This window comes from Coregonus lavaretus, assembly GCF_964263955.1.
Source record: "Coregonus lavaretus genome assembly, chromosome: 11".
Lineage (NCBI taxonomy): Eukaryota > Metazoa > Chordata > Actinopteri > Salmoniformes > Salmonidae > Coregonus > Coregonus lavaretus.
This window is the reverse complement of record NC_139998.1, coordinates 7,966,651-8,029,347: the sequence shown is the minus strand read 5'-3', so window position 1 is coordinate 8,029,347 and position 62,697 is coordinate 7,966,651. Positions and strand designations below refer to the sequence as shown.

The following is a 62,697-nucleotide window of genomic DNA, read 5'->3' as shown; positions in this document are numbered from 1 at the left end:
GGAATGCTGCGCATGTCCATCTGCAGCGGGCCATCAGGCGGCAAAAGGCGAGCGCCGATCGCCACCGCAGTGAGGCTCCGGTGTATGCACCGGGAGACCGGGTCTGGCTCTCGACCCGAAACCTGCCCCTTCGCCTGCCCTGCCGGAAGCTGGGTCGGCGGTTTGTGGGGCCCTTTAAAGTCCTGAGGAGATTGAACGAGGTATGTTATAGGTTACAACTGCCCGTTAATTACCGCATTAACCCCTCGTTCCATGTGTCTCTCCTCAGGCTGGTGGTGGCTGGTCCACTCCAGGAGAGTGAGGTACGAGAGGCTCCTCCGCCCGCATTGGACATCGAGGGGGCTCCGGCGTACTCAGTCCGTTCCATCTTGGATTCGAGGCGTCGGACGGGGGGCCTGCAGTATCTCGTGGAGTGGGAGGGGTACGGTCCGGAGGAATGGTGCTGGGTCCCCAGGAGGAACATTCTAGATCCCTCCATGTTGAGGGACTTCCACCGGAGTCCGACTCGCCCTGCTCCGCGCCCTCCTGGCCGTCCCCGAGGCCGGGGTCGGCGCACAGCTGGAGCCGCGCGTCAAGGGGGGGGTACTGTCACGGAATCAGCCGAGGCTGCTCCTCCTCCTTGCTCGGGCAGGCTTCGGCGTTCGTCGTCCCCGGAGTACTAGCTGCCACCGATCTATGTTTCGGTGTTTGACTTGTTTTGTCCTGATTGTGTACACCTGTTCCCCATTATGTTGTATTGTATTCCCTATTTAACCCTCTGTCGTTCATTGTGTGTTGTGTGTTATTGTATTTCGTCATCGGCAGTGTTCGTGTGCGGGTTGGTTATCCTCCTTATGTGGAGATTGTTTTTCTACTCTGGTTACTTTCGAGTAAAGTACGTTTCCAGTAAGCTCTGTGTCCTGCGTTTGACTTCGCCTACCGCATTTCACCGTCGCATTCTGACAAGTGTTTTAGCTATATTGTTATAGAAACTATGTAGGCCTTACTTTTAAACCATTGTAGCATAGTTTCTATGTTCATAAGGCTAATGAGAAAATATGTCACATGATTGAATAGCCTATGGGGAAAGATTTGGTGAAAAAGTATCCAATTGTCAAATCAAATCAAATCAAATCAAATCAAATTTTATTGGTCACATGCGCCGAATACAACAGGTGCAGACATTACAGTGAAATGCTTACTTACAGCCCTTAACCAACAGTGCATTTATTTTAAACAAAAAAAGTAAGAATAAAACAACAACAAAAAAAGTGTTGAGAAAAAAAAAGAGCAGAAGTAAAATAAAGTGACAGTAGGGAGGCTATATATACAGTAAAATAAAGTGACAGTAGGGAGGCTATATATACAGGGGGGTACCGTTGCATAGTCAATGTGCGGGGGCACCGGCTAGTTGAGGTAGTTGAGGTAATATGTACATGTGGGTAGAGTTAAAGTGACTATGCATAAATACTTAACAGAGTAGCAGCAGCGTAAAAAGGGTGGGGTGGGGGGGCAGTGCAAATAGTCCGGGTAGCCATGATTAGCTGTTCAGGAGTCTTATGGCTTGGGGGTAGAAGCTGTTGAGAAGTCTTTTGGACCTAGACTTGGCACTCCGGTACCGCTTGCCGTGCGGTAGCAGAGAGAACAGTCTATGACTAGGGTGGCTGGAGTCTTTGACAATTTTGAGGGCCTTCCTCTGACACCGCCTGGTATAGAGGTCCTGGATGGCAGGGAGCTTTGCCCCAGTGATGTACTGGGCCGTACGCACTACCCTCTGTAGTGCCTTGCGGTCAGAGGCCAAGCAGTTGCCATACCAGGCGGTGATGCAACCAGTCAGGATGCTCTCGATGGTGCAGCTGTAGAATTTTTTGAGGATCTGAGGACCCATGCCAAATCTTTTTAGTCTCCTGAGGGGGAATAGGCTTTGTCGTGCCCTCTTCACGACTGTCTTGGTGTGTTTGGACCATGATAGTTCGTTGGTGATGTGGACACCAAGGAACTTGAAGCTCTCAACCTGTTCCACTACAGCCCCGTCGATGAGAATGGGGGCGTGCTCAGTCCTCTTTTTTTTCCTGTAGTCCACAATCATCTCCTTTGTCTTGGTCACGTTGAGGGAGAGGTTGTTGTCCTGGCACCACACGGCCAGATCTCTGACCTCCTCCCTATAGGCTGTCTCATCGTTGTCGGTGATCAGGCCTACCACTGTTGTGTCGTCGGCAAACTTAATGATGGTGTTGGAGTCGTGCCTGGCCATGCAGTCATGGGTGAACAGAGAGTACAGGAGGGGACTGAGCACGCACCCCTGAGGGGCCCCCGTGTTGAGGATCAGTGTGGCAGATGTGTTGTTACCTACCCTTACCACCTGGGGGCGGCCCGTCAGGAAGTCCAGGATCCAGTTGCAGAGGGAGGTGTTTAGTCCCAGGATCCTTAGCTTAGTGATGAGCTTAGAGGGCACTATGGTGTTGAATGCAGAGCTGTAGTCAATGAATAGCATTCTCACGTAGGTGTTCCTCTTGTCCAGGTGGGACAATTGTCATACTTGATTAAAAGTTGCAACACAATCTCACACTCAATTTGTGCAAATATGTACAAAGAGTATTTCAGCAGATTTAGTGCGTTTTTGTGCGTTTTTGTGTTGCTTAATTATTGTGAAAATACACACATTTTTCTGCGATTTAATGCGTAGGAAAGACACACATTTTTGTGCGACTTCATTTTTTTGGGGCAAACTTCGGCACAATCTTTTGAAAGTTATTGGAGCAATGCATTTTGGGCAATGATGTTCTACACTGCCTTTTTTTGTGTCCCACATTTATTTATATATAATAAAAAATCTGTGTTAACAAATCCAATATTGTTAATCAACAAGGTGGTTACGAAATACTTATAATATAACTGCATGGTATTTGCAACTAGAACGAGTCTGGACTATGATCAATTAAGCCATATCAATGCAGTTAAACAGGTTCATGTAAAATTATGAATTATGTTGGCTTACACTTATGGCACTTCCAAGGCCATTTCATGATGATTATTACGATCATGTCAATCATGTTATATACTTAGGCTATTGTAACAAGGCATATGCCATCATTGTAGGACTACTGCCTCTGCCCAGAGGCCTACTAGGCTTTCATGCCTGAAGCTGAATGGAAAATGCTATGCCCTGACCAGTTATTCAGAAGAAAATCCTCTGTTACTGTCCAATTTACATAAGTTAACTTACCAGTGTGGACACAAAACAAACACATTCTACAGATTTACAAACTACCTGTTTAACGTTTTATTACAACCAAGGTGTTATTTTGTTACTGACGCTTATATATTAAATAACCTGACAATGATCCACATCATATGGGTAGACAAATAATGTAAGTGTATTATGCAGCAAAACACAACAATCCTTTTTTTAGGATGCAAACCAATAATATAAATAACTGTTGGTCCATTCTGTTCTGATCTAATGATATGGATGTAGGATTTTCTACGGCCTAGAATCAAGGCCTTTCCCAGTCCTGAAAGACGAAGCTAGGCCCCTCTTTGTTCTCATTGGTGAATACTGAACTCAAGTTAGGGGTTATATGTCAGACTCTCCATTTTGCCCAACATGTTATACCCCAGAGGTTGTAAATAAACCTGTTTTAAGGTAATACAGTATAACTTGTATCATTATTATAGGGCTGTGAAACCATAGCCGAATGGCTTCAGACTTAGCATTTCTCACCATTTATGTACAGAGAGCAATTTCCGTTTTATAACAGGTAGTGTCCATTTATTTACAGTAGCGTGTTGATTAATTATTGCTTTCTTCAGTGGAAATACAGAATATGTATGAAAATGTCAAAAATACCAAGAGCTAAATCAAGCAGAGATGTATGACTATTTAACCATGTTAATCATTACTGAAACATGCAAACTACAAACATTTAACCAGCTAAAGATAATGAATAAATGACAACTACATACAAATATTTTATACAAAATAATTCAAAGAAAAGTCAAGAGTTGGCTATAACATGAGTACAAACAAAGTGAGTATGTGTATGTGTGTGTGTGTGTGTGTGTGCGTGTGTGTGTATTATGGTGTGTATTACAATTTCCCATCATAACAATGTATCCCCATTCCCCAATCAAATACCTTCATCGATACCAAAATAATAAAAAATAATAATCTGTATTTGTTCTCCAATCTGGCAACCCTCATAAAATTCAACATAGCCTTGTATAAAATACATTATGAAAGAAATGGTGTAATGTACACGAAAAAGTGGAGCCTTGTACAGTGGGGAAAAAAAGTATTTAGTCAGCCACCAATTGTGCAAGTTCTCCCACTTAAAAAGATGAGAGAGGCCTGTAATTTTCATCATAGGTACAAGTCAACTATGACAGACAAATTGAGAAAAAAAAATCCAGAAAATCACATTGTAGGATTTTAAAGGAATTTATTTGCAAATTATGGTGGAAAATAAGTATTTGGTCACCTACAAACAAGCAATATTTCTGGCTCTCACAGACCTGTAACTTCTTCTTTAAGAGGCTCCTCTGTCCTCCACTCGTTACCTGTATTAATGGCACCTGTTTGAACTTGTTATCAGTATAAAAGACACCTGTCCACAACCTCAAACAGTCACACTCCAAACTCCACTATGGCCAAGACCAAAGAGCTTTCAAAGGACACCAGAAACAAAATTGTAGACCTGCACCAGGCTGGGAAGACTGAATCTGCAATAGGTAAGCAGCTTGGTTTGAAGAAACCAACTGTGGGAGCAATTATTAGGAAATGGAAGACATACAAGACCACTGATAATCTCCCTCGATCTGGGGCTCCACGCAATATCTCACCCCGTGGGGTCAAAATGATCACAAGAACGGTGAGCAAAAATCCCAGAACCACACGGGGGGACCTAGTGAATGACCTGCAGAGAGCTGGGAACAAAGTAACAAAGCCTACCATCAGTAACACACTACGCCGCCAGGGACTCAAATCCTGCAGTGCCAGACGTGTCCCCCTGCTTAAGCCAGTACATGTCCAGGCCCATCTGAAGTTTGCTAGAGTGCATTTGGATGATCCAGAAGAGGATTGGGAGAATGTCATATGGTCAGATGAAACCAAAATATAACTTTTTGGTAAAAACTCAACTCGTCGTGTTTGGAGGACAAAGAATGCTGAGTTGCATCCAAAGAACACCATACCTACTGTGAAGCATGGGGGTGGAAACATCATGCTTTGGGGCTGTTTTTCTGCAAAGGGACTTGGATGACTGATCCGTGTAAAGGAAAGAATGAATGGGGCCATGTATCGTGAGATTTTGAGTGAAAACCTCCTTCCATCAGCAAGGGCATTGAAGATGAAACGTGGCTGGGTCTTTCAGCATGACAATGATCCCAAACACACCGCCCGGGCAACGAAGGAGTGGCTTCGTAAGAAGCATTTCAAGGTCCTGTAGTGGCCTAGCCAGTCTCCAGATCTCAACCCCATAGAAAATCTTTGGAGGGAGTTGAAAGTCCGCGTTGCCCAGCGACAGCCCCAAAACATCACTGCTCTAGAGGAGATCTGCATGGAGGAATGGGCCAAAATACCAGCAATAGTGTGTGAAAACCTTGTGAAGACTTACAGAAAACGTTTGACCTGTGTCATTGCCAACAAAGGGTATATAACAAAGTATTGAGAGACTTTTGTTATTGGCCAAATACTTATTTTCCACCATAATTTGCAAATAAATTCATTAAAAATCCTACAATGTGATTTTCTGTATTTTCTTTTCTCATTTTGTCTGTCATAGTTGACGTGTACCTATGATGAAAATTACAGGCCTCTCTCATATTTTTAAGTGGGAGAACTTGCACAATTGGTGGCTGACTAAATACTTTTTTCCCCCACTGTATTAAATGCATTATGAAGAAAACAAGGGCCTTTCTGACTACAAGTGCATCAGTATACCAAAGTATTACGCGAAAACAAGCATAGAAAACAGTATTGGCATTAATAAAAAAAAAAAAACGTAAGGCTACTATTATATTAATTACTTTGGTGACAATATTGGGTTTTTAACATGTTTTTTTAAATTATATAAATAAATGTGGGACACAAAAAAAAGGCAGTGTAGAACACCATTGCCCATCATGCATTGCTCTAATAACTTTCAAAAAGAAAATCCGAAGTTTGCCCGCCAAATCTTTAAAATTTTCCTATGAATGAAGTTGCACAGAAATGTGTGTATTTTCCTATGAATTAAGTCAGCCAACATTTTTTTGTCTTTTCACACGAATTAAGCCACACAAAAACGCCCTAAAACGCACAAAATCTGCGGAATATTTTTTTTACATGTTTGCACAATGTCACGACTTCCTCCGAGGCTGCCTCCTCTCCTTGTTTGGGCAGGCTTCGGCGTTCGTCGTCACCGGCCTTCTAGCCACTGCCGCTCCTCATCTCATCATTCCATTTGTTTTGTCTTGTTTATTACACAAACCTGGTTCATATCCCCTCATCAGTACCTGTATTAGTGTTCCCTCTGTCCCTTGTCTTTGTGTGTGATTGTTTATTGTGGAGGAGAGAGAAGCTCGGTGGAGCTCCGTGTATTTTGTATCACCGGGAATATTCCCGGTGTGCCGTGCATTTTCCAGTGCGCCTGTTTTGCGCACTGGAGTGTTTTTACGCATTACTGGGTAACTCTGTGGTTCAGAGTAAATCCTGTTATTCTGTGATTTACCCTCCTGAGCCTGACTCCTTCAACATCACCGCATCACACACAAATTGAATGGGAGATACCTTAATAGAAAATGACTCAAGTAAAAGTGAAAGTCACCTGGTAAAATACTACTTGAGTGAAAGTCAAAAAGTATTTGGTTTTAAATATACTTAAGTATCAAAAGTAAATGTAATTGCAAAATATACTTAAGTATCAAAAGTAAAAGTAAAAGTATAAATCATTTCAAATTGCTTATATTATTATTACAGTCGTGGTCAAAAGTTTTGAGAATGACACAAATATCAATTTTCATAAAGTCTGCTGCCTCAGTGTTTATGATGGCAATTTGCATATACTCCAGAATGTTATGAAGAGTGATCAGATGAATTGCAATTAATTGCAAAGTCCCTCTTTGCCATGAAAATGAACTTAATCCCAAAAAAACAAGGCTGGAGATCACTCTGTCATGCTGATTGAGTTAGAATAACAGACTGGAAGCTTTAAAAGGAGGGTGGTGCTTGAAATCATTGTTCTTCCTCTGTTAACCATGGTTACCTGCAAGGAAACACGTGCCGTCATCATTGCTTTGCACAAAAAGGGCTTCACAGGCAAGGATATTGCTGCTAGTAAGATTGCACCTAAATCAACCATTTATCGGATCATCAAGAACTTCAAGGAGAGAGGTTAAATTGTTGTAAAGAAGGCTTCAGGGCGCCCAAGAAAGTCCAGCAAACGCCAGGACCGTCTCCTAAAGTTGATTCAGCTGCGGGAATGGGGCACCACCAGTGCAGAGCTTGCTCAGGAATGGCAGTAGGCAGGTGTGAGTGCATCTGCACGCACAGTGAGGCGAAGACTTTTGGAGGATGGCCTGGTGTCAAGAAGGGCAGCGAGGAAGCCACTTCTCTCCAGGAAAAACATCAGGGACAGACTGATATTCTGTAAAAGGTACAGGAATTGGACTACTGAGGACTGGGGTAAAGTCATTTTCTCTGATGAATCCCCTTTCCGATTGTTTGGGGCATCCGGAAAAAAGCTTGTCCGGAGAAGACAAGGTGAGCGCTACCATCAGTCCTGTGTCATGCCAACAGTAAAACATCCTGAGTGTATTCATGTGTGGGGTTGCTTCTCAGCCAAGGGAGTGGGCTCACAAACAAATTTTGCCTAAGAACACAGCCATGAATAAAGAATGGTACCAACACATCCTCCGAGAGCAACTTCTCCCAACCATCCAAGAACAGTTTGGTGACGAACAATGCCTTTTCCAGCATGATGGAGCACCTTGCCATAAGGCAAAAGTGATAACTAAGTGGCTCGGGGAACAAAACATCAACATTTTGGGTCCATGGCCAGGAAACTCCCCAGACCTTAATTCCATTGAGAACTTGTGGTCAATCCTCAAGAGGCGGGTGGACAAACAAAACCCCACAAATTCTGACAAACTCCAAGCATTGATTATGCAAGAATGGGCTGCCATCAGTCAGGATGTGGCCCAGAAGTTAATTGACAGCATGCCAGGGCGGATTGCAGAGGTCTTGAAAAAGAAGGGTCAACACTGCAAATATTGACTCTTTGCATAAACTTAATGTAATTGTCAATAAAAGCCTTTGACACTTATGGAATGCTTGTAATTTTACTTCAGTATACCATAGTAACATCTGACAAAAATATCAAAAAACACTGAAGCAGCAAACTTTGTGAAGACCAATCATTCTCAAAACGTTTGACCACGACTGTATATTATTTTAAAAAACATTGTACTTTTACCCCTTTTTCTCCCCAATTGGTAGTTACATTCTTGTCCCATCACTGCAACTCCCCTACAGACTTGGGAGAGGCGAAGGTCGAGAGCCATTTGTCCTCCGAAACACGACCCTGCCAAGCCCCACTGCTTCTTGACACACTGCTCGCTTAACCCGGAAGCCAGCTGCACCAATGTGTCGGAGGAAAAACCATCCAGCTGGCGAACAAAGTTATCAAGAAAAGTTCCCATGCTTGTCTCAAAGCAGCGCAATGCAATGATGTGCAGTCAGGGTAGGCAGTCCTTACCCTGTGATAATATGATAAAGAAAGCTGTTATGAAAAGCAAAATAAATACAGAATTATATTGAAAACAAATCTTTACTTTGAGTTATTTAATGTTTTTACGTATTGCCTTAACGAATTGCCTGGGGTACACTGTGCAAATCTGGGCATGTCTACATTATATGGTGCTCGCATCTTATGCTCACATCCCTTGAACTGAACAAAGCTAGCTAGCTAGCAAAAACAACCTGAGTGACAAATGGACACTATTGCACCTCAAACAATTTTCCAAGTTGGAATAATGTAATGTGCCGTTTGGAGGGCTCGACTGATAGAATCGATACTTGCTCTATCACTGATGGGAGCACGGATGCTATAGTCATGGATTCGCCAAGAACTGAAAGACTTGCACAGGAGATAACTCAAAGGTACGTAGCCTTTCATTCTCTGTTCACCTCAAATAACATGGTGTTAGTATGGTTGGCTGTAAAATGAGGAGATAGTTACAGAGGAGATGAATGAGCCAGTTGGAAGCTGGGGATGATTAGCTGGCCATGATGGTATGAGGGCCAGATTGGGAATTTAGCTAGGACACCGGGGTTAACACCCCTACTCTTACGATAAGTGCCATGGGATCTTTAGTGACCACAGAGAGTCACGGCAACCAGTTAATGTCCCATCCAAAAGACGGCACCCTACACAGAGCAATGTCCCCAATCACTGCCATGGGATATTTTATTTTAGACCAGAGGAAAATGTGCTTCCTACTGGTCCTCCAACACCACTTCCAGCAGCATCTGGTCTCCCATCAAGGACCAACCCTGCTTAGCTTCAGAGGCAAGCCAGCAGTGGGATGCAGGGTGGTATGCTGCTGATACACATAGGAAACTGTTGAGCGTGAAAAGCCCAGCAGAGATGCAGTTCTTGACACAAACCGGTGCGCCTGGCACCTACTACCATACCTTGTTCAAAGGCTCTTACATTTATTGTCTTGCCCATTCACCCTCTGAATGGCACACATACACAATCCATCTCTCAATTGTCTCAAGGCTTAAAAATCTTTCTTTAACCTGTCTCCTCCCCTTCATCTACACTGATTGAAGTGGATTTAACAATTGACATCAATAACGGATCATAGCTTTCACCTGGATTCACCTGGTCAGTCTATGTCATGGAAATGTTTTGTATACTTAGTGTATATCAATCTGTCTAACAATGAATATCAATGTCCTGTGTATTTGCCTGTGACTGTGGATGCTACATCAGTCTACATGTCTGAGCTGAGCAGTGTGCCATTTTGTTGGATGATATTAAATATGCCGACATCAAAGGTTTGTGTATCTTGGCTACGATGGTATTTACATTTGGGAAAAATAAAAAAAGGTCAATTTCGGTTATTAATAGCCTATGTCACTCTGGTTGTTGGAGCTATCTGTTCTATGTAAACCTTCATTAAGGTTTATTTGTCAGTAAATCTGGCTTTGATAATAGCCAGTGCATACCCAGCCACCATCCTCACTTCACGTCACTGGGGCAATGGCACTGTCCCAATCAAAACGGTGCTGAAATTACAATCTAGTTGAGAACACACGACAATTGCTTTACATTTATTATAATGGTTGGATGACTTTGGGAATTTCATGTAACCACAGTTCTATGAACTAAGCGGTGCATTCAGCTGACTAAATTATTTTTACACCATTGCAGCAGCGCAAAAGATTCAGGGCTGACCCCAAATCATTCGGGGCTAAAGGCCCAAAATCCCGATCCTGGTGACGTCCTTGCCTGTGCGAAAGGATTAGGGTTTCAGCCTTTCTATTCCTCTATACAGAATTCTCCCTTCAAAAGCATTCCATGAATAACAAAATAGTATATACTATGTCCCTCTCCTCTCTCGCTCCTTTCTCTGAATTCTCCCTCTCAGTCTCTTACCCCCCACCCCCTTACATACACACACGCGCATGCATGCACAACCTGATGTCTTTTCAACAATTTTCCCCACTAGGTAGGAATCAAAGTGACTAGGACCTGGATAGCAGCATCATATCCATGCAGATGTATTTACTTTACTTTGTTCACAAAGACCAGAAAAGTATTTACTTATGTTGAGGCAAAATCAACAATATTGCCTCCGTATGGAACACTCTAACATACCATAAAGAGAAAAGATGCAGTAGTTTCTAGGGTCTTTTTTTATTTTTATTTTATTGTGCAGCAAAAACACATGATTGATAACATCACGTCTCTGGTCGTTTCGAGCTGATGACATGAGGTACATTTTTTTTCAAAATGGTGTTAAATCGCTATCAGAAAACAACCTATGGCTTAATAGGTAAACATGCCATTTACAAATGTCCATGATATCTGTTTTCAACTTGTACAAAAGCTTTATAAATATATATATATATATATATATATATATATATATATATATAAGGGCCATCAATGGCCTAATGGGGGGATAGTCTCTTTTAATGAAACAGCTTAAAAAGGAGTTATAAAGGTGTTTTAAACTAGTTATAACAACTTTCTAACATCAGGTTGGTTGTTATGTCACCAGGTTCAATCAATGCTTTCTACTAGCTCCCTGAAGGACCCATTTGGATAATGGTATTAATGCATTTCATTTTCAAATTTTCAAAATGGACAGACAAATAAAAAAGATACAGTCAGAATTAAAGTAAAACTCAGACGAAATAAACAGATATTTTTGTCTGTAGCATGAGGTATAGTGAAGGAAACAGGAGCTCTCTTTTTTACTTTTTCTTTTTTTCTTTTTTGGAACAGAGCAGAAATCATAAAACATTGTAAAAAAAAAAATCTGATCACATACCAATACACTACGAATGACAATTTCAATAATATCATAATTTTCTATGAGAAATTCTATTACATGGCAGTATATTGACATTTTACTAATACAAATATCCACAAAATAGCAGCAAACACTTTGATAAGAGAAAAAAAGGATTGTTTTTCTTTTCGTTTTCATTTAATTTAAAGTCATGAAACTTTGCTGGGAAAATTCCTCCATAGCAGCTTGTTATAAGGAGTGTTTACATATTGTTTTCTGTCACTGTACAATCAAACCGTTTGCCCACATACCTTATGCCCCCCCCATCACTCCCATCGCAACCCCATAGCAACCAGTTATTTCTTCCAGCTTCATCCTCCACTGATTTAAAACAATACGCAAAAGACATCTTTGAATTTGTGCAAAATGATCTAAAAGCCTTTTCAATTTTCATTTGATGACAGGGGAAGATTTGAGACATTCCTCTTTTGAATTCTAGTTTTTCCTTAACAATCAGTACACTAAGCCAATGCAATGATTTCAAAGTAATACTTTGAGTGTACTTTTACTTCACATGCCTTTCAAAGTAGGGCCATAATGTTGTATTTTGGATGATATTACACATATTTGTAAAAAATAAAATTGCAACTCTGAATTGAATGGTTTGAAATATTTACATATATGAAATAGCCTTCTGTTATCATGATCCACACTGGCCTTGGAAAGAGAATATTTTGCAATAAATAGTTCTTAGTGTAACTATAAATTACAAGCCTCAGATGCAATTCAAGCAGTTAGAAAAGTCTGTCATCAATTGTCATGAGGAGAATAGATAGATAGGTGCCTTCTTGCGAGGATGGCACCACCATCTTTCACTGTCTTTACTACTAAGATGTCAGAAAGATGGGGTCCAGGTATTTTAGCTAGAGAAATATGTTCTGCCATTCCCACATAACACCATGTTTAGAAACACTCTACATCCCAGAGGCTGACGTTGTTCCCAAACCATTCCATTATGTTTAGTCATGTCCCATATGGTTATTCTCAAAATAGGCAGTAAGGAGTTATTGACCCAAAGTGCTTTTTCGATGGAATGGTTTTAGAAAGTAAGACAGAGTTACAATTTGATAAAGACTGTGGACTACGTTAGCTTACATAGAGAGAGCATACAGGACAGCTAGCTAATCATTCTGTAGCAGAATACAATGTTGCAAGCATTCAGTATAATAGAATCTAGACTTCTTCCTGCAGATATTTTGAAGTAGCTGTACTTCACTGGTTAGCTTGCTGTCTCCGGAAAGCAGTGTGTTAGCAGTTAGGACAGAAGCCTAGGTAATCCACAGACCTCTGATGACAATTGAATAAGGGCTCTGTTCAATTAGTATCGCTGAAGCGTTACAGATTGCCCGATAGAAATGTAAAGGTAATTTCTGATTAAGCCGACATATGCAGAGTTTACAGTTAATGCAGTCTCCGCTAACGCGGGAACAGAGCCTTTAAATTTCAATCATGTCGTAATGCTGAACTTCCGCGATACGGATTGAATAGAGCCCTAAGTATGCTAAACAAAATAACATTGTATGGTTACATTCTCCATAAAAAAGAGGAGATTAGAGATTGATTTTCAAAAGAATATCTCGAAATTGGTTAAATGTTGAGGCAAGCATGGCCACGCCAAACTAACCAGGGACAACAAAAACTCCCCTCCATTAGAAACGGGTTTACCATACCATAAAACGGCTATGTCATCAAACAACTCAGTACTAGCTTCTTATGTGAGAAATTGCAGGTGTATCATGCTCAATCTGTCCAACACAAAAATACCTAGTTCATTATTCTCTATTCTGTTGTACATACAGCACTACATTTATTTTTATTTTTTCTTATTCAAGTTTGTTTTGTCTAAAATACATAACGGGAACCATGCCCAATTGATGCTGCCTCAAACCAGTGAGGGGACAGAGAGCAAGCGTAGGAATGAAGCCCTGGCTGATCCCTTACAACATCTGTTAGGAGCCAGACAGGACGTTCAGGCCAGGCCAGACCCTATGCTACGAGCACAGGTGTGTGAGTAGGTGAGAGCGCAGTCAGCGGGAGCGGTGCTGCTGAGACAGTGTCAATCAGCGCGTCCTCTTCTCTCCCCAAAGCCCTATCCTCCATCCATGGCCTCTGCTTGGTGAGCACCAGACAAGACTGTCCAACTCAGATGTTCACATCTCTCACGTCCGTTGGTGTGCACGACAGGTCGACCTCCTCATCCATGCTCTTGGTGTCCGTGGAAACAGTGTGTTGTTGTGCCTGACGGAGACTGGTCTCCAATAAGGACTCGATCTGTTCTTGACACGCCCGTAGACAGTCCTGCAGAGGGGGGAGAGAGACGCATTGTTAGTGATGAGATAAGGACTAGTGTTGGCTAGTCTCTCAGCAATGAGCACAACTTACAGTCATGGACATTTGTCTAACAGGTGGCCTTTTTGTCTGCCTTCTAAAATAAATCTTCAAAACCATCTGAACAATCTGAAAACACATGCAGTATTAGAATGGTATGACCATGGTACCAATGGTATACTGTGTAGGCTTTAAGGAGTAGTGACAACACACAGCACCACAGAGGCAGAGTTGCACTCTAGTGGGAAGGGCTGTGACTGTGTGAGGATTAGGCGGAAGATAATACATCCAGAAAGACTGGAAACCCAATCTGCTAGCACCAATTCCTGTTCCCAAAACAATAGGAGCTAAAGCAATTCATTGGGTGAAGGATAAGTGGGGCAGACCCTCAGTCAGGTGGTGGAAAGAGAGCCCCAGGGACATAATTCTAATGATTACGGTTCTTATTACCTGGATCATAGAGACCTGTAGAAACTAGAGCCAGACCAGTGGGTGAGGAAGGTTTCAGAAGTTATGTTACAACTATGCAATACTTAGATATTACCCTTTGATTAAAATAATAACAATACACTGAACAAAAATATAAATGCAACATGTAAAGTCCAGACATTTTCCATTCGCACAAAAGGCGTATTTCTCTCAAATTTTGTGAACAAATTTGTTTACATCCCTGTTAGTGAGCATTTCTCCTTTGCCAAGAAAATTCATCCATCTGACAGGTGTGGCATATCAAGAAGCTGATTAAACAGCATGATCATTACACAGGTGCACCTTGTGCTGGGGACAATAAAAGGCCACTCTAAAATGTGCAACTCTGTCACAAAACACAATGCCACAGATGTCTAATGTTTTGAGGGAGTGTGCAATTGGCATGCTGACTGCAGGAATGTCCACCAGAGCTGTTGCCAGAGAATGTAATGTTCATTTCATAAGCCGCCAACGTCGTTTTAGAGAATTTGGCAGTACTTCCACCCGGCCTCACAACTGCAGACCACGTGTATGGCGTCGTGTGGGCAAGTGGTTTGCTGTTGTCAACATTGTCAACAAAGTGCCCTATTGTGGCTGTGGGGTTATGGTATGGGCAGGCCTAAACTACGGACAACGAACACAATTGCATTTTATCTATGTCAATTTGAATGCACAGAAATACTGTGACAAGATCCTGAGGCCCATTGTGAGACCCATTTTTTAAAGGTATTTGTAACTAACAGATGCATACTGTATCTGTATTCCCAGTCATGTGAAATCCATAGATTAGGGCCTAATGAATTTATTTCAATTGAGTGATTTCCTCATATGAACTTTTTTATTTAATTTTCTTATTTACTTTTTTAGGGGGTAGATCAGCTTTAATATTGCACATAGATTGTAACTTCCATCAATTGAATTGTCTGCATCACTTCCAATCCCCCATATCTTATTTTTTTCTCTCGCAAATATATATATACAGTGGGGAGAACAAGTATTTGATACACTGCCGATTTTGCAGGTTTTCCTACTTACAAAGCATGTAGTGGTCTGTAATTTTTATCATAGGTACACTTCAACTGTGAGAGACGGAATCAAAACAAAAATCCATAAAATCATATTGTATGATTTTTAAGTAATTAATTTGCATTTTATTGCATGACATAAGTATTTGATCACCTACCAACCAGTAAGAATTCCGGCTCTCACAGACCTGTTAGTTTTTCTTTATGAAGCCCTCCTGTTCTCCACTCATTACCTGTATTAACTGCACCTGTTTGAACTCGTTACCTGTATAAAAGACACCTGTCCACACACTCAATCAAACAGACTCCAACCTCTCCACAATGGCCAAGACCAGAGAGCTGTGTAAGGACATCAGGGATAAAATTGTAGACCTGCACAAGGCTGGGATGGGCTACAGGACAATAGGCAAGCATCTTGGTGAGAAGGCAACAACTGTTGGCGCAATTATTAGAAAATGGAAGAAGTTCAAGATGACGGTCAATCATCGGTCTGGGGCTCCATGCAAGATCTCACCTCGTGGGGCATCAATGATCATGAGGAAGGTGAGGGATCAGCCCAGAACTACATGGCAGGACCTGGTCAATGACCTGAAAAGAGCTGGGACCACAGTCTCAAAGAAAACCATTAGTAACACACTACGCCGTCATGGATTAAAATCCTGCAGCGCACGCAAGGTCCCCCTGCTCAACCCAGCGCATGTCCAGGCCCATCTGAAGTTTGCCAATGATGATCTGGATGATCCAGAGGAGGAATGGGAGAAGGTCATGTGGTCTGATGAGACAAAAATAGAGCTTTTTGGTCTAAACCTCTCACCGTGTTTGGAGGAAGAAGAAGGATGAGTACAACCCCAAGAACACCATCCCAACCGTGAAGCATGGAGGTGGAAACATCATTCTTTGGGGATGCTTTTCTGCAACGGGGACAGGACGACTGCATCGTATTGAGGGGAGGATGGATGGGGCCATGTATCGCGAGATCTTGGCCAACAACCTCCTTCCCTCAGTAAGAGCATTGAAGATGGGTCGTGGCTGGGTCTTCCAGCATGACAATGACCCGAAACACACAGCCAGGGCAACTAAGGAGTGGGTCCGTAAGAAGCATCTCAAGGTCCTGGAGTGGCCTAGCCAGTCTCCAGACCTGAACCCAATAGAAAATCTTTGGAGGGAGCTGAAAGTCCGTATTGCCCAGCGACAGCCCCGAAACCTGAAGGATCTGGAGGTCTGTATGGAGGAGTGGGCCAAAATCCCTGCTACAGTGTGTGCAAACCTGGTCAAGACCTACAGGAAACGTATGATCTCTGTAATTGCAAACAAAGGTTTCTGTACCAAATATTAAGTTCTGCTTTTCTGATGTATCAAATACTTATGTCATGCAATAAAATGCAAATTAATTACTTAAAAATCATAAAATATGATTTTATGGATTTTTGTTTTAGATTCCGTCTCTCACAGTTGAAGTGTACCTATGATAAAAATTACAGACCTCTACATGCTTTGTAAGTAGGAAAACCTGCAAAATCGGCAGTGTATCAAATACTTGTTCTCCCCACTGTACATACATACATACATATCCTTTAAAAAAATATATTTCCCTTTATTACTTTCCAACCCCACCAACACTTCCCAACATTTACATTTTTCATACTGGCCCCCCGTGGGAAACAGACCCACATCCCTGCCGGCCAAACCCTCCCCTACCTTGGACGACGCTGGACCAATTGTGCGCCGCCCATGGGTCTCCCGGTAGCGGCCGGCTGCGACAGAGCCTGGACTCGAACCAGGATCTCTATTGGCACAGCTAGCACTGCGAAGAAGTGCCTTAGACCACTGCGCCACTCGGGAGTCCTTAATTGGAGTAAACTAGTGAACAACAACCCTTAGGCCTCTACTCCCATATGGCACTGCATCTCAGTGCTTGAGGTGTCACTACAGACCCCCTGGTTCGATTCCAGGCTGTATCACAACTGGCCGTGATTGGGAGTCCCATAGGGCGGCGCACAATTGGCCCAGCGTCATCTGGGTTTGGCCGGTGTAGGCCGTCATTGTAAATAAGAATTTGTTCTTAACTGACTTGCCTAGTAAAATAAATAAATACATACTATATAAATTTTATGGACACAGTCAATTTTATAATAATTCTATTTTGTTTGTTTTTACTCCTGAACTTCCTCTACCCTCAACCTCTCCGATCATTTTCATGATGTCCATCCGGCTTGCTTCTATACGCCATCTCTTTCTAACTGTGCTCTTTCACAAAAGCTCTCAACCTATAACCTATATACTTATTATGGACACAGTATGCTTTACATTAGTTATCTTGTTGTTATTAGTTGTTGTTAGTTGTTATTAGTCCCATCCTTCTGCTCCATTCAACACCTCCCATCTATCTCGTAACACCATCCCATATTGGATTTCTATTTGCCCCATATTTTTCAACTGTCCTGTGATGTTTCACAAAAGTTATGAACCCTTCTATTCTCATTGTTTCTACAGATTGTAAATTGAAAATAAACATTTTTGCTAAAAGTATTATTATATTATTGATCGATTGACTATGACTTTTCAGATCACCCAGTAGTGCTATCTGCAGGGTTAGCTCCAGGTAAATATTGCAATCCTTCAGCCATTCGTGGACCTGTGTCCAAAAACAAGCCACAAATGGACAGTACCAAAACAAATGATCTAATGATTCTGTCTCTTCGCAGCAAAATCTGCAGAGCTGGGAAGATTGTATCCCCCATATAAATAACATTCTATTGGTAGCAAGAATTTTGTATAATAATTTAAATTCTACGTTTTAAATCCGGCGTCGTTTTGCGTATCAGTTCATAAACACTATGCCATGGAATTGGTATGTCAAAAATCTCTTCCCAACTATTTTGCAATCTATATGGGATGGCCGTCAATCCTTTGGTCCTTAAATTAAACTGGTATACTTTTTTATTTATCACAATTTTCTTTAACCAATTATGTTCTTTAATGCAGGGTCGACAGACAAGTTCCTTACTTTTTCCCCCTTCCACTTTCCTCTTCCATTTTTGCGGTAATGCTGCAATTATTTGGTTGTAATTTTGGGTAGAGCATTTCCATACATTATACAATTCCATATGTTTTTGTTAGCTGCATGTGCGACATAACTCCACCAGTCCTACCTATAATATTATTTTTGAAGATTATACCTTTTTAAAACATTTTTTCAAAAAATAATGTTTTTTTATCAATTAGTATATATGGTTTTAACCACAATATTTGTTGCATTATTTGTTCTGTAGTTTCTGTAGGATTAAATTGAAATTGCAACCAACTTTCTATGGCTTGTTTTAGAAATAGTGATATTTGGGAGATTATTTCCTTTTCAAATAATGAAAGTGAGAGGTTGTAATCTGAATAAAAGGAAAAAGGCCATTCTTTTTTAGAGACAATTTTACTAATTAGCTAGAGAACCAGTATGGATTTAAGTATAACTTTTGTATGACTGAAGCTTTTAGTAATAGGTCTAATGCTTTAATATTTAATAATTTCTGTCATCCGAATTCATATTCATTATATAAATAGGCTCGTTTAATTTTGTCTGGCTTGCCATTCCAAATAAAATTGAATATTTTTTTCTCATATAATTACAAAAACTGTTCGCTAGGCATAGGCAAGACCATAAGCAAATAAGCAAATAGGTATACTGGGATAATACTAAAGAGTTAATCAGGGTGATTTTTCCACAAATAGACAGGTATTTACCTTTCATGGTAGCAAGATCTTATCTATTTTTGCTAACTTTCTATTAAAATGTATTGGAGTGAGATCATATATTTCATTTGGGATATGGATTCCGAGTATATCCACATCACCATCAGACCATTTTATTGGTAAACGACATGTTATGAACTGTAACTTAGCACAATCTTTGAAATTGTTGCATGTTGCATTTATATTTTTGTTCAGTATAATAATAATAATAATATTTAAAAAGTAATTGGTGACATTCCATTGAAATAATGAGAGATTATGTACTAAATTATGACATTAGGGCTGAATTGTGTCCTGTGTTTGTTATGCGAATATACACAACTGACTTTGTAGTTGCAAGGAAAGTGCATTTATTCATGGCGCCGCTTTCTTTTTTTATTACTTTTTTCTTCCCCCTTTCCTTTTGGACTCCACAAGAGCCTTGCCTCCTGCATCAATGACAAAGGGGACAACGAGCGAGAACTTTTGCACGTCGTCGACTGCACTGGAGTGAGGGACTGTGCGCTCGCCTCTCATTTCCTGACCCATTCAGAGACAGGGTTTATGGCCTGGCTACCTGCTGCTCTACATCCCCTGTCTCTCAGATCTCTCTCTCTCTCCTCTCTAGTGCTTTTTGAGGTCGGTTCGGGTTCGGTTTGATTATTTTAAAAATTATAATTTTAGACTTCGGTTTCTCTTCTTTTTGTAAACATTAAATGCACTATGCATTATGGGGGTTGAATGCTGTAACAACAGAGAATAAAATAATGGTAGTGATTGCCCATCACTTATTAAGCATAATTTATTCACATTACTTTACTTTAACAAAATATTTTGTTTTATTTGATGACTTCACTACTTCATTCCAAGTCATCATCTCATCTCTATAGAGCTGCTGCCCATGCTGTCTAACAAAATCACTATTTTAGTTACTATTCAAAGTAAATAAGGCATACTTTTATGACTGCTGACTACCAACTATCAATCACTTAGATCATGTACTTTCAGGTAGAGATACCTTGCGAAGCAACTGCTCTCTATCCCTCTCAATCGCGCATTCTTCTGTCTCTTTACATAGCAGGTATAGCAGACATGAGTCGGTCATGGTCACGTGATGAGGTAACCCTGCCTGCGAACTTCAAAACCAGTCTCTGCCCTCGGCCCAAGAGGGAATTTCCCTAAGATGTTGGTTGCGCCCGTCGGAGACCCGGGTAACTGATATTTCGGGTTAATTCTCAGCACTACTCCTCTCTTGTTCTACTGTCACCCCCTCTCCCCCATGAGTTACCACATAGTGGAAGCAATCAGATCAATAAAAGGCTGGGAATCTGTGGAAGATAAAAGACGGGCAACCATTCCATATGCAAAGCTAGGCAGAATGGTTGCACGTTTGCTATATTAGGCTCTCTAGTCTCATTTCTAAGCTATATGTTTAATTTCAAAAATGTTGCATGAGACTGGGTTGTCCTTACATACCGGGTCACTTCTGATGACTTGGGACAGGAAGTCAGTGAGTTGCTGGGATGACAGTGCATCGTCCATGCTCTTCAGATTCAGCCCCTGGACAGCAGCCGCCACACTGCCCGCAGCGATCATTGACGGAGGGTTGGCAATGAATTTGACATCTGGTGGAGAAAAAAGGAAAAGAGAGAAAGATAAAAAAGAGAGAGAGAGAGAGAGAGAGAGAGAGAGAGAGAGAGAGAGAGAGAGAGAGAGAGAGAGAGAGAGAGAGAGAGAGAGAGGGAGGGGGTGAAAGAGAGAGAGGCAACAGGTCAAATTCCTGAAGCAAGGCATTTGATCCACAAACAATTCACACAACAACCTTGTTAATGGTGCAGCTCACTGGCTCCAGAGCTGCAGCTCAGGCCATTGACACGGGTGAGACAACAAGAGAGAGGCGACACCCTGGCAATGAGGGGTGAGACGGAGGTGTGGGGGAGGAAGAGAGGGGTGAGAGGAAGGAGGTGGGACGAGGGGGATGGGGCAGAATAATGTGGCACAACCAGATAATGGCAAGGCAGAGAGGAGAGAGAAACTGTGCGTCCAACAGAATCAGAACAGAGGCACCATGCTGACATGTGGCAGGATGCCCTGACTGCTACTGAGGAGCTATGCTGTAGGTCCCAGTCACTCTGCCCCCCCCCCCCCCCCCTCCCCCATTACATCGCTATACCATCATCCCCTCCTACTCTCTCTATCCTCGTCTTTCTATCCTCAAATTTGCATACATACAAAACTTTGTTAAGAGTAAAGAGGGGCAGATACAACAAATGACATAATCAAATAAGAGGTAAGACGTATTGCACTTGCTGGAATCTGATGTTGGTGATAAATGATCTATTCAGCCCAACAACTGCTTGATAATCACACAGAGAGAATGAGAGACAAGCTCATGAAATGCAGACGTATTCTCCCCAGACCCCCCCCCCCCCCCACCTTAAGCCCAAACCCCCATTCCCCTTCTCAACAGCCTCACTATGCAATAAATCACCCTTCAACCCGCTCTGGTTGGACCCCTCTCTGGAAAGATCATGTCTCACTTCCTCTTTTCAAGTGCTTAGAGAGACAATAAATCTACTCCAGGCAGGGGTGCTCACACACGCACCACATGTGCACACACGCACACACACACACACAAACAGAGGGGCTCCTCAGACGATGCACATTGTGTGAAACAACAGGTCTAATCACCAGGCTCAGACCATTAATTTTACCATATTAATTAGGGGGCCTCTCAGTCTAGGAGACGAGCCCCCTTTACACCCCCCCAACCCAATGGGTATGGGGCTGGGGCATCATTGTGAGTGAGCTCCCATTGCAAGGGCCTGCACCACAGAGAGCTTAGAGAGGAGGGTTGAGGAAGAGCGCTGCGAGATTAATTGAACTTGCATAAAGGCAAGCCAGAGAGCCATTATCCAGGCCCATATCCCCACTAGATCTACCCATTCCTAGACTCCCTATAAAAGAGAAAGGAAATAAATGCTTGCAACCCTCAAGATGAATGCAGGAATGCCAGCCAGCAGCTGCTCTAAAGGAAATATATAAAGCAAGAGACTCCACAGTCTCAGAAAAAAGTCAAATATAAAAGGGGATCATTTTCTTCTATGCTGGCAAGATGAAGGAAATAAATGAATTTCACAAAGGTGTATCAAAGACTATTAAAACACACCCCTTATACAAACCATGTTGCAGCAGGTCAGAACTCGTTAAGTGCCTTCCTTAGAGGTATTACTCAACACAAATAGCACGTACAGGATCTTCAACATGCTTTCACACACTCCCTAGTCTTCCCCTCCCTACATTATTCTGTTTGTCTATTCCTTCATACAATTGGAGTTCACTTTTGTAAGTGATCACCTGTTAAAATTTTCCGTTTTTCAAATCAAAGATATGACCTTGTTGTGTCACTCTTCATTCCATTCCCTTCCATTACCAAAAGAGAGGCCCGGACCTTCTTGCTCTCCGAACAGGACAGAGCCTAAGCCAACAGGCACATTCAATTTACTAAATTAAGCAGTAACTTCAAACAGCACGTTGAGTTAAGTCTTCCCCCTGACCTACCACAAGACAGAGGTGCTTCCTCTAACACAAATCAAATGTTGTTGAGGGGGGCCACTATGAAAAATTAAAAATAATGTATGCACTCACTAACTGTAAGTCGCTCTGGATAAGAGCGTCTGCTAAATGACTAAAATGTCAAATGTCAAATGGAAAGTAGTGCAGGTTGGAAACCTATAGAGCAGGACTTCTCTTCAATATCACCTTCTGTAAAACTCTGCCTGCTATTGGGTTCCAGGCCTTCTATTGTGCAATGCTAGAGCTTAGTCCAAAGGGTAGAAATTAGACAGTGTAACAGCAGCTACATCAAAGTATATTCCTCGAGCATTTACCCTGCTGCTCATATGTAAGCTTTGCAGGGCCTGTTCACAAATGAACACAACCTTTCTGGAATGTGTACAGCTTGTGATGTATTTAGCAGAACCGTCTACTCTACACCAAACCCCTTCACTTTACCAAACGCCAAGTCAAGTGGTTCAAATCAAGTTTAGGGCAAAAGATAATGGCATAACTGTTACACAAGTATGGGAGTTATCATGCCATTGACAAATATCAACTCAACCGCTTCCATTTGGAACCCCTCTTTACAGTAGTAATCCACATCAGAACATCTAAAACCCAGGGGACATGTAGACCTACAACATCCCTCTAAGTTAACAGCACTAAACAGAGACAGCAGAGCAGCAGTGTAACAATAGGCAGGTGGTGGTGGGACTCCCATGCATACCTGTAGCACAGAGAGCCACAAAGGTCTGGGCATGCTTGCACAGGATTTGCTTGGTGTCCTGATGGATGGGTAGTTTGGAGAGGAAGTGGTCTATGAAATCGTGCGGCGTCACTGAGGCTAGATCCCATTTCAGTTTGTTCAATACCAGTAGTTCCATTTGCTGTGGAGGAGATAGGAGAGAGAAAACATGTAGTAGGATACTGTGCAAGGGTTCAAGACACCAACACACCACTAGAGGGTGGGCATGCTCCACACAGGCCTATGCTCTGCCACTGTGCCAATGCCTTATCATGACAATCATTGATGTTAGGGGAAGTAGGTTTAAGACATTTTGTTATAGAATTTCAGTTATTTTCTAATTTAAAATGATTGATCTCCCAAAGTTAACTTTGGCTAAACTGAAAAGAATGCACTTACAAGAAATTATAGTTCTTATTATAGGCAGACTGTTTTAAAATAAGGAAGTAACACTACACTAAATTATACAATACCTCCTAAACATAATCTACATGTGTTGGTTATAACTAATGTGGAAGTCAAATTACCAGCAACTCGCCAGGCCGGATGGAATTGTCAGTGTATATGCACAACTTCTCAGCTGTTAGAGGAATGGTCTCCTTCATTTTAGACGCCAGAAACATGCATGTAGCTCCCAATAACTGTAGCCGAGTCTTCTTTGTGGGTTCAACAGACAAATATCTGTCCAAAAAATTCATAGCTAGGGGAAAAACCTCCTCTTCGCATTTCTGTTCCTCACAGACCTGGAATCAAAAGCAAAACCAAACATCAGTTAGGCTACACATCCAGTCTATAGGCCTATATCTACATAGTCTACAAAGCTATCAAAAATAACAAACAATAACACGAGTCATACATGAATGCATATAAGTGCATATTATGTGCCTGTAAAGGAGCTCTAAGACGTTTTGGATGTAAAAAACTGTTTTTAGAGACATTTCGCTCGTGCACACAAAGGTTGATCTCTCTGCAAGGCAAGCGCATTGCTTGCAGAGCCTTATTGTAGTTCGCCATATTTTCAACAAATATTTTTAAATATTTCAAAATTGTTTTAGAATGTAACATTAGCATGTAAACATTATTATACTTATATTTTATCGGACAAAAGTGTCATATTCCGAATATCTAAAAGAAAAATGTTCAAAATTAACTATATATTTAAACCACTATAGAAATTGGACAAGCAGCATGCGCACACATCTCATAACAGCATGTAACTTTCAAAATGAATTAAAAATATAATCTTCCACACCACGAAAACATTTTTACCCTGTTAATGTTAAGCAATTTATCTTCTTACATAATGTATCTTCTTACATAATGTGACAACTTTATTACATTCTCTCAAAGGGAATCGAAGCTATTAACCAATTTTAGAGGCGACCCTTTGAAACTCCCAAATCGACTTGGATTGTTCAGTTGCTTCAACTCTAAGAACAATTTTTAGTTTGCTTTATCAAGTGGTAACTTAACAATAGAAACAAAGTTCCAAATGCATCCGAGGTCAGTGACTACATGGAAAACAGCTGTGACATGGTTATTACACGTTTTAAACCACAAAGTAAACCACAAGAAAACAAAGAGGGCGAATACTGGCACTAGTGACTGCATACGTGTACATTGACATTAATTAAAGAGGATAATGATACTAAAGTGTAACATTTTGTTCCCTTGAATATAATCGAATAAAAAAATTGGCGTCATTTGCAGCATGTGTCAGGTAAAAATAAGGCTCAATGAGTCACACAGACAACCTCTAATGTAGTCCAAAGGGTAAGCTTTTGCTGGGTGAATAATGTGATAAACATGACATGAACAACACAAGACAAGCAATCTTTATAGTTGCATGGTAGTAATGTATTTTGCTTCTATTCCAAAGGGCATAGACCTGTGAGATGATTCGGATAATTTAATGTTATGGTTCTGTTAGAAAGGGTTTATTGCACAAACCTCCAGCATCCATGTAGAAACAATTCTCCTCATGCAGGGTACAATCTCTTTCTGTACACATTTGAAGTAGTTCGTTGCGGGGAGATAATTGTCTTCAGCTTTTAGCATAGTCTGCAGAACTCTATCGTTGAGCAGGTTCGAGTCTTGGTAAGCTCTCCGGATGGTCTCCACTTCACAGCACAGCAACTGGTGTTCCATTCCTTCGGCTTCGGCAGTTGCTTGAGCAATGAGAGAGACAGAGAGAGACTGAAAGAGAGTCTGAACTATTGCTTTCCCAAAAGTTCCGTGGATGTTGCTCTGCCTCTGTCTGCTGCGACTGCTTTGTCGAAGCTCTCAGGAGGCGACCAAACTCTGCTCAACTTTCCTCAATAAACTCCCCTCCCCTCCGCGCACTGGGGAAATGACGTGACTGTTGTTATGTATGTTGGTTATAGAGCAGATCAAAGGCAGCGTCGACCATGAGGGTGAGGGAGAGAGAGAGTCCCAAAAAGAGAGGCCCGCCTCAGAGAGGGGGCACGTTTTAGAACGCTATTCCACATAAATGTATAGTCCCTTCCCATCGCCGCCAGCGTATGGGCTATTGGAAGTGGGCGGTCTCAGGTCCGTTTCTGGAGGCAGTAGGCTAGGTGAGGGTCTGATTGCAGCTACTGCGCGGTACCAGTGGGGGAAGCAGAGATGCTCGGTGGCTGGACTGGAAGACTCATGTAGATTTTATTGTTTGTGTGGCCTCTTTTTCACAAATGAAAGCTTCCGAGTGGCGCAGCGGTCTAAGGCACGGTATCTCAGTGCTATACGTATCTCTACAGATCTTGGTTCGATCCCAGGCTGTATCTCAATCCGAACGTAATTGGGAGTCCCATAGAGCGGCGCACAATTGGTCTGGGATAGGCGGTCATTGTAAATAACAATTATTTCTTAACTGACTTGCCTATTTAAATAGGAATGCTAATATTTATTTTAATATCTGAATCTGCAAAAAAAGACCTTAAACAAATGTTATTTGCTTATAAATACACCAGCCACAAAACCAATGAAAGCGCCAAAATAATATATTGTAACTAGGCTAAATGGCAATAATCAGGACTAGACAAACTATTAAACTAAATGAAAACAAATGTCAATGAAAACTAAAGTAAGAAATAGTAAGGAAACCAAAATAGAAAACTTCACACAGCGAAATAGTGTTTTCCCTTTTAGTCTGAGAATTACAGTAAAAAATATTCAGAGTCCACTTCATGTTTACATTTAGGTCATTCAACAGATGCTCTTATAGTTCCTGGTGTGAATCGAAGCCAGGACCCTGGTGTTGCAAGTGCCATGCTCTACCAGCTGAGCCACTCATTTACATTTTAATCGTTTAGCAGACGCTCTTATCCAGAGCGACTTACATGAGCAATTAGGGTTAAGTGCCTTGCTCAAGGGCACATCGACAGATTTTTCACCTAGTCGGCTCGGGGATTAGAACCAGCGACCTTTCGGTTACTGGCACAACGCTCTTAACCACTAAGCTACCTGCCGCCCACTCAAGACACCTGTTGATACTTGTATTGTGAATAAAAAAAAAAAAATGTTAAATGTACATAACAACCTTTTGAGTATTCATATTAATACACTGAACAAAGATATAAACGCAACATGCAACAATTTAAAATATAATTACTGAGTTACAGTTCGTATAAGGAAATCAGTCAATTGAACTGCATTCATTAGGCCCTAATCTATGGATTTCACATGACTGGCAATACAAATATGCATCTGTTGGTCAAAGATACCTTAAAAAAACGGACTTGAATCAGAAAACCAGTCAGTATCTGGTGTGACCACCATTTGTCTCATGCAGCGTGACACATCTCCTTCACATGGAGTTGATCAGGCTGTTGATTGTGGCCTGTGGAATGTTGTCCCACTCCTCTTCAATGGCTATACCAAGTTGTTGGATATTGGCGGGAAATGGAACATGCTGTCCTACACGTTGATGACGGCGGATGAATGGCAATGAGCCTTGGGATCTCGTCACTGTATCTCTATGCATTCAAATTGCCATCGGTAAAATACAATTGTGTCCGTTGTCCGTTGCTTATTTTTTTTATTCACAAAAATACAACAGAAAATAAATATACAGTGTGTGCAAATGTAGCAAGTTATGGAGGTAAGGCAATAAATAGGCCATAGTGCAAAATAATTACAATTAGTTATGCCTGCCCATACCATAACCCCACCACCACCATGGGGCACTCTGTTCACAATGTTGACATCAGCCCACACAATGCCATACAAGCTTTCTGCCATCTGCCCGGGTACAGTTGAAACCGGGATTCATCCATGAAGAGCACACTTCTCCAGCGTGCTAGTGGCCATCGAAGGTGAGCATTTGCCCACTGAAGTCGGTTAAGATCAGTCAGGTCAAGACCCTGGTGAGGATGACGAGCACGCAGATGAGCTTCCATGAGACAGTTTCTGACAGTTTGTGCAGAGATTCTTTGGTTGTGCAAAACCAGTTTCAGCTGACCAACTGGCTGGTCTCAGACGATCCCACAGGTGAAGAAGCCAGATGTGGTGGTCCTGGGCTGGCGTGGTTCTGCATGGTCTAAAACGATGTTGGATGCGGCTTATGGTAGAGAAATTAACATTACATTCTCTGGCAACAGCTCTGGTGGACATGCCTGCAACCAGCATGCCAATTGCACACTCCCTCAAAATATGAGACATCTGTGGCATTGTCTTGTGTGACAAAACTGAACATTTTAGAGTGGCCTTTTATTGTCTTCAGCACAAGGTGCACCTGTGTAATGGTAATGCTGCTTAATCAGCTTCTTGATATGCCACATCTGTCAGGTGGATGAATTATCTTAGCAAGGGAGAAATGCTCACTAACATGGATGTAAACAAATTTGTTCACAAAATTTGAGAGAAATACGCCTTTTGTGCGAATGGAAAATGTCTGGAATCTTTTATTTCAGCTCATGAAACATGGGACCAACACTTTACATGTTGCGTTTATATTTTTGTTCAGTATATATTGTAATATATTGCACACTCACACACAAGTGCACACACAAGCGCACACAAGCGCGCGCACACACACACACACACACACACACACACACACACACACACACACACACACACACACACACACACACACACACAGTCTTCTTCATCTATTCTCCTCTGTTCCATTTCCTGTGTGCTAAGCTTGCAGCAGGGGTAGGCTTAGTCCAATAATGTACTAAAGGAGACTAACGTTACTCCTAATAGTGCAAGGACCTTACATTTTCTGTTTAAAGGCGAATTAGCGCTGGAAGCCAAAACAGCCAAATACTCTATCTAAACATGATATGATTCTCAATTGCGGTACGGTTCTAGAAACCAAAACCCCTCTACTTTCATATCACATCAAAATATGTCTTTCCATGACATAGATTGACTAGGTGAATCCAGGGGAACACTATGATCCCTTATTGATGTCAGCTGTCGAATCCACTTCAATCAGTGTAGATGAAGGGGAGGAGACAGGTTAAAAAATGATTTTAAAGCCTTAAGCCAATGTAGACATGGATTGTGTATCTGTGCCATTCAGAGGGTGAATGGGCAAGACAAAAGATTTAAGTGTTTTTGAACGGGGTGTGGTAGTAAGTGCCAGGCACACCAGTTTGAGTGTGTCAAGAACTGCAATGCTGCTGGGTTTTTCACGCTCAACAGTTTCCCGTGTATATCAAGAATGGTCCACCAACCAAAGGACATCCAGCCAACTTGACACAACTGTGGGAAGCACTGGAGTCAATATGGGCCAGCATCCCTGTGGAACGCTTTTGACACCTTGTAGAGTCCATTCCCCATTGAATTGAGGCTGTTTTGACGGTGTTCCTAATGTTTTGTGCACTCAGTGTAAGTTCAGAAATGCCAAATATACACATACTGTACACTGTTTTAACCGGTTTTAACACAGTTACAGCCTACAGGATTTTTCAGTGACAATACTTTTATGGCGTCTGTCTTCCATTTGCACACAGGTGTTCGGAGAGGCAGATAGCTAATTAGCACAGGTAGTCCACTCTGTCTTCCGTCTGTTTTGTGTTGTAACATGGAAATATGGCCGTTTCTTAACCCTAACCCTATAAAGGTGTGTAGTAATTTAACCTTTTATTTTTGTAAAATTATTTATAGCTTATATGAAAGTTACGTACCTTATGTTTCCAAAACCGTACCGCAAGCGATGCGTGTTAACGTTTAGCGCAACCGTTGGTGCTTTTAACAAAACTCCCCCTGTCAGAAGATACTATCGTCAATAGGCGCTAAAGCAGTTAGCGTCTATGAATGGGGTAGGTTAGGCTGCACAGAGGGATTCCTCCTGTTAGTCTGTTGAGGGGAATATACCAAATGACCAAATGGGGGGCAAGACAGTACAATTCAAAGACTACTGGATACTTCATTTATTTCATAGCTACTTTCTGGTCTATTGCCACATATGAGCAGCATCTGTGCGTCTGTATGTGCCAAAGCTGGCCCAGCCCTGTGTAGGACAGATTCACTTCAGTTCCAGGAGAGCAGAGTGGGTGAGGTGGAGGTGGCAGGGTGAGGGCAGTTTAGTTTTCCCACATTCCTGCTGCATCCCAGTCAGTGGATGACTTCTTAGAGACCAGAGACCATTGATATGGTGTGTGGAAGGAAGACTCTCGTGGAGAAAGAGAACATTCAGGATGCACAACCAACAATGTGTAATTATGTGATCTATGATCTTTGTTGTCCAACAGCCCTGACTTCTTCCTCTGCTCTCTCTGTACCATGCACCTGAAGGTGTGCTTGAGGAATAGCTACACATTAGCTGTCAGCGGGGCTGGCTGTTTTTAGTTGCCATGGATAACAAAACAAACTAACATGTAATGTAAAATGATCGTCATGGCCAGTGTTTATGTGAAACAATATCAAAACAACTTCTGTATCAAAAAGCACCTTTTGGGCTAAATCTTGAGCCACACCTCAGATCTCCATGTGAATATAAATTCCAGTTCCTTGGAGAAGTCTGAGCCTTGACAACCCCATAAATCACACAACATAATGGAAAACCAATTACATAGGGAGTGGTAGAATACCATGTAACAGCAATACAAGATGAATGTCCACTACTCTCAGTCTTCTGACCACAACACTGTGACCCCATAGCTGTAAATCAACTATATTTGAAGTGATTCCAAACCCAAATAATCTAGAACTCATAGGAGGGAGTTTGAATTGCTCTCATAACCTGTGTCAAAGGTTCCAAATGAAATAACTATTTCAAGAGAAAGGGAGTGACATTGGCCAGCGAAAGCAACAAAGGCAATTTTATTTTGATGCTAGGATTTCATTCTACAGTATAGCCTGTATCATCTTGGTGGGGTCAGGGTTATTTTGGTCCTGTCCTAAGCATGCTCTTGGTTTACTGGACCCATAGGTCTTGATCTGAATCTTTGTCTTAGCATTCTTTGTCTTAATTTTATCAGTATTTACCTTGTTATTTATTATTTGTTATGTTCCTGTTAATCATATCATTATTAAAAAAGCTACGAAGTAATTAACAATAATGATTAGCAGTCATTAGCAATCATTTGGACAGGAGTCCCTGTAAATGCTTACAGGAGGGCCTATCATCACACTTACCCCAGTGTAGTGTTGCTTGTTGACTTTAACTGTTTGTTTTTTTCAAGCCTCAGTGACTTGATTATGTAGTGAGGTTATGCCATGGCCTGTGGGTGAGATGTTTAGTACATACCTTTATGCCTGCTGTAAGTTTCAACTGATCTCTAGGGCTACATTCTCTCTCCCACCCTCTGTCTCTCTGTAGATGCATCCCAAATTGCACCCTTTTCCCTTTATAGTGCACTATTTTGACAGGGGCCCATTGGACTCTGGTCAAAGGTAGTGCACTATATAGGGAATATGGTGCCATTTGGGATGCATCCATGTGATTCATTCCCCAGCCGCCTGTGCCTTTTTGAAGCCACTCTCCTTTCTCCCTGACCAGTGTTTCATGCAGTAATGATGGTGAAGATATATTCAGTGGCAGGCAGAAGAAAATAGATGCCTGTTGCCCTTTGAGAAATATCTGGCATTTCTGTTTTTCTGTGAAGATAAAGATAAAGTGAGTGATCTGAAAGCTTTAGTTTTGGGGCAAAGTCTGTCGTCCTGTGAGGGAGGCAGGAGGGCTTGTGCATCTTTATCCCTCACTCACTGGATCCCTAATCTCAAACCCAGAAGCAAATCTCACTGTCACGCCCTGGCTCTGGGGACTCTGTTATGTTGAGCCAGGGTGTGTAGAGTCTATGTTTTGTGTTTCTATGTTCAGGATCTAGTTCATTGTGTTTCTATGTTGGCCGGGGTGGTTCTCAATCAGAGGCAACGAGAATCAGCTGTTGCTTGTTGTCTCTGATTGGGAACCATACCTAGGCAGCCGTTTGGGCATTTGTGTTTGTGGGATCTTGTTCCGTGTTGGTTTGTGTATGTACCCAAGGACTTCACGTATCGTTTTGTTGTTTTTGTTCGTGTGGTGATATATAAATAAAAGATGTTCGCATTCCACGCTGCGCATTGGTCCACTCCTTTCAACGATCGTGACAGAAGATCCCACCAAAACTGGACCAAGCAGCGTGTGTCGGAGCAAACGCCGGGTAGGGAGCTGGAGAAGTTGGCGATGGCCCAGGTGGGCCAATGGGGGTCCTGGGAGGACATGTTCGAGGGCAGAGGACCATGGGCAAGGGTTAAAGCCCTGGCGAGAGAGGAGGTACGGCGCCAACAGTGTCGTCGTCGGACAGACGAGAGGCACCCCCAATAAATTTTTAGGGGGGGGCACATGGCATGGGCGACGGGGCTGCTGGAGGCAGAAAAAGGGCGAGTTAGTGGACGAGGAGAGAAGGCCACCGGGTTACGGGAGCCATTGGTGAGTAGAGGGAAGGAAAGTGTAGAGGCACGGCGAGAGGTACTGAAGTGTGTTGCCAGTCCAGTCCGGCCCGTTCCTGATCCCCATATAAGGCCAGTGGTGTGTGTTCCCAGTGCGGTCCGGCCTGTTCCTGTCCCTCGCACCAAGCCTGTGATGCGCGTCGCCAGCCTGGTCCGGCCTGTTCCTGCCCCTCGCACCAAGCCAATGGTGTGCGTCGCCAGCCCGGCCCGGCCTGTTCCTGCCCCTCGCACCAAGCCAATGGTGCGCGTCGCCAGCCCGGCCCGGCCTGTTCCTGCCCCTCGCACCAAGCCAATGGTGCGCGTCTCCAGCCCGGCCCGGCCTGTTCCTGTTCCTCGCACCAAGCCTGTGATGCGCGTCGCCAGCCCGGTCCGGCCTGTTCCTCGCCCTCGCACCAAGCCAATGGTGCGCGTTGCCAGCCCGGCCCGGCCTGTTCCTGCTCCCCGCACCAAGCCCAAGGACTTCACGTATCGTTTTGTTGTTTTTGTTCGTGTGGTGATATATAAATAAAAGATGTTCGCATTCCACGCTGCGCATTGGTCCACTCCTTTCAACGATCGTGACACTCGCGAGCTTGCTGGGCAGCTACTCAATTTTAACTTGAATCCCTAATATGTTTAATCTTGTCAATCAAAATGAATGTGATACATTTATAATGAATGTGTGATTGTGCATTAATGACAGAGATTTTGAATTTTCAGCAAATTGAGATATGAGTAAATTAACATTTCCCAATCAGTACTAATGGAAAAAACACAATTTTATGCTCTCGAAGAACAACTACTCAGCCAAGTCAAGCCTGTTTCCCTCTCAGAGTAAATGTTTTCATACACATTCCTTGTCTCCACTAATTTACCAAATCCTGTATGATTTCAGAGGCATTACAATCTGACAGTCAAGCACCTAATAACCCAAACACAGATCACTGCCTGCAGCAAAACCCCATTGAGGAAATTCCCCATTGAAAAAGCCAGGCAGCATATCTACAGTGGGATTCCTCCCCTGAAGCACATCAGTGGGAAAAACAAGTCCTTTCAAGCAGGGGAGCCTAGATTATGAGCTGTTTACACAGGATAATCTCTAGCCAGGGATGGATGTGCTGCAGTCAAACCTGGGTTCAAATAGTGTTTGAAATAATTTCAGATACTTTAACTGGGCTTGATTGCGCTTGCCTGTTGAACCAATAGAAGTGGTCATAAAAGTGCAAATCTGGCACCTGGCACCACCTGGCACCACCTGGTACTCAAGGCAGGCTTAAGCAAACACACAAAGTATTTGAAAGATTTCTAATAGTTTTTTAACCCAGGTCTGACTGCAGTAGTGCTTCAGGACCTCTGACGGAGGGGGTAGAGGGGCAGCAGGGGTAGTATATTGGGACCAGGGGCAGGGTAGGGGGCAGGGGTGGAGGTGGTTGTGGTGGCTTGCAGGATCATTCACGCCTCGCCTCAGGTTTTGTGAGATGCACTGGTGACAGATACTTAAGGCGTCAGCATGCTTCAGTTCGGCCGAACTCAGCTAGCCGAACCAAACGAGTGTTCTCCCATACTCCCTTAAAACACCATCACTTGAAAAATGAGAAAAAAGCGTCAATAGTACTGTTTGTCCATTTTGAGATGCTGTAGCCAGTATTTCCTCAAAATAGTCAGAATTAATCTAAGATAACTCAAGAAATCTGTCATTAATTTTGATGATCTTAGTCATTCAATTTGACATCTAACTAAGATGTTTGGGATAGTATTTTTCAATGAAAACATTTGCATGAAGAGGAGTCGTCTCTCGTTGAATGACAACAAAGACTTCCTTACTATTGACCAATCACTGACGAAAGGGCAAAAACTTAGGCTCCGAACTTCGGCTTGCCTGCAGAAAAAATTTGTGTTCCCGAACAGCCGAAAAAACTCTTACCGAAGTCCAAAACTAACAAAAACGTCACAAAATGACATCATAATATATGCACAAACTCTACCAAACAGTTTCGGCTGGGAAGCATGCGGACGCCTTCAGTTTCCCGTTTAATTCCACCCTCTGGGCATGCCATCGTCTCTCCAACTAACTGTAAACTACAGTTATGATTAGTACCTTGTTTTGACTTGTAAAAAAGAACAAAACAACTCCTACTCAATTTAGACAGGATTACGACATCACTTTTATTATATTTTATTCAGCCAGGCTCATAATACAGTGAGTGTGAAGTACCTGGATGAGAAAAGGAGCTCTGAGAAAAAACACTTTACTACAGTGAGTCTCTGTCACAACAGGTTGCTGACAGACAGGAAGTTTGGGCTCTTTTGTGAAGAATGTGCCGGAGCCGGAGCTTATAGGGAAATAGAGGAGTCTAGCCATTTTTGACTGGCAGGATTCAGTGTAGTTGTACATGATTAGAAAATGCATTGTAAGTACTGTACGAGCACACAATCAGAGCATAAGATCACTTCATTGCGAAAGAGTACAATCATTTTCTCAACGGGTTTTGCTGAAGGCAGTGTTCTGTGTTATTGGGTGAATCACTGTTTGAGTGAGTAAGCTACACAGAGTACTTGACTGCTCGTGCAATTTTTTTTACATTTTAGCAGATGCTCTTATCCAGAGCGACTTACAGTTAGTGAGTGCATACATATTTCATACTGGCCCCCGTGGGAATCAAACCCACAACCCTGGCGTTGCAAGCGCCATGCTCTACCAACTGAGCTACTGGAGGCCCCTGATGGTAGATGTCTTCTCAATGACATCTGGATATCTCAAATTCAGATCTGCATATGATTCTGCATCAACACATGATGGGTATAAAAAGTATTATGACTCGAGTTTTAATACAAGTGATTTACTTTCATTTACCTACAGCAGTGTGAGAGCAGAGCATCACAACAAAAGAGTAATTCAGAGAACTAGGGGAAGCATGCAGACTTGTGCTGTATCGTTTTCCTTAAAGTCTCTAACTAACCCAGTGATATCTGATACAACACATTCCTGCTGCGTCCCAGTCAGTGGATGGCTTGTTAGAGACCAGAGACCATTGATGACAATATGGTGTGTGGAAGGAAGACTCTCGTGGAGAAAGAGAACATTCAGGATGCACAACCAAATATGTGTAATTATGTGATCTATGATCTTTGTTAATTATTAGACTTAGACGACTAAGTGAAGCTTTTGAAACAGGACTTTGGCGTAGTTGGTGTATTTTGTATAATTCTACTATATAAACGAAATGCTACAGACTATGAATGGCTCAAATCTGTAACAATTTAACAACGTTTCGTAACACTTTAAAAAAAAGAGTACCTACATTGGACTTTAATAAGCTGTACATAACAAATTCGTAAGCCGAACATAACCATTAATGAAAGTTGCAATATTAGTCTGTTAATGAGGTATAATTTCCCACAATCCACCTCTTCTGTCCGTCCGAGGGAACGCTGATGTTTCTGGCTCCCAGTCTATCAGCTGCTTTGATGTCCTACTGAATGCTCTTCATATCATGGATATCAAGTCTGGGCATAAAAAACTGGATAAGGGCTACCCAAAAGAGAGAGAGAGAGAGACACATAACCTGGGGGGGCTTGCTTCGTTTTTTTCTTCTTCCCTAACCTCCCCCTGCAGAAAAAAAGGAGGAGAAGAAAGAGGAGAAAGAGGTTTCCCACTGAAAGAAACCCTTTCTCTACCCAGGGTGTCTCCACAATGGCCCACAATGAAAAGATGGATATAGCAATTGTCCTGTTTAGTGATCCACAAAAAGGAGAGGAGGGGGTCCTCTGTGTGGTGGAGGCCTGCACCGGACCCGACCTGACACAGAGGGGGCAAGACAATGAGAGGCCAAGGGTGCTAAAGAGAGGAAAACCTGGAGACAATAGGGGCCTCCGCCAGAGCAGCGCTGTGGCCACGCCAGCCACCGAGCAGCAACATTAAGTACTTTAGACACCAGAAGGCCAAGTGGAGCGTAAGGAACGCAAAGGTTCCTCCAGCGAGAAGCAGAGAGAGCAGAAGCAACTAGTGTGGGCTACTGTGTGGTCTCGAACGTTTGGGTTTGGAAATATACTTAGGGACTGGACTCCACAGGTCTGCTCAGTGACAGTTTAGTTAGACACTATCCACTCGGATCTAAAATAAAGATGATTTGATTTGACTTGAAAAGGAGGGTTTGTGTTTAAACATGGTGATGAATAGGGTCTGTGTTCTCTTGGCCTGATCGATCAGCAGCTAGGGTCATTCCTCTCCTCCATTAAGGCCCTGCCACTGTTCTCTCAGTTCTCTCTCTCTCTCCTCTTTCTGGAATGTTGTTTTATTTTGTCAGTCAAGAAAGGAGCAGATGGGAAATTAGAACATTCGAAGTCAATTAGAATGGAATTATGCAGTCATCAATCTTATTTTCTAGGCATGTAGGCACCCCACAACAAAACAGGGTCACAACAGTTCTAACAGTCTAAACAGGAGGTCCTGTTTAGAATGACTCATCTAAATATTGTGTTGTTTAGAATGACTGACTGGCCCTTCATGTTTCATTTAACTGACTGCTCCATATCAGTGTTTCTGATTTTTTTTCATGTGAAGAGACAGAGAGCCAAAAGAAACATGAGAAAACATTTATGTTGCTTATCACAGCACTTGGACAGCAAGTCAAATAGTATGTTTCATTATGGTGACGAAAATTACAATTGTTAACCAAATTATTCCGATCCAAAGTGGGCGACATATGTCTTCAAAGAGTATTTGTTTGCCAACAAATGAGTGTTTGAATTATAGTTCAATCTGACCTTACTAGAGACTTTGACTCATCCACACTCAACCACAATTACATCTACAAATCAAGTTTCAGTCATGAATCATGCTTGCTAAAGTGCTTGATACACAGTACTTTATGACTCATGAATAAGCATGTTCTGACTAAATGATCTGTGAAGCAAATATGGTTTTTGAGAAATGATATACTTTACAATATAATTTATTTCACATTCATAATGTTTTCATTTCTTGGTCACAAAATGACCTAGGGGATTTAAGGGCCTCAACCACTATCTACATAGTATATACCTAGAATATAGTCTTTGTTTTATTTCAAACTTTTTGGTGGGAAGAAACCATTCTGGACTTTCTCTGCCCAATCACTTTGAACTCAGATTCATTGTATGTCGATTGAAGAAGGTTTGTTCGTATTTCAACAAAGGGTCCCAATCCACTATAGCCCTGTGCAGGAATTATCCATATCCATCAAGATATTATCCCAGAGAGACTTAGGCGTACTACCCCACCCTATGCTTTAGAAATAAGTTGTCTAAAGTTTAAATGTGGCATAGTGTGACAAGACATTCACAAAATCTACCAGTGTAAAACTATCCAGGAACAATTAGCCACCAGAAAAAAGATTACATATATTTTCGAGGATGTGTCTCAACTCTGATGAGGTTATGTGAAGTAACAAGAAACAGAACACCCATTACTAATAAACTAATGGTGCATTTACACTGAGGATTTACCCCAGTGTTTCACCAAAAAGCCTCAGACCTTTGTGTTTCCAACTCCACGGCCCGACTCCTGGGAATCACTGGGCCATGGCCTCAGTGGACCTTCTCTGACTTGAGACCTATACAAGGCCGCTGGGGCTTTTCGGGCGGCATTTTCATAACAATGGCTAACTGTGAACATGGTTTTATTCCTTTGATGGTTAGCACCTTCTCACAACGCAACTGTTTTGATTATGCAGAGGTTGTTGATTCTGCCCTTCACAAGTCCTCACTGTCAGTCTTAGCTATAGAAACACAATTTCCATAGTAAGACATCAGGGTGTGTGTACGAAAGACTATTGAGAGTAAATATTTGTTCATCACAGGAGAGCTGTAGCGCCGCCCACCGGTGATGTGGAGCAGAGCATGCTGGGCGATCTCTGAGGAGAAGGAAGTAACTAGAGAAAGTACACAAGCCGTGATAAGTTCCAGCCGTGATAAGTTCCAGCCGTCTCCTGTGATTACCTTTAGTTATCATTCTTTGTTTTAGTCAAGGCCAGTGTGCGTCCTTCAGAAATGTGAGTTCATATTTCTTACAATTCATGTGTTGTGGACGCACTCCTTTGTTATGTTAATTAGCGTGTTTACCGTGAGCTAGCAATTGTAAGCTTGCTAACCCTGTTGTTTCTGTCATCTCATTTCAGACATTTAGCATTTCAGTGTCTGGTCTTATATGCCCTGTGGTTATATGGATGTATACTGTATAGATTATGTGGGTATTTTGTCAGCAATGAGCCTTGTGGATGCATTATACATTCAAATTCATGCAGTTGTGTGAAGATGATGGTGCTGCTCTGTAGTGCTGTGTAGTTGCACTCCTCTGATCATTTATTAGTGAAGTCACAGCCATGTTGTTAGGTTGTATTGCCCTGTGCAGCAGATAACCTATTGTAGCCATATTATTTATAGCTTATGTAATTGGAGGTTGTATTAAGCCTATACCTGCCATTTACTATTGTATTGTATTTCCCCCTTTTCAGAACCACACAAACTCTTTGTTAACACAATTGTCAAGCCATACACTGTGCTGTGCTGTGCCGTTACTGCTCTGTGAATCAGCGTCATTAAACGACCTCAACTGGAATCCTACCGGTCTGTCATCTGTGCCCTTACAAGCACCTGGGAGAGAACACATAGTGCTAAGTAAAACCTAACCCTACATAATATACAGTCCACCAAGTCCTCAACTACATTGTGGTCCTTTGAGCCAGATCTTCAGTGCTTTTTCCCGGAGCAAGATGCAAGTCTACTACGTGAGTGAAGCTTTCACACAGCCAGCAGTTCGTCCGAAGCGTCAGACACGGCCACCACAGCATCTACAAGATTATGAGGTAGGCTATGTGAGCCATAGACTGCATGCTTCACCACACCATAGCACAACACGGTATGATGTACATGGGCAGGAAGAGAAGTGGTATTCTCGTCATGAAGGAGCGGCCAAGATGACCCACTTCACCTTGTTGTGTGCAACCTCATCCACTCGCCAGGTTCAATGGGATGCTGCCCCAGAGAGGGACCATCAGAGCCATCACCACAGAGGGTATGGTTCAGGACCCCAGCTAGCCCACAGCCTGCAGAGAAAAAGAGAGCACATGGAGGTAAGCAGAGAAGCCTCCACACCCTACACTTTCCGGGAACACAGGAAGCTGCCAACAGCACACCAAGCAGAGCTACAGGAGATCCGGAAAGAGAACGAGAAGTTGCGTATCTCTCAACTAGCCGTACAGAGAGAATTCGTCAAGTTTGATGGAGTTAAACAGGAAATGAGGAAGCTTGTGGATAAGGTCTGCAGTCTCCAGCCACCCCTTGACCCGACTGCAGCCAGCTACACCCCCACAAAGTCTACTCAACAACAGTCTGGCCCCGCTGTACGAATTGAATCGGTTCTCCCAGTCCACCTCATTCCCCCACCTGAGCTACAGGAAGAGTTCAGTGAGGAGTACAATAACGATGAAGAGGAATGCGATGATGTTGAGTGGCCTGATTCACCACCATGGCCTACAGAGAAAGAATCAGAACAGCCAGAGAAATAACAAGTAGTAGACCTCCTGGATAAGATGATGTGTGAGCTCAAAGTCATGAGGGATCAGGCTACTTCGGCTGCTGCTAAGCAGAGCAGACCAGCATCAGTAGTCAAGACTCCAGGCCACCCTCCAAGAGACGCTACACCTTCGCCGTGTCCCAGAGAGTCAAGTTACCACCCTGATGTGGACTATAGCAAACCTCCTCTCCAGGCCAGTGCTGCACCTTCTCAGCTCTATGTCGGTGCAGTGACCCGGCCAGCAGCCGTCCTGACCAGACTTGGATGGGCACTTCGGGGTCCGACAAGGTTGGTGGAGCAACACCTCCGTCCACAGCAGTGTTTAGTGACTTCCATCATCCCCCAACTTCCGAGTTGTTCAGGAACGTGGAGAAGCTCTGGCAGGTTGACACCTTACCATTCTGGACCAGGAAGCCGTTGACCTGCTCGAGACCAAGACTGCACACATAGAGGTAGATGGAGTATTTCACTACGCCATCCTGCCACAGCGCAAGAGAGACATGCCCTGCTTCACAGCCCCTAAGAAAGTGGTGATGCAAAGCCTTATAAGCAAGGAGAGACCACTTGCTAAGGATCCAGAAAGAGCTGCAGCCTACAGTGCTGAGATACAGAAGCTGGTGCAGGCAGGCTCAGTTAAGAAGTTAATCTCCGACATGCCCACTCAAGAAGGAGAATCGTGGTACATCCCACACCACATGGTGAGTCACAACAGCAAGAATCACATTGTATTCAACTGCTCCTACCAGTTCCAGGGTCTCAACCTGAATGAGTCCCTGCTGCCAGGACCTACCTTGTGTGCGTCACTCCTGGGAGCACTGTTGCAGTTCCGCGAGCACGCCGTCGGGATCAGTGGCGACATCAAGGGGATGTTTCATCAGGTCTGCCTCCTGTCTGAAGATAGGTCCCTCCTACGGTTTGTGTGGCGCAACATGAAGAGAGAAGACCCCCCTGATGTCTTTGAGTGGCAGGTGCTTCCCTTTGGCAGCACATTCAGCCAATGCTGTGCAATCTTTGCCCTCCAGAGGCACATCACAGAAAACAGCGAGCCTGGCGAAAATATTCAGTTCTCCGTAGAGAGGTGCTTCTGTGTTGACAACTGCCTCCAGAGTGTGCCAACACCAGCAGAAGCCAGACAGCTAGTGGAAAAGCTACGATAGCTCCTGGCATCTAGTGGGTTCGAGCTACGCCAGTGGGCCAGCAACATGCCAAGCATCATCAATCACCTACCAAAGGAGGCCAGATCAGACAACCTCAAGCTTTGGTTTGCCCAAGAGAAAGAAGATTCTCCTGAGTCCATCCTAGGCCTCAGCTGGCACTGCCAGTCGGACACCTTGGGGTACAAGCATTGAGCCGTGGACTACGGAGTGCCGACCATGCGGAATGTGTACATGGTTCTTGCCAGCCAGTACGACCCCCTTGGTTTCATTATGCCTTAACCACCGAGCAAAAGTGTTGGTCCAGCGCCTCTGGGATAAACATCGGGACTGGGATGACCCTCTTCTGCCTCAAGATCTTCTCCAGGCTTGGAACAATTGGGAAGGAGTGCTACAGATCCAGCCACGCATCACCCTGCCTTGGTGCTACGTACCTGTAGATGTCTGCCAGTCGAGTGTCACCAGAAAGGTTCATGTGTTCTGCGACGTGTCAGAGAAGGCCTATGGGGCTGTCGTGTACCTGAGGACAGAAGATAGTCACAACAAGACCTACCTGTCATTCCTGATGGCCAGGTCCAGAGTTGCTCCTAAGTGACTATATTCCATGCCAAGACTGGAGCTCTGTGCAACCATCACTGGAGCACAGCTTACTAAGCTGCTAGAGAAAGAGCTTACCTTGAATATCGACCAGACCACCCTGTGGACAGATTCCCTTACAAGCACCTGGGAGAGAACACATAGTGCTAAGTAAAACCTAGCCCTACAGAATATACAGTCCACCAAGTCCTCAACTACAGTGTGTACACTAGTGTAATACTAGTGTTACAGTCGAAAAGCAGAATAAGTGACCCTAAGTGGGGCCTTCATGTCCTTTCTCGCTGCAGTCCTGACCCTGTAGTCATATAATAGTGCTACCTAACATATTATAGCTACATGTTATTCATCCTCTATGAGTTTTCTCAATAGCAAGGCTATGCACACTGAATCTGTACATAGTCAAAGCTTTCATCCAATTTGGGTCAGTCACAGTGGTCAGGTATTCTGCCACTGTGTACTCTCTGTTTAGGGCCAAATTGCATTCTAGTTTGCTCAGAATTGTTGTTAATTCTTTCCAATGTGTCAAGTAATTATCTTCTTGTATAATATGGTTGGGTCTAGTTGTGTTGCTGTCCTGGGGCTCTGTGGTGTCTGTTTGTGTTTGTGAACAGAGCCCCAGGACCAGCTTGCTTAGGAGACTCTCCACGTTCATCTCTCTGTAGGTGATGGCTTTGTTATGGAAGGTTTGGGAATCGCTACCTTTTAGGTGATAATTAGTGGGTATCGGCCTAATTCTGCTCTGCATGCATTATTTGTTGTTTTGAGTTGTACACAGAGGATATTTTTGCAGAATTCTGCATGCAGAGTCTCAATTTGGTGTTTGTCCCATTTTGTGAATTCTTGGTTAGTGGTAGACCCAAGACCTCACAACCATAAAGGGCAATGGGTTCTATAACTGATTCAACTATTATAGCCAGATCCTAATTGGTATGTCGAATTTTATGTTCCTTTTGTTGGCATAGAAGGCCCTTCTCTCAGATTGTTCACAGCTTTGTGGAAGTTACCTGTGGCGCTGATGTTTAGGTCAAGGTATAGTTTTTTGTGTGGTCTAGGGCAACAGTGTCTAGATGGAATTTGTATTTGTGGTCCTGGCAACTGGACTTTTTTGGAACACCATTATTTCTGTCTGAATGAGATTTACTGTCCGGGCCCAGGTCTGACAGAATCTGTGCAGAAGATCTAGGTGCTGCTGTAGGTCCTCCTTGGTTGGTGACAGAAGCACCAGATCATCAGCAAACAGTAAACATTTGACTTCAGATTCTAGTAGGGTGAGGCCGGGTGTTGCAGACTGTTCCAGTGCCCTCACCAATTCGTTGATATACATGTTGAAGAGGGTGGGGCTTAAGCTGCATCCCTGTCTCACCCCCCGGCCCTGTGGAAAGAAATGTGTGTGTTTTCTGCACATTTTAACCGCACAATTGTTGTTAGTGTACATGGATTTTATAATGTTGTATATTTTTCCCCCAACACCAATTTCCATCAATTTGTATTGCAGACCCTCATGCCAATTTTGTCAAAAGCTTTTTTGAAATCAACAAAGCATGAGAAGACTTTGCCTTTGTTTTGTTTTGTTTGTTAGGGTGTGCAGGGTGAATACGTGGTCTGTCGTACGGTAATTTGGTAAAAAGCCAATTTGACATTTGCTCAGTACATTGTTTTCGCTGAGGAAATGTATGAGTCTGCTGTTAATGATAATGCAGAGGATTTTCCCAAGGTTGTTGTTGACGCATATCCCACGGCAATTATTGAGGTCAAATTTGTCTCCACTTTTGTAGATTGGGGTGATCAGTTCTTGGTTCCAAATATTGGGGAAGATGCCAGAGCTAAGGATGATGTTAAAGAGTTTAAGTATAGCCAATTGGAATTCGTGGTCTGTATATTTTATCATTTCATTTAGGATACCATCAACACCACTTACCTTTTTGGGTTGGAGGGTTTGTATTTTGTCCTGTAGTTCATTCAATGTAATTGGAGAATCCAGTGTGTTCTGGTAGTCTTTAAAAGTTGATTCTAAGATTTGTATTTGATCATGTATATGTTTTTGATGTTTGTTCTTTGATATAGGGCCAAAAAGATTGGCGAAGTGGTTTATCCATACATCTCCGTTTTGGATAGATAACTTTTCGTGTTGTTGTTTGTTTAGTGTTTTCCAATTTTCCCAGAAGTTGTTAGAGTCTATGGATTCTTCAATTACATTGAGCTGATTTCTGACGTGCTGTTCCTTCATTTCCGTAGTGTATTTCTGTATTGTTTTAGTGATTCACCATAGTGAAGGTGTAGGCTCAGGTTTTCTGGGTCACTATGTTTTTGGTTGGATAGGTTTCTCAATTTCTTTCGTAGGTTTGTGCATTCTTCATCAAACCATTTGTCATTGTTGTGAATTTTCTTAGGTTTTCTGCTTGACATTTTTAGATTTGATAGGGAAGCTGAAAGGTCAAATATACTGTTTAGGTTTTCTACTGCCAAGTTTACACCTTCACTATTACAGTGAAATGTTTTGTCCAAGAAGTTGTCTAAAAGGGATTGAATTTGTTGTCTAATCATTTTTGGTAGGTTTCCACACTACTTTCCTTCCATCTACAGCGTTTCTTAATATTATTCAGTTCCTTTGGCTTTGATGCCTCATGATTGAGTATTGATCTGTTCAAGTAGACTGTGATTTTGCTGTGGTCTGATAGGGGTGTCAGTGGGCTGACTGTGAATGCTCTGAGAGGCTCTGGGTTGAGGTCAGTGATAAAGTAGTCTACAGTCCCCTCAAAGCCTACCATTGACTATGTACATACCCAGCATGCGACAGAGCTGTAGGAGTTGTGACCAGTTTTTGTTGGTTATGTTGTCGTAGTTGTGCCTAGGGGGGCATATGGGGGAGGGAATGCTGTCACCTCCAGGTAGGTGGTTGTCCCCCTGTGTGCTGAGGGTGTCAGGTTCTTGTCCAGTTCTGGCATTTAGGTCGTCACAGACTAGTACATGTCCCTGGGTCTGGAAATAATTGATTTCCCCCTCCAGGATGGAGAAGCTGTCTTCATTAAAGTATGGGGATTCTAGTGGGGGGATATAGGTAGCACACAGGATGACATTTTTCTCTGTTGAGATAATTTCCTTTTGAATTTCTAGCCAAATGTAAAATATTCCTGTTTTGATTAATTTAATAGAGTGAGTTAGGTCTGCTCTATACCAAATTAGCATACCCCCTGAGTCCCTTCCCTGTTTCACACCTGGTAGTTTGGTGGATGGGACTACCAGCTCTCTGTAACCTAGAGGGCAACCAGTGAGCCTGTCTCCTCTATACCATGTTTCTTGTAGGATGACAATGTCTGTATTTCTGAAGTCCACGTTCCTGCTCTTTAGGCCAAAGGCAGATGACCTCAGGCCTTGGATATTCCAGGATGAAATAGTGAATGCTTTGTGTTCCATAAAGTATTTAATGTTGTTGGTCGTGTGGTTTGGCCTCAGGCCAGTAATTGTGAGCAGAGCCTACTGAGCATCTGGTACATGCCATTGGATTGGGCTAGTGTAAGAGTGGGGTTTGGGCCTGTTTGCCTGCTCACGGCCTGGGCGTATGTGTGACTTTCATGTTGAGGCCCTCTTTGCTGGAGTGGGGGGCATGGGGTGGGTAGGAGGGTCATAGGTCTGATCTGAGGGGGCCTAAATGGGGTGTGGGCATGGTTGACTTGGGGGGGGGGTGTTAATTGGTGGAGGTGGGGGTGTGGATGTGGATGTGGCTGGTGGTGCTGTGGTCTGGATGTAGGTCCCCTCGGCGGGCGTCCTCTATGTGTAGGTTCGGGAGGGGGTCCCGCAGGTCTGGGAGAGTGTCTTGCTAGCTCCTGAGTGGCGCAGTGGTCTAAGGCACTGCATTGCAGTGCTAACTATGCCACTAGAGATCCTGGTTAGAATCCAGGCTCTGTCGCAGCCGGCCGCGACCGGGAGACTCATGGGCGGCGCACAATTGGCCCAGCGTTGTCCAGGGTAGGGGAGGGAATGGCCGGCAGGGATGTAGCGCAGTTGAAAGAGCATGGCGTTTGCAACGCCAGGGTTGTGGGTTCGATTCCCACAGGGGGCCAGTATAAAAATATATATATATATATATATGTATTCACTAACTGTAAGTCGCTCTGGATAAGAGCGTCTGCTAAATGACTAAAATGTAAATGTCTGGGCGGGGTGTCTGTTGCTCCTGTGTGAGGTGTTGGGTATGCGGTTGAGGGCAATATCCTTGGTTTTGAGGCACAGTCACAGGAAATACTTGAGTTTACCTGCTGTATGGTAGCAGGGTGGAAGTATTTCCGTGGTAGCAGGGTTGAGATAACCACTTGTGCTTTGGGGAAAGTAGAATAAGCTTTTTCTATCACTCCCTTGAGTGCTGTGGCCACCCTTTCCTACTGTGTTCTCAGCTCATTTGTGCCTGTGTGTATTATTATGTGGCTGGGTGATCCTAGTTGGTCCTCAGACAGAAGGTCTATGGCGCGCTGGGTGTTTGGACACCAGAGTTTAGACACTGTGTGTTTGGGAAAAGTTTATTTTCTTGTATGTATTTCCCGTTTGAGTCCATAAGGAGTACAATCTGTGGCTTGTGTATGTCCTCAGTGGGTGTGGGGGGGTCGTCAGGAGGGCTATCTGGGTGGCTGACAGGGGGGGTGCTCAGAGGGGTTGGGATCCCCTGGGCTTGGGGTTCTTAATTTGTTTGTCCGGCTGTGATGTTGAGGCTATGGTCAGGGTCTAGGGTGGACTGTTCTGCAGCGGTGTCAATACTTTGGTCAGGATCTGAGGTGGGCTGTTCTGCTGGCTTCTCTGAAGGGGTGGCCAGCTCTCTAATCGGTTGTTCTCTGTCACCTGTCATCGTTCTCACCTTCTCCTCCAGCACTCTGATCCTCTCCTCTAGTGCTCTGTTCTTCTCCTGCTCCTGTTCTTTCTCCTGTTGATGTTGTCTCACCACAGTCCAGAGTGCAGACATGTCTCTCTCCACCTTCAGCTCTCCAGGTCTGGTTAAGGGGGTGTTGTTGTGCTGGACTGTTGTCTGGGTCTGTGCTGACTGGAGTGTAATCACCTGCTGTTCCATCTCCACCTGCCTTACCTCCAGCTGGGTGAATGTATCCTTCATTTCAATGAGGGAGTAGTACTCTGTGCTGGGAAGTTGACCTTCCACTTGGGGTTGCTCATCTGTGGGGTTATTTAATGAAGAGGTCTGGTCTGACCGGCTCTGGGTGGGGGTATCTTTCTCAAGGGAGAGCTTCTCCTGCTGAGCTATTTCTTTGATTAGGTGAAAGTCCAGCTGGGACTGTTTGGGGTTGCCCTGTACCAATACTGTTCTAGATTTATAGAGATTTATATTAGCTGACTCAGAGTCCTCGTTGTCTAGTATCCTGAGTTTCCACCCATCGCTAACACCCCCCTTCTTAACAGAGGGGTAGTGTGCTAGTATAGCACTGTGCCATGCCAGGGGATGGTCTGTGTGGAAGATAAGGTTGCTTATGTTCCCATTTTTATCAAAGTCAGCAAAAACTGTCTCCTGATTTCCCATAAGAAGATTCATTTTGTACTCTTTTCATGTCTTATCATTCTTTACATTACCTCTGAACAGCGGGAGAGTGCTTCTAAGGCCTCTCCGTTTGGTTGGGGTAGACTGTGCGACTCTCCTGCCATTGTTGGCTTTCACACCTCTCACTTCACACATCAGTGCTAATTGAAGTTGTATCTCTTTGTACTAGCATGCTTGGTAGCCTTAGCATTCAGTCCTTATAAAGTAAAATATATCATTGTAATGTATTTTTGTTCTTGGTTTTTGAAAGTAAAAAATAGCTTCAGACTAAACATTACTCACTCAGTTCCAGGTTGGATGGTGTTTTCAGGTTTCTGTTTGTTTGCCAGAGCATTTGCTCTATAGCTTGGGAATAGTAATCCTTGGTAGTAGAAAGCCTTCCAGGTAATTCCAGGTAATTCTGTCCAAAATCAGGTTGTAGGTTTGGAGTTTTGGTTTGGAATGAAGGTTATGTTGTGGAGGGTAGCATCCTGTATATGTCCCTGCCAAAAAATCCAAGTTTATCTAACTCTAAAACTATATTTTTTTATAAAAACATGCTGAAAAATGCAGGAGCAATCTCTCTCTCTCTCTTTCTCTCAGTAGCACTTCCATGGGAGCAGTGGGAGAGGTCAGTCTGTGTGGTTGGGCAAACTGCCTGAAAAATGTGGCTGTGAATCAGTACTTAGATACATACACACTGAACACACAGCAAACCCCTCACACAACAGCCCCTCTTGTAGCATGACTTATACTTGTGGAAATGGTAATATTGTCTATTGATGTGACCACTTGACTTTTTTGAAAGCAGGCATTCATTCAGTGGCTATGATTGACTGATTTTTTCTTCATCTGTTTTGCTTTGACTCTCAAATATAAACAAATGTTTTTTTAAATAATTGCTAGAAATTATCCATGCTTTCCTGCGGTAGACATGTGTCCTAGACTGGTGGACTTTAAAGTGAGGATTGGAAAGTGATCCTGACTTGGGGATCAGACGGATGGGATTCCCCAGCCTCATTAACAAGGCCGTGGCCCTAAGTGATAGCTGAGACAGGGGGCCGGGGCCAGTAGTGACACACAACGCTGCCTCTTTGGCCTTTCCCTGTCACAGAGGCACCAAGGAGGTTGGGTTGGACTAGGGGATGGGAGGCAAGGCCCTCCTTCTGTATTTTAGGGTCAGGTTCTGTAGGCGTAGTATTCTGCTGAGGGGTAGGAGGACAGCATTGAAGGATACGTTCATTTTAGATCTCACAATTCTATGGTTCCTCACCCTGACACTAGTCTATGGACCAGGAGAGACTTAGGATTTTCTTTAATAATAAAAAGCCACTACTTACCCAGTAACACGTTGGTTCTTGAATGTCATTACATTGTAATGAACTCTCCCACCCCTTTTCTAGACTGGACCGCTGTAGAACATAAGCCATTGTTAGCTTACATCCATGCAGCTTCAGCCTGGCATCATGTCAAACAACCTGCCAAAGCTCAATTGCAAATGTAAACAGCTCCACTCTTAGTTCCTCTCGACACTCATTAACTCACCCTAATTAGCATTTAAGTGGAAAAACAACATCAGCAAACGAAAAGGCATGGAAGTGCCTGTTGATTTCTGTATATCTTTTATTGATATCTGAATAATAATTGTGGACACTTTTATTAATACTTTTACTGATAATGATACTTTTACTCTTACTTTACTTTATTTTACCTTGTGTTACTTTACTTTGTGTTACTTTACTTTGTGTTACTTTCTTTTACTTTTCTTTAGTGAAGATGAGTGAAGATGATGCAACATTTGTTCAGACAGCTGGGGACTTCGAGCCAGCCAGCCGATTGTATTCACCTTGATATGAGGGTCTGTCGAAGTTCAAAAGTTTTGCATTTAATTTCAGTTCCACCAGATTTAGGTCTGGTGTCTGAGCTGTGTATATGCCCTATAGGGCCTGAAACAAATAATCTTCTGTAGGAGTTCTCTTAGGCTTGTTTTGGCCGAAGGCCTCAGAATACAGGACAAACAAGCAAGCCTTCCTAAAGAACATCATTTGAAAGGCAGCTACACAGGCTAAGGCATGTATAGAAACCATGAAGCTGGCTCTTGCAGTGCGGCTGTGTCATCTCTCTCCAAAAGGCCACCACCCAAGGACATCTGCATACCATTTTCCTCCTTAAGTTTTATTCCACAGTAATACGGTAATACAGCCTGCCTCTGTAGGATCCTTGATTTAGAGGGTTGTATAGTTGTGAAATTGTGAAAACAAATAATGTCTCCCAACATTACTTGGAGACAATGACACAAACATGAAACACACATACAGCAGCTGCACACAGCATAGGACTACACATGCAAATAATGGACAACAGGTTTGTATAGTTTTCATGTAGCCCTCGTAGTCTTCATGGTCCATTTTCTATTACACTGACAGACATAATTAGTTTGCTGCACATCCATGTAATAAACAAAAGGTCACAACAGGAACACCTCTTTAGGATTACCCCTGTAAGATACACTCTCCCATCTGCTCCCATCAGGTTACAGCAGGCTCCCGGGGAAAGTAGGCTTCACAAATGCTAATACAGCCAATACTTAGTTAATCCCATTGGTTAGGCCTAATCCCTTGTCATTGATTTTCATTGTTTCTCTTTGACTTTCAGGGGAACTGGTGGATTTAGGTGGATTTAGGGGGAGTCGTGTCTCCCCCCCCACTACCTACTACATTATCCCATGGACAATAGGAATAGGACCAATCCTTAACCCTCCTCAGATCAGTAGATCATACTTCCTCACTTAATTAATGAATGTATTGATTGAATAATTGCAATTGTGAAGTTTGATTGAACTAATCAATATTGCTAATAATTAGCAATTGAACCAATTAAAGACATGCTCTGGAACTTTCACGACTTCTAAGTATTGTTTAAACCTCCTGCTTGGGCTGGATGTGTCATTGTGTAGTTCATACAAGCATAATCTATGAGTAAATTACTGTTTTACCTCAATTAGCCACGAAATCCTCAGTTTGAAAGCAACTGTTTTTCTGGAAGCTGTGCTGCGCTATTTTCCTTACATTTTTCCCCACCTGGGCCAGCACCCTAACAATTTGAGTTCTAGCCAATGAGCCCCTCGCCATTTGAGTGACAGCTAGCAAGATGCACACACAGCAGAGCGAGAGAGAGAGAGAGAGAGAGAGAGAGAGAGAGAGAGAGAGAGAGAGAGAGAGAGAGAGAGAGAGAGAGAGAGATCAATGACATGGTGCACATATCTGCACATACAGTAAGTGACGTAGTACACCATTTTTGGGGACCACTTTTTGCACGTGAACGCTACTTTCAGAACTACTGGCTAAAAACGATACAAAAGTACTGGCAAATTTCTTTAACCAATAAGGTAAATCCAATAACCCTGTTGTCACCTTTGGAGCAACATTAAAAGGTGCAATATCGGATCTATGTACTGTTGTATTCGGCCCATGTGACAAATCAAATTTGATTCGATTTTTTATTTGATTTTGTATGGCGTACAGACTAGGTTGGAAAATATGGATGCAGATTTAGCACTACGTTTTATCTTATATGGATGAACATGAGGTTGAGCCTGTTTGTTAGGAAGACTTTTAATTGTCTATTTTGGTGCCTGTTGTTCTATGGCCACCTCTATGGAGACCTCTATGGCCTTCTATGGCCAGTCCACCATGGATAATCGCAGGCCAGAACCACCCAGTCTCTCCTATTGTGGACCTGTAAATAGTTCACAAAAGTCAGTGTTGTGGCCAAACGCTCTCAGGCCCTTTTGATACCCTCCCTCTCCGGCTGCAAATCATTCATCGGCTTGGAAAGAGAAGGAGAGAGAGAGAGAGAGAGAGAGAGAGAGCGAGAGAGAGCGAGAGAGAGAGAGAGAGAGAGAGAGAGAGGAGGAAAAATGTAAAGTGGGCCCTGCCATTTGTTAACTTAACACTCCTTCTTCCCTTCCCCTTGATAACGCTTTTCTTTGCAGCCAGCCAGGCCAGCCAGGTTTGGCCCTAGCTGACCCATTGTTTAGCATTTGTCAAAGCTTTTGGTCAGTGCTATCCCACTGGGCACAGACGTCAATTCAATGTCTATTCCACGTTGGTTCAAAGTAATTTAATTGAAATCTAATTAAATTGTATTTGCCACATGCGCTGAATACAACAGGTGTAGACTTTACTGTGAAATGCTTACTTACTGGCCTTTTCCCAACAATGCAGATCTAAAATGTAAGAAAAATGTCCTAAATAAAAAAGGGAAATAGTAACACAATAAAATAACAATAACGAGGCTATATACAAGAGTACTGGTACCAAGTCAATGTGCAGGGGTACGAGCTAGTTTAGGTAATTGAGGTACATGTAGGTAGGGGTCGAAACAACGTTAAAGCAACCAGTGTGCTCCCAATGGGATGCAGTGTTGGGGGGGGGGGGGGGGGGGGGGGGGTGAGACCGAGTTAAGACCGAGACCACCCGGGCTGTGTCGCAGCCGGCCTCGACCAGGAGACCCATGAGGCGGCGCACAATTGGCCCAGCATCGTCCGGGTTAGGGGAGTGTTTGGCCGGCCGGGATGTCCTTGTCCTCTAGCGGCTCCTGTGGCAGGCTGGGCGCATGCATGCTGACACGTCGCCAGTTGTACAGTGTTTCCTCCGACACATTGGTGCGGCTGGCTTCCGGGTTAAGCAAGCAGTGTGTCAAGAAGCAGGGTCGTGTTTCGGAGGACGCATGGCTCTCGACCTTCGCCTCTCCCAAGTACATTTAGAAAATGTTATATTTAAGTTTTACCTAATATTACCACAACATTCTCAGCATGCAAAGTTGTTGCTCCTTAAAGCATAAGAAAAATTAAATGGCAAATCACATTTGAAGACTACATTGTAAGCTGATATAGACTGACAGTATTTTAATTTCATTCACAGAATTTAACTACAGAAACAGAAACCTATTTTGTACAATTTATATGTTGACAATCTGCACATTCTTTCATTCATTCAAAGGACATTTGATCAGCATTTAATCATAAAAACACAACCCAATTTTTTTTAACACTTTATATGTTGACAATTTGCACATGTGAGATTTGAATTTGCAATGCTTGGTTCCCAAGACAGGTCTGTTTTCCTCTGCACCACCAGGGAAGCTCACTTACTACTTATTTTTTCAGTATACAGTGCATTCGGAAAGTATTCAGACACCTTGACTTTCTCCACATTTTGTTACGTTACAGCCTTATTCTAAAATTGATTAAATAAATAAAAATCCTCATCAATCTACACACATTACACCATAATGACAAAGTGAAAACAGGTTATTAGAAATGTTGGCTAATTTATTAAAATAAAAACAGAAATACCTTATTTACATAAGTATTCAGACCCTTTGCTATGAGACTCGAAACTGAGCTCAGGTGCATCCTGTTTCCATTGATCATCCTTGACATGTTTCTACAACTTGATTGGAGTCCACCTGTGGTAAATTCAATTGATTGGACATTATTTGGAAAGGCACACACCTGTATATATAAGGTCCCACAGTTAACAGTGCATGTCAGAGCAAAAACCAAGCCATGAGTTCGAAGGCATTATCCGTAGAGCTCCGAGACAGGATTGTGTCGAGGCACAGAGCTGGGGAAGGGTTCCATAAAATGTCTGCAGCATTGAAGGCCCCCAAGAACACAGTGGCCACCATCATTCTTAAATGGAAGAAGTTTGGAACCACCAAGACACTTCTTAGAGCTGGCCGCCCCACCAAACTGAGCAATCGGGGGAGAAGGACCTTGGTCAGGGAGGTGACCAAGAACCTGATGGTCACTCTGACAGAGCTCTAGAGTTCCTCTGTGAAGATGGGAGAACGTTACAGAAGGACAACCATCTCTGCAGCACTCCACCAATCAGGCCTTTATGGTAGAGTGGCCAGACGGAAGCCACTGCTCAGTAAAAGGCACATGCCAGCCCACTTGGAGTTTGCCAAAAGGCACCTAAAGGACTCTCAGACCATGGGAAACAAGATTCTCTGGACTGGTGAAACCAAGAATGAACTCTTCGGCCTAAATGAAAAGCGTCACGTCTGGAGGAAACCTGGCACCATCCCTACGGTGAAGCATGGTGGTGGCAGCATCATGATGTGGGGATGTTTTTCAGCTGCAGGGACTGGGAGACCAGTCATGATCGAGGGAAATATGAACGGAGCAAAGTACAGAGAGATCCTTGATGAAAACCTGCTCCAGAGTGCTCAGGACCTCAGACTGGGGCGAAGGTTCACCTTCCAACAGGACAACGACCCTAAGGACACAATCAAGACAACGCAGGAGGGGCTTCAGTACAAGTCTCTGAATGTCCTCGAGTGGCCCAGCCAGAGCCCGGACTTGAATCCGATTAGAACATCTCTGGAGAGACCTGAAAATAGCTGTGCAGCAACGCTCCCCATCCAACCTGACAGAGCTTGAGAGGATCTGCAGAGAAGAATTGGAGAAACTTCCCAAATACAGGTGTGCCAAGCTTCTAGCGTCATACCCAAGAAGACTCAAGGCTATAAATCGCTGCCAAATGTGCTTCAACAAAGTACTGGGTAAAGGGTCTGAATACTTATGTAAATGTGGGGGGTTCTTTAATACATTTGCAAACATTTCTAAAAACCTGTTTATGCTTTGTCATTATGGGGTATTGTGGGGTATTGTTAATCCATTTTAGAATAAGGCTGTAATGTAACAAAATGTGGTAAAAGTCAAGGGGTTTGATATTTTCTCATTGTACTGTACAGCCTAGGCAATCAGGAAAAAACTAGCAGTCGCTCAATCTTCTCGGTGTAACAGTTGGGGTAATGAGACAATTCAGAGAACAATACTTTTTCATAACGACAACGACAAGTTTGATGTTGTACGACAATACAATGTTCATGATGTCACTGCGACAACTGTATACAGACATGTCGACAGACGTAGTGTAAACCAGCCTTTAGTCTTGAAATCTTTTGTTGTTTAGTACACTACCGTACTCACTGTTTAGTACATAGCCTCACATGTGAATCCTTAAAGAGATGGGTGGGGCTAAGGCTTAACGATGCTGAATGGGTGTAGACAAAGAAGAGCTCTCCAGTAGGTGTACCAAAACATTCAAGGGCAATTTTTTCAAAAGTGGGGTTACAAGTTTATCAACTTTCAAAGCAGAATTACTTTCCCATTGTTCCTCAACTGTAGTGTATGATATACAATTTTCTAGCTCTAAGTCTCTACTTTTATCCAATGTGAAATACACAATTTCAAATTTTGCTACATACAGTATGACCGAATCGAACCAGTCGGTCAGCCAGTCGGTCAATCAGGACACAGAACACAATTTCTGAGCTATGAAAATATTCCCCTCCTCTTCATATGCTGTAAACTTTAAACACTGTATTTTATGATTTTGCTCTTTGCTATTGAATTTTTTAAAAATTATTATTATTATTATTATTATTATTATTATTATTATTATTATTATTATATACTTTTTATTGAACACAATCACAGTAATGTACTTAATTGATACCCCCAAAATTATTTGATATTGAGATAAAAACGGCTGCATTGGACCTTTAAATCAAGATTATTGCATTGAACCTGAATTAGTTTTTGTATACAGTGGCTTCAAACAGTATTCATACCCCTTGACTTATTTCACATTTTGTTGTGCCACAGCATGAATTCAAAATTGATTAAATTGCTTTTTTCTCTCACCCATCTACACACAGTACCCCATAAAGATGAAGTCAAAAAATGTTTTAGGAAAATATTTACAATGAAATAGAGAAATATCTAATTTACATAAGTATTCACACCCCTGAGTCAATACATGTTAGAAGCACCTTTGGCAGTGATTACAGTTCTGAGACTCTCTGAGTTAGGAAGGACACCTCACTGACAACGATGAGACAGCCTATAGCGAGGACGTCAGAGACCTGGCAGTGTGGTGCCAGGATAACAACCTCTCCCTTGACGGGGCTGTAGTGGATCAGGTTGAGAGCTTCAAGTTCCTTGGTGTCCACATCACCAACGAACTGTCGTGTCCACATCACCCTATGCATAGTCACTTTACCTCTACCTACATGTACCTATTACCTCAATTACCTTGACTAACCTGTGCCCCCGCACAGTGACTCTGTACCGGTACCCCTTGTATATAGCCTCGTTACTGTTATTTTATTGTTGCTCTTTAATAATTTGTTATTTTTCTATTTTCTTATTTTTAATTTTGTAATTAAAAAAAAAACGTTTTTTTTATTGTTTACTTCAGTTTCTTTCTTAACACTTATTTTTTATTAAAACTGCATTGTTGGTTAAGGGCTTGTAAGTAAGCACTTCACTGTAAGGTCTACACCTGTTGTATTCGGCTTGTGTGACAAATACAATTTGATTTGATTTGATTTGAAATTGCCATTAAGTCTGGAGAGAAACATAATGTAGCTACAACTTTGCATGCTGAGAATGTTGTGGTATTAGGTACAACTTAAATATACAATTTTTTAAATGTTCTGAGGACTTCAAAGACAAGGTCAAATTGACAAGGTAAAATTGCTTGAACATCAATGGAATGTTATGTTAAACTAAAACATATATACTATGAACATCATAAAAACAGACTTATTTGGAAATTGTGCAACATTGTGGGAATGTTTTGTGCAACCTATGTGAATATCACAAAATTATTCTTGCAACATCCCAGACAACTCCCATAACTTAATTAAATGTTCTGGGAACCTTCAAAGAACTTAGACCAGGTGTTCTGTCAATATTCTTACAACATGAAGGGAATGTCCTGTGGAACCTAACTGAGCATATTTTTTGGTTTGGTTACCTATCTCTTGTAATGTACCCACACTGTTCCCAAAACCTAATACAATGTCCTGGGAATCTTTAAATAACTCAGAAAGGCTGTCAGCATTATCTGAATGTCAGCACAACTAGACCGTTTTAGTGTTTTGGGAACCTGTCTCTTGTTATATCCCCACAATGTTCACACTACTTAATTAAACATTCGGGGAACCTTTAAAGAATAGACAAAATGTGTTCTGGGAATGTTCTTGTAACATCAGGTGAATGTTTTTTGCACCCTAAAATAAACATTTTAGAATCATTCGCACAACTGGACTGTTTTTGTGTTTCTCACCAGACTGATCCCATAACCTAATGAAACATTCTGGGAACCTGTAAAGAACAGACAAAATGTGTTCTAGGAACGTTATTGCAGCATCAGGCAAATGTTTTATTCAAACATTCTATAATCATCAGCACGACTGGACAGTGTTTGTGTAATGAGAACATTTGGCGCGACCTAACAAATGTGTTGGGAACATTCACAGAACCAATTTTGATTTGCTGGGATATAACTACAATAGTTAAATGTCACTATATTCTAATGAGATGTTGGAATACTTGGGGTTTCGTCCTTAGTCTGTCAGTCAGTCAGGAGTAAGAGTGAAAGCTAAGGTATATTTCCTTACACAGCAGTGAGAAGTGAACAAGACAGGAAGGCCAACAACAAAGGAGCTCTTTGGCATTTGTGGAGTGGCTGGAAAGCACATTACACTGTTACACAGTCCAAATGACGACTTCCTACGCCGACGCCGAGCTGAGGGCCGAGGAGTATGGAACACGGGATAGAATAGCCCCATTCATATCCAAAAGCAAACAGAGGTCTGGAAAATAAATAAAAATAGTAAATACCCTCATTCTGACTGAGAGATTCTAGGCTCTGAACCCCTTCCCAGTCCCATGAAGCCAGAGTGAGGGGAAATATACAGAGTTTCAACTTTAGCCTGGTTCTCTCTGATCACTTTAAAATGTTGGCTGCCACTCAGCAATGTCTGAAAATGATTAAACATATACAATAGAACTATAGAAAATATACAGTAGGTTACAGACTTGATTTCTGGAATCTAGAAGAGGTCTAGACTATTTTGGAAGTTAGGATATTATCTCAGGGCTCCAAAGAGAGCTACAGTTTACAGTAGCAGCTGAGAACCACTTTGGAAAACGGATAGATTATAAAATATTGTACACAATACTAGGCCTATTACTTTACTAGCTAACCTAGCATGGTTATGTTATGGTAACAAGCATTGGATTACATAATACTCCAAACCATAAGGCCCTCATCCTAAATGTAATCAAACCTCCAAGACGAGCAATTCATCCTCAGATTAACATCAGTAACAATACGCTTTACATTCTATATCAATTAAATGACATCTGCAATATGTTTTTTAAAACCTCTGATCAATGACGAGATGATGTGGAGGCCCTTGACCTAATTCTCAGAACAATAGACAAACAGGGGGCCATGGTCACAGCAGTGTGGGAAGAGTGGAGAGGGGCTGTAGACAGTTAAAGGCATGGAGGGTAATGTGTGTGTGTGTGTGTGTGTGTGTGTGTGTGTGTGTGTGTGTGTGTGTGTGTGTGTTGGTGTGTGTGTGTGTGTGTGTGAGTGTGCGTATGTGTGTGCGTTCATGCATGCGTGTGTGTATGTGTGTGTGAAGGGTCCCAGTCCCATGCACTTTCATCCCATCTCATGCTGACCAAACAGATCAGGCCGCTGCCCAGTGAAACGCTCTGACAGGTGGATGCTTGGTCCAACTATGGCGATGGGGTGGTAATGAGGGTAACGAGCATGGGGTGAGTTAGGGGTGACGTCTCGGACGAAGAAGGGGTGACTGTGTGTTCTGAGGAGAAGGGCTGATGTGTAGTGGTGTGGGTTGAAATGGAGCAGCCATAACATGGGGTGTGAGGACGAAGAGGGTGTGGTGAGTTGGGGACCCCTTATTGGAGTTGGGGACCCCTTATTGGAGTTGGGGATCCCCCTTATTGGAGTTGGGGATCCCCCTTATTCCCCAAACACACATTCTGTGGGATCTCGGATCTTTAATGAATGACTGTGTTTAGACATTAGTTACATCATGTGAGCCAGCCCCCATCGTTTATACTCCCTGTCCCTTATCAACATAATTTGGGTCTTGAGACAATGCGAAGTAATTGTTGCTTTTTTGTCTTAATCCCATGAAAGACGTGAATAGTTAGTGAGAGCTCCAGACAAAGGAGAGAAGAGAGAGAAGCGCTCATTATATTTTGGTGTCCATACAGAGCTGATATGGAAAGCAGCATACTATGCCAATGTCTTTTTCTCTGTCTGACCTCCATTCTTTGGTCATTATTCCACATCATCATAACTGACCAACAAAATCAGCATTCCAATAGAATGATCAATAGAATTTTAAATCAGAAAAAACAATAACCCACTCGTTGGGAGGATTCCATTGCCCTTGAGCAAGGCACTTAACCCTAATTGCTCCTGTAAGTCGCTCTGGATAAGAGCGTCTGCTAAATGACTTAAATGTAATGTAAATGTAAATTTGGTTAGTCTGACCATGTGCAGTTATTTGCTGGTCCAAAGACACTCTTCTGCAGTCTGCTTGACCACATTAAAATGTTTGTAATGTAGTTTTGTTCTTGTTCTTGAAAACATTTGATGAAAAAATCCCATGTTACTAAATATTACTTCCCCAGGGACATATCAAAATAGCCTCTAATGGTTTTATATCTCTCAACCAATATTGCCCTGAACAGACAGCCAAGCAAAGCAGGCTTTCCCCTAGCTACTAATATATCTTATCTGCAGGAAACTGTCTCAGAGCTCCTGTATCTGTTTTGGCCTGAGGAGCACGGTCAGGAAACACTGACTCATTGTTGGCCTCCACTATCTCTGACTGCAGTATATTTCTGAGGAGACTTTGACACAATCAGTTTGTGTTGCCATATGGCTCAACTAAAAAATGGCCGCCGGCAGCCCCACATCCCCAGGATTTCCAGGGTGGAGCCCCATACACCAAACTGTCAGGGAGGGAGGGAAAAAAGGAAGGAAGGATCCAAAAGAAAGGAACAATTTAAAGAATCTGTCTAAAATGGCGGGGGGATATTGCAGCGAAAAAAAGCAAAATGCAATCAGACAGTGACACCAACAGACGCACAGGATGATGATGTGGGTAGATTATCTCTTAACATTCTTCCTGAAGCCTTTATAACATCAACCCATGCATGGAGTCAAAACAATGTTTGCAAGCATCCCACCAAGCAGGAAATGTGTACCACACTGGAGAGCTCCAGTCATAGAAATATATACTGTATCTCAATTCAAATGTGCATGGTCTGAGGGGCTATGTACCTTCTAAGAATTATATTTCTATGGTTCTAGTAAATGTAAATATTTCCAACAGTGGAGAACATGAACTAGGCCTATCCTAATATGGAGCACTTATAAACATATGTTTAAATAGGAACTCAAGCTTAGGATATTCCTTCCCAGTCATGAACACAGTAACACAGTAACACAGTAAACATTTTTGGGCCTCAACATTTTGGGGTCTCAACATTTTGGGGCCTCAACAGGTTTGGGTAGTCTAAACATCCTCATTTCATTATGAGTACAGTCAGTTGGTGATTTATGTGATATGATGGCATTACTAGATACAGTGCCTTGCAAATGTATTTTGGTCCCTTGGTGTTTTTTCTATTTTGATGCATTACAACCTGTAATTTAAATGGATTTTTATTTGGATTTCATGTAATGGACATACACAAAATAGTCCAGATTGGTGAAGTGAAGTTTAAAAAAATTATACAAAATAAATAACGGAAAAGTGGTGCGTGCATACAGTGGGGGAAAAAAGTATTTAGTCAGCCACCAATTGTGCAAGTTCTCCCACTTAAAAAGATGAGACAGGCCTGTAATTTTCATAATAGGTACACGTCAACTATGACAGATAAAATGAGAAAAAATAATCCAGAAAATCACATTGTAGAATTTTTAATGAATTTATTTGCAAATTATGGTGGAAAATAAGTATTTGGTCAACAACAAAAGTTTCTCAATACATTGTTATATACCCTTTGTTGGCAATGACACAGGTCAAACGTTTTCTGTAAGTCTTCACAAGGTTTTCACACACTGTTGCTGGTATTTTGGCCCATTCCTCCATGCAGATCTCCTCTAGAGCAGTGATGTTTTGGGGCTGTCGCTGGGCAACACGGACTTTCAACTCCCTCCAAAGATTTTCTATGGGGTTGAGATCTGGAGACTGGCTAGGCCACTCCAGGACCTTGAAATGCTTCTTACGAAGCCACTCCTTCGTTGCCCGGGCGGTGTGTGTGGGATCATTGTCATGCTGAAAGACCCAGCCACGTTTCATCTCCAATGCCCTTGCTGATGGAAGGAGGTTTTCACTCAAAATCTCACGATACATGGCCCCATTCATTCTTTCCTTTACACGGATCAGTCGTCCTGGTCCCTTTGCAGAAAAACAGCCCCAAAGCATGATGTTTCCACCCCCATGCTTCACAGTAGGTATGGTGTTCTTTGGATGCAATTCAGCATTCTTTGTCCTCCAAACACGATGAGTTGAGTTTTTACCAAAAGGTTCTATTTTGGTTTCATCTGACCATATTACATTCTCCCAATCCTCTTCTGGATCATCCAAATGCACTCTAGCAAACTTCAGACGGGCCTGGACATGTACTGGCTTAAGCAGGGGGACACGTCTGGCACTGCAGGATTTGAGTCCCTGGCGGCGTAGTGTGTTACTGATGGTAGGCTTTGTTACTTTGGTCCCAGCTCTCTGCAGGTCATTCACTAGGTCCTCCCGTGTGGTTCTGGGATTTTTGCTCACCGTTCTTGTGATCATTTTGACCCCACGGGGTGAGATCTTGCGTGGAGCCCCAGATCGAGGGAGATTATCAGTGGTCTTGTATGTCTTCCATTTCCTAATAATTGCTCCCACAGTTGATTGCTTCAAACCAAGCTGCTTACCTATTGCAGATTCTGTCTTCCCAGCCTGGTGCAGGTCTACAATTTTGTTTCTAGTGTCCTTTGACATATCTTTGGTCTTGGCCATAGTGGAGTTTGGAGTGTGACTGTTTGAGGTTGTGGACAGGTGTCTTTTATACTGATAACAAGTTCAAACAGGTGCCATTAATACAGGTAACAAGTGGAGGACAGAGGAGCCTCTTAAAGAAGAAGTTACAGGTCTGTGAGAGCCAGATATCTTGCTTGTTTGTAGGTGACCAAATACTTATTTTCCACCATAATTTGCAAATAAATTCATTAAAAATCCTACAATGTGATTTTCTGGATTATTTTTTCTCATTTTGTCTGTCATAGTTGACGTGTACCTATGATGAAAATTACAGGCCTCTCTCATCTTTTTAAGTGGGAGAACTTGCACAATTGGTGGCTGACTAAATACTTTTTTTCCCCACTGTATGTATTCACCCCCTTTGCTATGAAGCCCCTAAATAAGATCTGGTGCAACCAATTACCTTCAGAAGTCACATAATTAGTTAAATAAAGTCCACCTGTGTGCAATCTAAGTGTCACATGATCTGTCACATGATCTCAGTATATATAGACCTGTTCTGAAAGGCCCCAGAGTCAGCAACACCACTAAGCAAGGGGCACCACCAAGCAAGCGGCACCATGTAGACCAAGGATCTCTCCAGGTCAGGGACACAGTTGTGGAGAAGTACAGATCAGGGTTGGGTTATATAAAAATATCAGAAACTTTGAACATCCCACGGAGCACCATTAAATCCATTATTAAAAAATGGAAAGAATATGGCACCACAACAAACCTGCCAAGAGAGGGCTGCCCACCAAACTCACGGACCAGGCAAGGAGGGCATTAATCAGAGAGGCACCAAAGATAACCCTGAAGGAGCTGCAAAGCTCCACAGCGGAGATTGGAGTGTCTGTCCATAGGACCAATTTAAGCCGTACACTCCACAGAGCTGGGCTTTACGGAAGAGTGGCCAGAAAAATGCCATTACTTAAAGAAAAAAATAAGCAAACACGTTTGGTGTTCGCCAAAAAGCATGTTGGAGACTCTGGTACTCTGGACAGATGAGACTAAAATTGAGCTTTTTGGCCATCAAGGAAAACGCTATGTCTGGTGCAAACCCAACACTTCTCATCACCCCGAGAACACCATCCCCACAGTGAAGCATGGTGGTGGTAGCATCATGCTGTGGGGATGTGTTTCATCGGCAGGGACTGGGAAACTGGTCAGAATTGAAGGAATGATGGATGGGAAATAAATACAGGAAAATTCTTGAGGGAAACCTGTTTCAGTCTTCCAGAGATTTGAGACTTGGACGGACGTTCACCTTCCAGCAGGACAATGACCCTAAGCATACTGCTAAAGCAACACTCGAGTGGTTTAAGGGGAAACATTTAAATGTCTTGGAATAGCCTAGTCAAAGCCCAGACCTCAATCCAATTGAGAATCTGTGGTATGACTTAAAGATTGCTGTACACCAGCGGAACCCAACCAACTTGAAGGAGCTGGAGCAGTTTTGGCTTGAAGAATGGGCAAAAGTCCCAGTGGATAGATGTGCCAAGTTTATAGAGACATACCCCAAGAGACTTGCAGCTGTAATTGCTGCAAAAGGTGGCTCTACAAAGTATTGACTTTGGGGGGGGTGAATAGTTATGCTCGCTCAAGTTTCTTATTTCTTGTTTGTTTCACAATAACAAATATTTTGCATCTTCAAAGTGGTAGGCATGTTGTGTAAATCAAATTATACAAACCCCCCC

General features: G+C 42.7%; 1 protein-coding gene across 1 annotated transcript; it reads right to left on the bottom strand.

Moving 5' to 3' along the window:
• Positions 1 to 11,470: 11,470 nt before the first annotated feature.
• On the bottom strand, positions 11,471 to 25,923 carry LOC311136834 (G1/S-specific cyclin-D1-like). Its single transcript, XM_084171122.1, has 5 exons — positions 25,342 to 25,923; positions 23,919 to 24,134; positions 23,374 to 23,533; positions 20,565 to 20,713; positions 11,471 to 13,842 (listed from the first exon to the last, which is right to left on the bottom strand). Exons 1-5 carry the CDS (start codon positions 25,537 to 25,539, stop codon positions 13,687 to 13,689), a joined length of 879 nt encoding a protein of 292 aa, XP_084027248.1. The 5' UTR covers positions 25,540 to 25,923; the 3' UTR covers positions 11,471 to 13,686.
• Between the last annotated feature and the right edge of the window lie 36,774 nt (positions 25,924 to 62,697).

Excerpts from the sequence above, each read along its gene's own strand:
- LOC311136834 (XM_084171122.1), bottom strand. The coding sequence starts at position 25,539 with ATGGAACACCAGTTGCTGTGCTGTGAAGTGGAGACCATCCGGAGAGCT. Across the intron at positions 23,534-23,918 it reads TCCGGCCTGGCGAGTTGCTG|CAAATGGAACTACTGGTATT; the intron begins GTAATTTGACTT and ends TCTCCTCCACAG. Across the intron at positions 13,843-20,564 it reads AAGTCATCAGAAGTGACCCG|GACTGTCTACGGGCGTGTCA; the intron begins GTATGTAAGGAC and ends CCCCCTCTGCAG.